Source organism: Rutidosis leptorrhynchoides, chromosome 4, assembly GCF_046630445.1.
Source record: "Rutidosis leptorrhynchoides isolate AG116_Rl617_1_P2 chromosome 4, CSIRO_AGI_Rlap_v1, whole genome shotgun sequence".
NCBI classification, from domain to species: Eukaryota; Viridiplantae; Streptophyta; class Magnoliopsida; order Asterales; family Asteraceae; genus Rutidosis; species Rutidosis leptorrhynchoides.
Genome location: NC_092336.1, coordinates 5,800,704 through 5,872,792, shown reverse-complemented (window position 1 = coordinate 5,872,792; position 72,089 = coordinate 5,800,704). Strand labels below are relative to the sequence as shown.

Genomic DNA, 72,089 nt, shown 5'->3' with positions numbered 1-72,089 from the left:
TAATTATATATATATATATATTATATATATATTATAAACCGTCGGTAAACAAAGAGCCAAACTCCTCTGAGCTGTAAAAGCAAACTCCGCGACTCGCGGAGTTTGAAGGCCAAAAAGGCCGCGAGTCGCGGAGCCCCAAAATGAGAAACTGCCTATAAAGCCAACCGAATTCTGAGCATTTTTCATAATCTTTTTCTTCTCTTATCATACGTAAAATATATATATATATTTATAATTTATATTTTAATTTTAATTATAATTCTAATAATAAGGGTATGTTAGCGAATGTTGTAAGGGTGTAAGTCGAAATTCTGTCCGTGTAACGCTACGCTATTTTTAATCATTGTAAGTAATGTTCAACCTTTTTACATTAATGTCTCGTAGCTAAGTTATTATTATGCTTATTTAAAATGAAGTAATCATGATGTTGGGCTAATTACTAAAATTGGGTAATTGGGCTTTGTACCATAATTGGGGTTTGGACAAAAGAACGACACTTGTGGAAATTAGACTATGGGCTATTAATGGGCTTTATATTTGTTTAACTAAATGATAGTTTGTTAATGTTAATATAAAGATTTACAATTGGGCGTCCCTATAAATTACCATATACACTCGATCGGACACGATGGGCGGGGTATTTATATGTACGAATAATCGTTCATTTAACCGGACACTGAAATGGATTAATAGCCACTAGAATAATTAAAACAGGGGTGAAATTACATTCAAGGGTAATTGGTGTAATTGTTAACAAAGTAGTAAAACCTTGGTTTACACGCAGTCGATAACCTGGTGTATTCATTAAACAAAGTATTAAAACCTTGTTACAATTCGAATCCCCAATTAGTTGGAATATTTAACTTCGGGTATAATAATAATTTGACGAGGACACTCGCACTTTATATTTATGACTGATGAACTGTTATGGACAAAAACCAGACGGACATATTAAATAATCCAGGACAAAGGACAATTAACCCATGGGCATAAAACTAAAATCAACACGTCAAACATCATAGTTACTGAAGTTTAAATAAGCATAATTCTTTTATTTCATATTTAATTTCCTTTATTTTATATTTAATTGCACTTCTAATTATCGCACTTTTATTTATTGTTATTTAATCGCACTTTTAATTATCGTACTTTTTAATTATCGCAAGTTTATTTTATCGCATTTTTATTATTCGCAATTTCATTATCGTTATTTACTTTACGCTTTAATTTAAGTCTTGTATTCATTTTTAATATTTTACATTTAGTTTTAACTGCGACTAAAGTTTTAACTGCGACTAATGATTTTTATCTCTATGTATGGGATGTGTATTGAAATATGAAATCTTGTGGTTTATTATTATGATTTGATATATATAGGTTAAACCTATAACTCACCAACATTTTTGTTGACGTTTTAAGCATGTTTATTCTCAGGTGATTATTAAGAGCTTCCGCTGTCGCATACTTAAATAAGGACGAGATTTGGAGTCCATGCTTGTATGATATTGTGTAAAAACTGCATTCAAGAAACTTATTTTGTTGTAACATATTTGTATTGTAAACCATTATGTAATGGTCGTGTGTAAACATGATATTTTAGATTATCATTATTTGATAATCTACGTAAAGCTTTTTAAACCTTTATTGATGAAATAAAGGTTATGGTTTGTTTTAAAATGAATGCAGTCTTTGAAAAACGTCTCATATAGAGGTCAAAACCTCGCAACGAAATCAATTAATATGGAACGTTTTTAATCTATAAGAACGGGACATTTCACCTACTGCGTGCCCAGGAGGAAACCCGCACCAATCCCCATACGGGGCATGGACGGTAAAATCCCCTCCCCCTTACCTCCCCAAAGCGATGTGAGAAAGGTGTCATGGATGGTACTTCATGACAGAGATAAAATTATGTAGTTAATATGTAGCCAACGAAGGTCGAATTATTGACCTCCCCTAAAGGAGGTAAACCACCAACCGTTGGACCACATCACAACTTCTATTATTATTATTATTATTATTATTATTATTATTATTATTATTATTATTATTATTATTATTATTATTATTATCATTATCATTATTATTGTTATTATTATTACGGAGTATTATTTTGTAAAAGCTAGATTTCACAAATTTACTACACATACTATTTACTGCACATGCTATCACTCATTAAAGGGTGAATAGTAATTATGGGTAAAATTGTTAACTTATAATTTTTATTTACTTTTTTCTTAACATAATCAATTATTATTATTATTATTATTATTATTATTATTATTATTATTATTATTATTATTATTATTAACTGTACATACTATTACTCATACTATTACTTCTTAAATGGTGAATAGTAATTATGGGTAAAATTATAAACTTATAATTTTTATAATTTGTATTTACTTTTTTCTAAATATAATCTATTATTATTATTATTATTATTATTATTATTATTATTATTATTATTATCCGCGCTTTCGCGAAACATATATATGAGTTAACAGTAAATTGAATATTATTATTATTATCATTATGGGAGTGTTTCACAACAAGTTTGTACATAATGCTTCAAATATTATACATATAGTCATGGGGGTGTTTTACAATAAGATTGTACATAATGCTTCACATACAATTAACATATTAATATTATTTTTAATTTTTTTAATTGTAATTAAATTGTTTAATGACATCATCTAGATGTCCTCTAATTTTTTTCTTTTTTGTTTTGAATTTTTTTAACAAAGAAAATAGCTTATTTATGTTGTCATCAAATTAGAGATTTAATAGAACTATAGATAGATTTATGTTATGTTTGCAAATACTGTCGACTGTTTATTATCTAAAGACATAAAATAAAATAATATTTTATTCTGTATGTAAATTTGCACACTTAGAAATGTGATTCTTAATGCTGCATGCATGATTAAACTATTTTACAAAGATAAAAACAAAAAGTCTTCATTATTCAACATATAAACTTTAGACTACATCTTCTTTACATACATAGTCTACAAATCTTTAGACAGAAACATATTTAAAATGTTTTATTCTAACGATATAACTTAATGCATGTTTGTTATAAATAAATTGGGTGATTGTGTGATAATCCATACACCATCAAACTATTCATACATCATTATATACTCATTCATAACCTTATATTGTATAAATTCTCTAAAACATATTTATGGTGTGTTTGGCTACCTCTTAATGAAATGATTCAGAACTGATGCTGAACCATTCACCATTCAGTGCGTTTGTTTCTGACATCTGAATGACATATGTCGCTGAATGGTTCAGCATTCAGTGTTGAACCACTCATAGTTGAAAACTCTCTTAACCATTAAGAGCCTATAATTTTGTAATATTATTTTTATTTCGTATCCAGAACACTTATCAAATAAGTATATTGAAGTTTTTGTTAATTTTAGACGATAATAAGTTGATTTAACCCATTCATATTGTTTATTCAAAATTATTATCAAACAGCTTATTGTCATTCAGAACCACTGTTGCAAAACACCCTGTCTCGAGCCGTTGCGACGGTTTGGTGACTAGCCCATCCCGTCTCGAAGAAAACCGTCTAATACGATAGTCAACGGTCAAAATTCAAGTCGAAGTTGAAAAAAATTAGGTCAAAGTCTCTCAAAATTCGGAAAGCCAGAAAGTCGGTAAAATCGGTCAAATTTGTCGTATTGCAGTTTGAATTTTCTATATAATATTAACGGTAATAGCGATTATAGGTACAAATTAGTCAATTAAAGTTTTTGTCTTTAAATATGTACACGTATATACATTTATATACTTATATATTTAAAAGTCAACTTTGATCAACGTCCGTCTCGACCCTGTCTCAAACGTCTCGATCTTTTTAGGACCCGACTGTCTCAACCCCGTCTCACTTTTTTTGCAACCTTGTTCAGAACTAAATTATTTAGAATCTCTAGATCATTCAGATTATAAAATATTCATTGTTTAATAATTCATATTTATTAAACGCACACTTACATTACTCATGTATGAATACATTTTAGTGATTACGAATCATTTTCTTAAGAAATTAGTTTGCTTGGGAAAAACGTGTGGCGTAAGACTTTAATGCGAAAATAAATAACAAAAGTTTCGTTTCTTCAACCTTCTTTTTCAAATAGAAAGCTTTAAAGAAATCAGCTTGCTTTAACCATTCTATGACGGGGGATGATTCTCGCACACTGTTTTTTGATCCTCACACACCCTTTTACCCTATTATTAGGGAGGAGTTTAAGTAAATTGGTGTGTGAGGATCAAAAAATAGTGTGTGAGAATCATCCCCCTTCTATGACCGATATTTAACTATATTAATTTAATACAGTAATGAAAAACAATTAGTAGAAACTAATGTAGAAGGATGGAAACCAGTGAAATGACACGTGGAACCACGACTTTGTTTAAACGAAACAGTCGTTTAATAATATGTTTTAGGTATTAAGTGAATGTAAATGCTAAAGTCATTTAGTTTAATGACCCGTGTAACCACGGATTCCGACTAAGAAACTTGCCGTTGTTGTTACAAACATATTGATGTACTTAACTTAGTCAGAATAAGGAAATACAAACTTCTTACTACACGTCATTATTTGTCATAAAAGCCCACATTATAACTTTTTATTAAAAATTATATTTCGCATACATATTTAACGTAATTAATCCCTTAAAGAAAACTCAAATTTAAATAATAATAATATAATAATAATTATAGTTATAATTATAATTATAAATAATAATAATAATAATAATAATAATAATAATAATAATAATAATAATAATAATAATAATAATAATAATAATAATAATAATAAATTTTGTTTAAGAATTAAGTATTTTTATTTTCAATAATAATTACTAGTAATAACAAATCCCTCTTGAAAATTTTTAAAAATTAAAATATAAATATTATATGAAAGTTGTATAATATGCTTCAAAGTTTGTACATGTATTCATGGGGTGTTTTGTAAAAGATTATATGATGTTTTTAAAGTATGTACATATGGTCATGAGGTGTTTTATCATAAGGTTGTACATAATGTTTTAAATATTGTACACATGGTCTTAAGGTATTTTACCATAAAATTATACATAATGCTTCAAATATTGTACATATGATCATGAATGTGTTTTATCATAATGTCGTACATAATGCTCCATATATTATACAATTAACATGTTAATATTTTTATTAAATATAATTAATTATTTTAATGACATCATAATTGGAGAATAGAATTTTTTTCTTTATTTTTGAATTTTTTTAAGCTTAGATAATCCTTATTTATGACATCTATCATTATAGAGATTTGTTATATACTACTATAGACAATCCTAAATTTAAAAAGTATAATACTAACAAGTTTTTAGAAGAAATACAAATTAATTAAATGTAATGGAAATAATAAAGAAAAAGAGGATTAAAAGAGGAAACAATGGAAGAAAAAGCAAAGTACAAAAAAAATATACTAAAGTTTAGTGGCGGATTAAGAAAGTTATTAACATGGATGAATATATAATTAAAAAGTTGTAGGTCACAAAATCTCAACACTTTCTTTTATGATCTTACTATTTATATCACGTATATTTTAAAATGATTTTCACTTATAGAAAATAACACCAAAATATAATTAAACTCTCTCAATATTCTTATTTATTACTCTGGACCATTTATTTCTTAAACAATATCTGTTTAACTTACCTTTTAATATACGTATACAAATTGATATTTATCAAACATATCTTATATTGAACAAAAACTTATGTATATAGTTTTTTAAGACGGAAAGATTATTAAATAGCAAAGTTGCACTTATTGCACTATACATACATATAGATACGTTTTAAAGAAATTAAATCTTAGAAAGCGTGACACCAATTACATATGGTAACACCGCCTATTTTGCCTTATATTATCCTTATTATCAGATTTAAGAGTTCGTGCGTTACACGATTGCTCTATAAAATAATATTTGTAAATGTTCGCATCGGGACCGATTAAGTGTATGATACAATTAAAATTTTACAATAAATCTAAAATATAATACATAGTTATAAAATATGAAAGTGAATACTTATAAAATTTAGTCACTCTTCAAAATACACAAATTATACTAAAGTATAATGAGTGTTGTGTGTTATCCCGCCCATAGTTATCTTAACATTTTGTCATTCATTTATACGATAATGTTTGGTTCCTAATAACACCCACATAGTGTCTATAGATAATGCTATAAACCTGGGCAATATGGGTGTTAATCTATAAAAATCATTTCATTGACATAAAAAATTTCACCATATTACCTACCTATATATAGTAACAAGAGAAAATTACACAAGAGGTCCCTGTGGTATGTTAAAAATTACAACCATAGTTCAAAAGAATTTTTTTGCTTAGGGGCTCATCTGTGATATGCAATTATTTCACCGGGAGTCTATTTCACCAACACCCGTTAATTTCATCTGTTAAATCCATCTTTTGTGCAGTGCACTTGAGGGTAATATAATCATTTCACTTGTTTCTCTTCCTCATTCTCTTTTCATTCTTCTTCTTCATCTTTTAGCACTCACGCCCGATTTTCATTAATTCCAAAATTCACAAACCCTATATAATCATAATCATTTATAAAGACACATGAACTTTAACTCTATAAAACATCATTCAAAATGTAAAATTAGTTTTAAATCTAAATCTAAATTTCCACCGTCAGTTTCGAAACTTTAATCCTTCAAACAAAATCCCATTTCATATTATTTGTTTACAAACACAGAGTAGCAGTAGACTTGTAACTTTTTCTTCTTAATATGATGACAATCTCATAATCGAACAAATGGTAATCATTTACACCTAATCTTATATACTTCCAGTTTCATCTTCATGATAATAATAAAATCCCTAAAATTAAAGTGACCTAGAAAATTAAAAAAGCGAGTAGCTTCAATTCAATGCAACTCAATAAATCGTATATGCTCACCATCTAAAGGAGTATTCTTTCAACCACCACCGTGCCATGGTTTTCGGCCACAGATTTTGAGGTATCTAATGGAGTATTCGGTTTCCGGTCATCGTTTTTCCGGCCATCTAATGGAATATTTTTACGCCTTTATCAAATGATACTTTTGTTGATAAAGAACAAAGAAAGAAATCTGGATATTTTTGAAGTATGTGGTTAATATTATACATGTTTACCTCTCTAGCTCTGTCCTTGATATAACCTCCGACAATAATTTTACCAGTGTCGATGAACGATTGCAGAAGCAAGTCTCTCAACTTACATGTTTATCCAAGTTTTTTATACTTTAGAGTTAGTTTATCAATGATTCGACGTAGTTTGAACTTTCCCTTCCTTTTTTTTTTTTTTTTCCCGAAAATAACGAATACTCGTATAAAACCGAGGTCGTTTTCCAAAACAAAACGCCTTCAACGGAAATACAAAAGGACGAGGGAAATGGGGAAGCTCACGCCTATAAACTAACACTTAAACAAAAGTTATTTATAAGAGAGCCTCCCTAACATCCCGTAAAAACCTTACAATCGAACTAACGAAATAGAACCAAAAAATACATGAAAAAACAAGGAAAGAGACCAACCGAAGTACACAAGACAGACCACAATAATCAACCTCGAGGACCAGCCCTTTTTGATTTTCCATTAACCGTCTCTTTCAAAGACTTTTTCCCCGATCGATTCTCAATCTTGTAAGATAAAACATTAGCGTATCTATCACCGGCGCCCTCTCCTCGGCCAAACGTGTCATCAAATTATCGATTGCCGTGGAATCCTCCTTGGACATATTTCTTCTCCCGATTGCCAGTGGGCCGCCATCTCTTGCATCTTGAGGACCCATGAACAAGTTTTGAATTGCGTCCCCATAATCCACGTCGTCAATGTTATCTTTAAGCGTATAGGCACCCGAAGTGGACGCCTCGTTCGCTTTCTTTCTTGACCTCGGGTTAGCTTCACTAAGTAAACATCTTGAAACATCTTTATTCATAACATACCACACTTTACAAAAATCGTCATACGATGGGACCTCACAATCATAATAACGCATTCCACTACGACCAAACAAAACGGTTTAGGCCTTTCAATGTTCGAAAAAACCTTATTTTTGGCCAACATTCTTCCTTCTTTTCTTTTTCTCATTCTTCAATCGATCCAATCTAACCACGAACGTAATATTGTCATCATTCGATTCCGACATATCAATAACCTTGTTTATCAACTGTGAAGATGAACTATTAATGCCATCAACAAAAACATGCTCCTAACTTGGTTCAATACTAGAGTTAACCCTCATCTTTTTCATACAATCAAAATTAACATTATCACCACTTAAAGAATGAGACAGTGTCCACTTTTCCTCCACTTTGCCTCCACTCAAAGCAATCTATATATGTTTGTAGGTGGAATCAAGATAGGTAGGTGAATGATTCAAGTTAGGGGTGGAGAGTAAAAAAAAAAAAAAAAGGATGATTTTTATTTTGAAAATACATGTACATATCTGAATTAAAGGGAAAGAGAAAGATTAACAACTAGAAAGACCATTTTACCCTCATGTGCACCACTCATGTTGGATTTAACGGACGAAAATAACAGACGTTAGCGAAATGGACTCCCCCGTGAAACCATTGCATACCACAGTGACTCTCCAAGTCAAAAAAATTCTTTTGAACTCCGGTTGTAGTTTTGAATATACCACAGGGACCCCTGTGTAATTTTGTCTCATAACAATAACGATAGAATTACATGTACCTAGATAATTGGTTATCCATACTGAATCAAATAAAATAAAATAATCACATGACACTTGGCTTAGGTGGAATCACTCTCGTTAGTGGATTTTAATGAATATATTGAACCAAATACAGCCTCTAAATTTTTCTACAAATTCCCACGGAGAACCGAGACTTTTTTTTTTTTTTGTTTTTTTGACAAAAAAACAATAACTTTATAAAAATCTTAATTTCCGAAACAGAGACAAGAAAACAAAGATACAAAAGGCTACCACAAAAACGATCGAAGAAAGAAAACAAACCTAACCAATATAACTCGCGACGCTAACTAAAACCGAGCCTTAACGTGGACTAACCAAACACAAAAGAAGCAAAAACATATAACGGATCTAAAAATAACCGAATAATAGAACAAACAAAAAGCCCTAATCAAGTACCAAGATTTGTGACGTTAGTTCCCTCTTCTGCAGTCGCCTTAAACGAAAAAGTAGACTCGATTCCAACCCCGTCCGAATTCAATCCTCCATTCCTAAACTCGTAAAAAAAAAAAAACCAACACCCTCTAACGCTTCTCCCGCCCCCGCTCCAATACGCTTCCCCTCGACACTTACAAAAGTTTGACCAACTTTTGCACTCCAATTAGAAGTCCCCCTGATCTCATCCCCGTCACTCGAATCGTGCAAACGAAACTCCCCTTCCATTACACTCTTTTTCCTTTCTTTCCCTTTCCTCTTCCCCGCACCTCTCGTATCACCCTTCTTCCCCCCGTAAAAACGAAATTTGTTAGCATGCACATGCCAACCCCTACATTGACCTTTACAATCCTTATCCGCACATATACAATACTTACGTCCCACACTTTTCCCGGTAGCAACGTTCCCCAAGTTATCATGAAGTGCATTAGTATTATCCTCACACTTTTCAGTTGTCAAGACATCCGCAATCCTCCTTTTTTTGACCGATTACCAAAACCACACTCATGAAGCGCATTACCAATCCTATCCAAATTAACCGCATACGAACCACCCGTATCATAAACCACCTCATTTCTTTCAACATTTACTACCTTTTTAGTATAGTATTTAAACCACCAACTTGGAAACTCAATTCCTTTAACAGTAGCGTAAAAAGCATTGAACCAAGAAACAAACATTAAATAAAGAACATATATGAAAGGAAAAAAAAAAACTTATAATCTAAAAAGATGTTATTTGTTACCTGGCGAGCCTACCCAAATACCCAATAGAGCAAAGTCTATTAGTGCATATTTTGTAATCCCTAGTTCCATGAACTTTAACGTTTTATTCGATCATGTTGTAACCTGTAATATTGTTAAACGTTGATTGTCGATGTGTTATTTTATATTTGTAAACGTTTAAATATAATTCGTAATATTACTCGACAGTCGGCCGACTGACATGGTCAGTCGACCGACTGTCATCCACTGTCGACCGACATAGGAACTGAGGTATTTAAGCCTAATTAATCTTCATTAATTGGGTTAACAACTCTGCACATTACACACACACGAAAATAGTTCTAGGTCGAGTCTCTCTCAATCTTCATGTCCAAATACCACAGAATGTCAGTCTAGGCTTCGTGTTTATCAAGATCTAATCTTGGTTTGACTTGTACGAACCCGAAAACCCATAGATATTCGTTTAAGCTCTTTCTAGTGTTATTCCGCCTCTAGATCATGTTAGGTTGATTCTAAGATCCTCTCTCAGCGTCTACAAAGTGGTATCAGAGCATTGGCTTGCTGAATCAATTGTTTTAAACGAGTTCTTGGTATATTTTTGGGTCAAAAAATTGGTTTTGGATTGAATTTTGTATACTTTTACGTTAAACCTTTGGTTTTAATTGCTTTAGAGTGTTTACAGAAGTCATTCTAAGTTGCTTAAGGTGTTGGTCAGTAGTTTTAGTTCGAAAATTGAGCTTGAAATCGTTTAGAAGTCAAAAACCTGATTTTTTTTTTGGATTCTAGCTCTGAAAGAAAGTACAGTCGACCGACTTAGGAGACAATCGACCGATTTTCGTGTATTTCGACCGATTGTCATTAGTTCGACCGATTGTCTTTAAACCGACCGACATATGCTAAACCGACCGACTTAAGTTGTAAACCGACCGACTTAAGTACTAAACCGACCGATTGAAGGAACATCGACCGATTGAAAAAAGTACTACCATTTGACTAAATGTAAACAGAACTTCGACCAATTAACCATTGACAGTCGACCGACTGTAGCTGTTCATCGACCGAATGTAGCTGTTCATCGACCGACTGTCACCAACAGTCGACCGACTTAGGATCAGATTCAACCTTAATTAAATTTTAAAATGTCTGATCAGGCAATGACAATTACTTCCGGCGTTCAAAACATTTTACTATCTGATAGTGAATCAGGCAGTGCCAATCGTGCTCCTAGACTTGATAATACAAATGATTACATTAGATGGAGGGCTAGGTTCATGAATTACATTAGAGGCCTTGATCCTAGAATGTGGGATTTGATACAACATGAATATAAAGAGCCTTTAGGTACTGATGGTAATAGTAAAAAGTATGAAGATTATAGCGTGACAGAAAAAGAAACATATGCTTTAGAATGTAGATGTTATGCTCAATTGACCCAGGGTTTAGACGGTGATATTTATCATCAATATCAAATGCACTTAACTTCATATTCTCTTTGGAATGCTATTAAGATAGGTGTCGAAGGAAATAAGGCGTATCGTGAAAAGAAAGCTAAAGTAATCAAAAGTGAATGGAAAAGGTTTGCTGCTCTAAGTCATGAAACGTTAGAAGAGACAATCATTCGTTATCGTCATCTTGTCTCTGAATTGGGTAACTTAGGTGTAGAAGTTACAGAACAGAAAGCTATCAAACAATTAACAGATGGTTTACCACACAAGTGGGATGCGTTTATTGAACAGATAGAAGACAGAGCTTCGTCTGCTGGTGAATCACTGACCCTAGATAAATTCACATCAAAATTGATGGTAAAGGACTTGGATATGGAAACCAAGAAGAAACGTCTTAAGGGTCAGCAGAGTCCTATAATTTACAAAGCTGGTACTTCTGGATTGAGCAATGTTCATGCTCCCTTACAAACAGCGTTTATTTCTAATGATAGTGCTGTAAATAGATCACAACCTGCTCAAAATGTGATGTTTCCAACCCAAGTAAATAAGCCTAGTAGTACAAATCAGTCCACCATTAGACAGGAGCCAAAAACTGTAGTTCTCAACACTGAGAATTTAAGAACTAGGCCCCTTTCAGTTGTAGAGGAAGATATGGCTTTAGTTGCTTTGGTAGTTAATTCTTATAATGAAATGGTTGGTGGTCAAATTGGTAATGCTCATTTAGAAGCAGAAGATTATGAGCAGATTGATGAGGATGAACTTGAAAAGATGGATATCCTCTGGGCTATGGGTAGTGTGATTAGACGAGCGAAGAAATTTCTGAAAAGGACAGGTCAACAGAGCTTAGGTGTTACTAGAGATACTAAGTTAGGTTTTGATATGTCAAAAGTGAGATGTTTTAATTGCAATGAGTTAGGACACTTCAAAAGAACATGTACCAGGCCACAGGAAACTGGTTTTCACAACCCATTTCACAATCAGTATAATAAGACAAAGGTTAATGTGCCAGTTGAAACAACGAGCAGTGATACTTTCAGAAATGATAAAGCAAAAGGCTTAATTGCAACATATTCAGACGAAGGTTGTGATTGGACAGTATTTGCTGATGATGAAAATCATGCTAACGTTATTAGAATGCCTAAGACCGAAGAAGAAACTGAAAGTGAGAAACAAGAGAGAGAGAAAGCTGGTTGTGTTGGTACTGCGAATGAATGCATGTGTTACATCTGCAAGATGGAAGCAAGAATTGAGCGAACTTATGCAATGATCAGATATGTTAGAAGAGGTGTTCTTAATAAGAGAGTGTATGAGAAGTTCAAGTACGCAATGCATAATGATGGCGATGTATGGACGGATTACAGTAGTTCGTCTTCATCAGATGGAGAAACTATTGTAGTAGATGATGTCAAGACTTCAGTTGAGTTGAATAATTCTGACTGTTCCAGTTCTAGTTCAGAATCTGAACCTGAATCAGAGACTGAAGAAAAGAAATATGCGTTCATGGCAAACACATCAAGTGACTCTAAGGTACAAACTGAATTTCCTTTTGTATGTAACGATTGTGCTGATCATAAGTTAGAAATTGCTAAACTTGAATCCATAGTTTCTAAATTGAATGAAATCCCCTTAGGATGTATCTACTGTCCTGAAGTAAAACAGGAACTTAGGATTGGTAAAGCAACTTATCTTGAGGTAAAAGGCCTATACGAGACTAATTTAACTCAGTTTAACAATAAAAAGGAATTCAGGGAGACAATCAAAACTCTAGAAAATCAAGTTCATGATTTAAGAGCTACAATTTCAGGTGACCAAAAGGCCATAATGATGTACTTAAATCAACTTGAATGTGCTAAGAGAGAAAAGGAAGAGTTTAAGATTAAGTATGAGTCAGAAAAGGCTAGAAATGACACTTGGTAGCGAATGTCATATGTCATTGACTATACTGTCTATAACAAGAATGATGGTAAAAAGGGTTTAGGTTATAAAGAGTGTCCTCCTCCTCTTAGGAATGAGTACATTAATAAACCTTCTGATTCTTGCCTTAGTGAAATCCTAAGTGTTAAGCCTGTAGAGAATGAAAAATCAGACAGCACTAAGCCGGTTGCTGAAGACTTAGCTGAGGACAGTAAATCTGATTCAGAGTATGAAAAAGTTTCAGAGTTTGTGACACCAAAATCCAAACCAATTACTATCCTGAAAAATCCATTGAATGCTAGTAAGGCTAGTGAAAGCTGTAACATCCCGCGTTTTTCCGTTAAATTTATTTTAACACCGTCTTTTTTTTAAATAATATCTTTCGCGATTTAAATTTGTATCTTCATTAACTAACGTTCATAATATCCTCGTTATTTAAATATAACGTCACCCGTTTACTCGAGCGTTTTTAAAATATTCGTTTGGTTAATTCCCGCACCCGACTACAAACTCGAGGGACCATTTTTGCCATATGGCCAAACTAATCACTAGTAGTTGACTAAGTCAACTACTTCTCCACCATTCCCCACATTTTTAATTTCTTTTCTTTCTTCTTTTCTCTCAACCAAAAACTCAAACCTTAAATTCTTCATCATCTTCAATCATCATCCAAATTCAAGCAAGGAATCAAACATCAAAACAAATTGTACTTTTGGAATCCTCGTTTCATCCTCTTCGATTTGATACCAACCTCATTGATTTTGGGTAACATTTCTAAAACACTAAATTTCTCTAAATTCGTTTTAATTACTTGAAATGTTGTTAGTTAGTGACTATGGCTCGTGTATAACATGAATATATGATTTGTTTGCTTGATTTGTTGATTTTGGTGTAACTAGCTTGAAAATGAAAATTGTATGCTTAATCTTTGATTTGGATGATTAAAGGTTGTTAGATTGTTAAAGTTCATGTTTTAAAAGTGTTACTAGCATCATTAGCTTCATGTTGATATATAGATTGATCAAAGAAACTTCAAAAACGTGATTATTGATTTTGGTGTTGCTTGACTAGGGTTTGCTAGTTCTTGAAATGAATTTTTGGATGCTTGAATGCCATGGAATGTAAATTGTTAGTGATTAGTTGTAATGTATGCTTCATTACCTTCAAAACGGCATATCATATGTGTAAATTGGATTCCCGGAACTTAAAATGCATATTGATGAACTTGAGGCTTTGAAATGAGCGTTTATTGATCACATGACGAGAATTCGATTGTTGTAAATGATGTTTTTGTTTGAGGATTTGTGTTTAGTTGTGTTCCTTGTCAAAAGAGCTTTCCAACGGTATAAGATACGTCTTCTAATTGTTTGCGGTTTGCGTTTTGCGTTTGTTTGAAGTTTTGACCAAGACTTGAACCTTGAAAACGACCTGACACCAGACCATGTGTTATGTCGCGGCGCGACACCCCTTGCCGCGGCGCGACATTTGCCTTGTCCAGATTCTGTCCAACTTTTCCATTTTATCAAAAAGGTTTGCCATGTTCTAGACCTCCAATTCACATGCAACTTGTTTTAACATGCTTATATATGAATAACTAGCATAGAAAATTTGTCCGAGACCCGACCCGAACGTGTTGACTTTTTCGTTGACTTTGACCAAGTTTGACTTTTAGTCAAACTTAACCAAACTTTTATGCAATCTTCCTAACATGCTTTTATACTTGTATCTTGCATGAAACTTGACAATTTGCTTCACATGCTACATAATCGAGTCGTGTCGAGCCATAGGACTAATTGAACAACTTTGACCGATCGTGTTTACCGTTATTTGATACGACCTATTTGTTTAGGTCAAGACTAGCATTGTTCTTGCACACATTTACTTGTTGAAGTACTTTACTACTCGTGCATTCAAGGTGAGATCATAGTCCCACTTTTAATCACTTTTATTCTTTACATCGTGGGCTGAGAAACACATACATTTCATACCTATTTACTTTTCATGCTTTTACATTGTGAACAAATACGAATACAAAGATGCATACGAGTTTGAACAAAAGTCCTCAATCCAATTATCATTAGTTCCACTTGCAGGGTGTAAGTGTAAGCGTGTAATTATGTTGTGTGGCCATACGGGTTTAACAAACCCTCATTCAGACGGTTCGCTACCGTTAGTGAATGAAATATAATTTCATCAATGTATAGTGTAAGTTCTAACACTAAATTCAAAAATTCAGAGGGAAGATTCGGTTAAGCCTTGATAATTGGGTGCTCGTGATACAAATACTATTTTGGAATGTGAACGATTTTGGTTGAGCAATTCTTAAAGAACCTTGTGGTTCAATACAATTTAATTACTAAACCTATGATTTCACCAACGTTTTCGTTGACAGATTTCTATGTTTTTCTCAGGTCTTGCACGATATGTGATACATGCTTCCGCTCATTATTTGATACTTGCATTGGATGTCGAGTATACATGCTTTTCGTGGAACGTCTTTTGACTTTACTTTAAACTGTGTCGCTTGGATTTCAATCGTACTTATAACGTTGTAACTTAACTTTTGGTTGAACAATTCTTGTAAACTTTGAAACAAATCTTTATTTTGAGATGAAGGCGACATATTTTGGTCAAACGTTATCTTAAAGACTTATAATCAGGTAATGGGACCCACGTAGCCGACGCCGTCACTTGACGATTTGTCGGGGTCGTTACAGTTGGTATCAGAGCCTAGGTTGTAGGGATTTAGAGTTCATTTGTGTCAACCCCGAGTCATAGGGTACATAGGTGAATCTAGACTACAACCGGCATATAGACTGAAGTAGGAATTATTTGACTAATTGTGCATTTATACTCGAACTCTTCTATCATATCTAACTCGTATTCGATCTTGATCTTACGTTGATAAATTTTGTTGGTGCGCCACCTTGACTTTATGAAGTAATGTTAAATGCACATGAGAATCAGGGTAATATAATTTCCGGGATTATATTACGGTGATTCACATGGACGTTCCGACATTATGACATAGAGAATTTAGGGCGAGTCAAGGAAAATTTTCTCTCTATCCTTATTTCATACTCCGGTTAGTATTGTTGAAAATACTAACCAACGATATTCTTGTGTCTTGAAGGAACAATGGCTCCTCGTCGTGTACGCCGCAATGAAACTCCCGAACAAGCTCTCGAACGGATGATAGCTACCGCCGTAGATGCGGCCATGGCCGGTCACTCATCCAACAACAATAATAATAACAACCACAACAACAACAACAACAACAACAACAATGGAGCCGGAAACTCAAACGAGGGATGCTCCTATAAAGCTTTCATGGGGTGCAAACCTCACACTTTTGATGGAACCGGGGGACCGGTCGTGCTCACCCGATGGTTTGAGCAAACGGAAGCCGTCTTTAGCATAAGCGGTTGTCGGGACCAAGACAAGGTCAAATACTCCACTCACACTTTCTCCGAAATTGCTCTAACATGGTGGAACACCTATGTTCAATCGGTGGGTACCGATGAAGCTCATGCCCTCTCTTGGGCCGATCTAAAGGAAAAGATGATTGTTGAATATTTTCCGCGCGAAGAAACCCGAAAGCTTGAGGAAGAACTAAGAGCTTTGAAAGCGGTCGGAAACGATCTTAAAGCTTATAATCAACGCTTCGCCGAACTATCCTTGATGTGTCCTAATCTTGTTAACCCCGAATCTCAAAGGATTGAGCTCTACATGCTCGGTCTTCCAAAAAGCATCAAACAAGGGGTGATGTCATCCAAACCCACTACTCATCAAGCCGCTATGAACATGGCTCGCCAACTAATTGAAACGGTTGACGAAATCGTAGTTCCGGCACCTAAGGCCGAGGATAAATCGGGCGGCAACAAAAGAAAGTGGGAACCCTCCCAATCAAGCAACAACAACTTTGCTAAGAAGCCTTACACCTCCGACGGCAAGAGGGGTTATACCGGACACCTACCGTATTGTAACGAGTGCTACAAACATCATTTAGGCGAATGTGGCAAACCATTTTGCTTGAAGTGTCAAAGAAGTGGCCATGTAGCCCACGATTGTAGGAATACCGCTCCCGTCGCTCAAAAGGAGCACAATGCACCCAAGACGGGTGTTTGTTTTGAATGTGGCCAACCGGGTCATTTTAGGAGTGCGTGCCCAAATAAGAAAATCAACCCCAACGCACGCCGTTAAACTTTCAACATCAACGCCTAGGATGCCCGAGACGACGATGGACTAGTCACGGGTATGTTTCTTCTCGAAATTCTCACGTTTTATGTTTATTCGATTCGGTTACCGTTAGACGTTTTATAAACAAGTCTTTGACTCGTGCTCTTTACATTCCACTTTTTCCCCTAGATACTACTTAGACGATTTAAGTGACCAACGGAAAAAATATTGTGTGCCTATAAATTTTATTGGAGGATATACATTAAGACTTTTGACTTGACACCTATAGAACCAGGGAGCCCGGAACCTATTCGTAAAAAAAAAAAAAAAAAAAAAAAAAAAAAATGTTTCCCCATCATCTTGTATAGATTATTGTGAACTGAGTAATTTTCGGTTGGAAACCGATACTCTCTCCCTCGCATCCATGACCTCATGATTATTTGCACGAATCCCGTATGTTCCAAATCGACCTCCGTTCCGGTTATCATCAATTGGGGGTTAAGTGAGACGATGTCTCCTAAGCCATCTTCCGAACTCACAACGTTAGTTGTAAATCTCTCTTAGTACCATTCGATTCATTTAGGACTCTGTCCGTATTCATGAACCTCCTAAACCACGTATGCAAACTTATCTAGACAAATCGGTTATCGTATTTATAGATGACATCTTGAGTTATTCAAGTAAAGAAGGAAAACGAACAACATCACCATCTTACGCTCGAACTTTTGAGAAAAGAGCAACTCTATACCAAATTCTCCGAGTGAGAATTTCTGTTGAACGAAGTACAATTTTCTAAACCATGATGTGAATGGTCTAGGCATTTCAATCAATCTCGAAATCAAGCCACATGTAATCAGGAAACTCCCCCGACTCAGACTTGTATTCGTAAAATCTTAGATCTCGCCTGTTATTACCGAAGATTCATTTCTGACTTTTCTCGTGTTACGCGACTTTTAAACTTGTTAACTCACTAAGGAAAAACTATAAACCTCTACGTGCCCGAATCTTGAGCGTGATTCTTCACACCAACATTTCTAGTTAAATTCGTTATTTTGCACGAAGAAGTTGAATACTAAATTGTGGATCCGATCAATTTTCTCGTCATCACGTACCACGCTACATATCTCTGTTATTTCACCGTTACCGTCTGATATTACTGGAACTTAAGATAACACACGATCCAATGATACTTCACTCTTCTTTGACTTAATGTCATTGTGTTTCTAATAATCGGCCAACTATTATTCAACCCCGAACTAAACAACTACGTGTACGATCTCGTTTCTCTTTCAGACTTCAACTTTTGACAACTAGAGGCACGATATGGCAACCTCGAGATGTAAGCTCATCCTATTCTAAGTCCTCATTTCACTCCTATCTTTATCGCTCACATTTCCGTTTAAGGAAACTCCTTGTAACATTTCTCCGTGGATAGAGAAACTCCTCATATTACATTAGTATTCGCCACGAGGGTGAATAGTCCTAACGAACATTTTTCGAACCCTAACTGACTTGTTCAAACGTATCTTAAGAGATTCTATTCCAACACGGTGTATCTTTGTCAATTATCCTGTATCGAAATACTCGTTTCACTTCTAGCGTTACAAGAGACCTTGGGAACCCGCTTAGACACATGTACCGTGTATCTCTCACAAACCGACGAACCGAGCAAACGAACGATTTACATCCTGGAAGGACATGTTTCAAACTCGCATTATCGCTTTTAGTTGATCCCTCATACTACGATAGTTACCGTTCTTGTACTAACGCCGCACTTCCGAAACCCTATATGACCGCAAATGTCATACCCCTATTCGTTGGACCAACGCATGTGGCAAACAAACACCGAAATCTGAACTACATCAGGAAACAACAATTGAGATCATTCAAGTCCGAGAAGGGCTCGAGACGACCCGTAGTCGCCAAAAGAGTCATACCAAACTTAGATGAAAACCTCACAAATCCCAGTGTGTAACCGCGTAATATTGAGAAACCGCACCTTGGAAAGTTGTAATCCATTTTGGGAAATCGAGGAGGGTTATATTCGCAATATTTAACCTTTTGAAACTTTGGGGCGTATTGGAACCGCTCCCTACCGTTTAGAACTGCCGACTCAATTAAGTTTCCGTTTATCCTACATTTCGTGTAACAAACTTAGAAACGTGTCATGCGGAACAGGAATGTGCAATCCTTTTAGATGCACCAACTATTGATGACAAACTCCTCTTCATGGGAAAACTGATTGAAATCATGGATCGTGAAATCGAACTTCAATACAACGTAACACCCCGACTGTCCGGATTCGTGGAATGTCCAAGATAGTACCTTCACTCATTCGTAGAGTTACTACTCTAAGTCTCGAGTAAGAGATATCGAATACTACTTCCAACTAAATTTCGGGACGAAATTTCTTTTGAGGTGTGGATAATGTAACATCCCGCGTTTTTCCGTTAAATTTATTTTAACACCGTCTTTTTTTTAAATAATATCTTTCGCGATTTAAATTTGTATCTTCATTAACTAACGTTCATAATATCCTCGTTATTTAAATATAACGTCACCCGTTTACTCGAGCGTTTTTAAAATATTCGTTTGGTTAATTCCCGCACCCGACTACAAACTCGAGGGACCATTTTTGCCATATGGCCAAACTAATCACTAGTAGTTGACTAAGTCAACTACTTCTCCACCATTCCCCACATTTTTAATTTCTTTTCTTTCTTCTTTTCTCTCAACCAAAAACTCAAACCTTAAATTCTTCATCATCTTCAATCATCATCCAAATTCAAGCAAGGAATCAAACATCAAAACAAATTGTACTTTTGGAATCCTCGTTTCATCCTCTTCGATTTGATACCAACCTCATTGATTTTGGGTAACATTTCTAAAACACTAAATTTCTCTAAATTCGTTTTAATTACTTGAAATGTTGTTAGTTAGTGACTATGGCTCGTGTATAACATGAATATATGATTTGTTTGCTTGATTTGTTGATTTTGGTGTAACTAGCTTGAAAATGAAAATTGTATGCTTAATCTTTGATTTGGATGATTAAAGGTTGTTAGATTGTTAAAGTTCATGTTTTAAAAGTGTTACTAGCATCATTAGCTTCATGTTGATATATAGATTGATCAAAGAAACTTCAAAAACGTGATTATTGATTTTGGTGTTGCTTGACTAGGGTTTGCTAGTTCTTGAAATGAATTTTTGGATGCTTGAATGCCATGGAATGTAAATTGTTAGTGATTAGTTGTAATGTATGCTTCATTACCTTCAAAACGGCATATCATATGTGTAAATTGGATTCCCGGAACTTAAAATGCATATTGATGAACTTGAGGCTTTGAAATGAGCGTTTATTGATCACATGACGAGAATTCGATTGTTGTAAATGATGTTTTTGTTTGAGGATTTGTGTTTAGTTGTGTTCCTTGTCAAAAGAGCTTTCCAACGGTATAAGATACGTCTTCTAATTGTTTGCGGTTTGCGTTTTGCGTTTGTTTGAAGTTTTGACCAAGACTTGAACCTTGAAAACGACCTGACACCAGACCATGTGTTATGTCGCGGCGCGACACCCCTTGCCGCGGCGCGACATTTGCCTTGTCCAGATTCTGTCCAACTTTTCCATTTTATCAAAAAGGTTTGCCATGTTCTAGACCTCCAATTCACATGCAACTTGTTTTAACATGCTTATATATGAATAACTAGCATAGAAAATTTGTCCGAGACCCGACCCGAACGTGTTGACTTTTTCGTTGACTTTGACCAAGTTTGACTTTTAGTCAAACTTAACCAAACTTTTATGCAATCTTCCTAACATGCTTTTATACTTGTATCTTGCATGAAACTTGACAATTTGCTTCACATGCTACATAATCGAGTCGTGTCGAGCCATAGGACTAATTGAACAACTTTGACCGATCGTGTTTACCGTTATTTGATACGACCTATTTGTTTAGGTCAAGACTAGCATTGTTCTTGCACACATTTACTTGTTGAAGTACTTTACTACTCGTGCATTCAAGGTGAGATCATAGTCCCACTTTTAATCACTTTTATTCTTTACATCGTGGGCTGAGAAACACATACATTTCATACCTATTTACTTTTCATGCTTTTACATTGTGAACAAATACGAATACAAAGATGCATACGAGTTTGAACAAAAGTCCTCAATCCAATTATCATTAGTTCCACTTGCAGGGTGTAAGTGTAAGCGTGTAATTATGTTGTGTGGCCATACGGGTTTAACAAACCCTCATTCAGACGGTTCGCTACCGTTAGTGAATGAAATATAATTTCATCAATGTATAGTGTAAGTTCTAACACTAAATTCAAAAATTCAGAGGGAAGATTCGGTTAAGCCTTGATAATTGGGTGCTCGTGATACAAATACTATTTTGGAATGTGAACGATTTTGGTTGAGCAATTCTTAAAGAACCTTGTGGTTCAATACAATTTAATTACTAAACCTATGATTTCACCAACGTTTTCGTTGACAGATTTCTATGTTTTTCTCAGGTCTTGCACGATATGTGATACATGCTTCCGCTCATTATTTGATACTTGCATTGGATGTCGAGTATACATGCTTTTCGTGGAACGTCTTTTGACTTTACTTTAAACTGTGTCGCCTGGATTTCAATCGTACTTATAACGTTGTAACTTAACTTTTGGTTGAACAATTCTTGTAAACTTTGAAACAAATCTTTATTTTGAGATGAAGGCGACATATTTTGGTCAAACGTTATCTTAAAGACTTATAATCAGGTAATGGGACCCACGTAGCCGACGCCGTCACTTGACGATTTGTCGGGGTCGTTACAAAAGCGGACAACCCACACCTAGAAAACAAGTAAACTCTAGGAACGCTAATGGAAAGAAAATATTTCAGACACCTGTCAAGTATCAGCAGGGACTCAACCTAGATAAAGAATATGTTCTTACACAAGCACCTGAAGAACTATTTAATAAAAGGAGCCCTAATACTAACAATGTGCCTAAATATGTGCATCCTAACCGTAGACCAGGCTTGAAACATCATGTTGAGAAGCCTATGTCACCCATGAAACAGTCTTTTCCCAATAAGCATCTGAGTTCAAAAACACGTACAAAAGAAACTCAAAACTGTAATAAATGTGGGAAAAAGGGTCATTGTGCTGTTAACTGTCAACAGCGTTGGAAAACACCAAAAAGAAAATCTGACACTGAAACGAAAACTACACACTATGCTTCTAGTTCCAGTTCCATAGGTACTTCAAGTAATAGTTCAAAAGGTTTTTATAAACCAAAGTCAAATTCTATTGCTAATTCATCCACAAGGGTACAGTCAGGTGTGAATAAAGTTTTTCAAACGAATGACTATTATGAGAAATCTGTTGGTAAACGTACCGTTTGGAAGCCTAAAACCGAGACAAAGGTTGTTGACAAGTCCAATGATCCATCAGGATTAAAGGGTCAATGGATGGATGTGCAAGTTATTGGTGTCGATGGGAAACCCACTGCCATTCGGGCATGGGTGTCCATCACAAACTAACTTCTTTTCTTATTGTGCAGGTCGCCTACGATCCGAGTAGAAATACCTGGATTGTTGATAGTGGGGCATCCCGGCACATGACAGGAAACATGTCCTTACTTTCTAATGTCAAATCAGTAAATGGAGGATCTGTTTCTTTTGCAGGAGATGAAGGAGGTTTTATTACAGCTCAGGGTGTGATTGCTAATGCTAATGTTAGTTTTGATAAAGTGAATTTTGTGAAGCAGATGTCAAATAATCTGCTGTCAGTTTCACAAGTAGCAGATAAAAAGCATAAGGTTGCTTTTGATGATCAAAGATGCTACATTTTGAAGAAAGAGTATGTAATACCGGAAGAGATGATTCTTATGACAGCTCCCAGAAATAAAGATTTGTATATTTTGAATATATCAACAGCCCATGTTAAAGCTGCAACAGGTCTTCAAGCTTTCATATCCAAAGCTACAGAACAAGAATCAATTTCATGGCACAAGCGTATGGGTCATTTGAGCTTGAGAAAGATGAACAATCTTGTTCATAATAATCTGATTGAGGGAGTAAATGTTAAGAGTTTTCAAATTCCTGAAGGATGTCTTCCGTGTAAGAAAGGCAAACAGACTAAAAAGTCACATGCAACAAAGAAACATCATTCAATTGTTGTTCCTCTAGAGTTGTTACATATGGATCTTTTTGGTCTGATTAATCGAACAAGCATCTCTGGAGATTCATATTGTTTAGTAGTGACTGATGAATACTCACGATACTCTTGGGTAGTGATGTTAAAGAAGAAGTCTGACACATTTGAAAATATAAAGTTGTTGTTTTTGAAGCTGGAATCTTTGTACAAGTTAAAGGTTAGGAAGACTCGAACAGATAATGGTACTGAATTCAAGAATCAGCAGATGGAGAGTTTCTGCAACGAGAAAGGCATTAAACAACAGTTCAGTCCAGCTTATACTCTGCAATCAAATGGTGTTGCTGAAAGACGTAACAGAACGTTAATTGAAACTGCGAGAACTATGTTAGCCGATTCAAGTTTACCGGTTAACTTCTGGAGTGAAGCTGTGGCTACAACATGTTATACAATGAACCGATTGTTAGTAGTCAAGAGACATGGAAAGACTTGCTATGAATTGATACATAAAAGGAAGCCTAACATTAAACATTTTGAACCCTTTGGTGCACCGTGTTCAATCATGATACGAGATACTGGAGGAAAATTTAATCCTAAGGCTGTTCCTGGTATATTTCTTGGTTATGGGAATCCAAACAAAAGAGTTTTCAACACTGTATCTAAACGTGTTGAAGAACATTTCGAAGTAGATGTTCAAAGAAATGCTGCTATTCCTGTTGGGAAAGGTTTTTCATGGCAGTTTGATTATGAAGATTTGTTTGATTCTTTTGGTCTTCCGTCTGTTGCTACTGATGATGAAGTTATTGCAAGATTACTGAATGAAATGCAGACGTCTCCATCACAAATGGTTCCGAAATCTCAAACGGCACCACAACATCACCCAGTGCCGCAACAACAACTTGTTCAAGATGATGAAGAATCAGGTGATTATCAAGATGATCCATCTTATGATGGATCTGATTCTGAAGAGGAGTCACAACCTATAGACAGTGGCGAAAGTTTTCATAATCTGCCACAAATTATAGAAGTTCAGGAAGAATAACCAGAACCTGAAGGTGTTCGTAGATCATCACGAACAGTTGTCCTACCTCGACACTTAGATGATTTTATTGTTGATTCGAAAGGAGTTTTTGGAGCACCATCAAATGATGCCTCAACGTCTGAAAATCAGAAAGCTTCAACTGAGAATGTTATGCAAGCTTTCTATTCTTCACTAAATAGGTCAGGCAAACTCTTCTTACATGCATATTCATGCTTTGTGTGTCAAATTGAACCAAATTCTGTTGAGGAAGCTCTTCTTTATGATGATTGGGTAAATGCCATGCAAGAAGAGCTTTTGTAATTCAAGCATTTAGGAGTATGGAAACTAGTAACTCCGCCTCATGGTTGCAAACCTTATGGGCTTCGATGGGTATGGAAGAATAAAAAAGACGAGCAAGGTATTGTAATTCAAAATAAAGCTAGACTGGTTGTGAAGTGATATTAACAGATCCCTGATATAGATTATGATGAAGTATTTGCACCAGTGGCTAAACTTGAGGCAATTCGAATATTTTTGGCATTCGCATCTTTTAAAGGCTTAAAGGTCTATCAAATGGATGTCAAAAGCGCCTTTTTGTACGGGACTCTCAATGAGACCGTGTTTGTTAAGCAACCACCGGGTTTTACAGATCCACACTCTCCAGAAAAGGTATATCGTCTAGAAAAAGCACTGTATGGGCTTCATCAAGCTCCAAGAGCGTGGTATGGTACGTTGTCCAACTATATGATTGATAATGGTTTCAGAAGAGGTGTCATCAATCAGACACTTTTCATCAAAGAAAAGGGCAAGCATATAATGCTAGTACAGGTGTACGTGGATGATATTATATTTGGATCTACAGATAAGACGATGGTGGATGATTTTGAGGAGGTAATGCAGAAACGGTTCAAGATGAGTTCAATGGGAACTATCAAATTCTTCCTTGGTATTCAGGTTGTACAAACAAATCAGGGTATCTTTTTACATCAGACAAAATATGTATCAGATATTTTGAAAAGATTCAAAATGGAAGATGAACGTCCTGCAAGGACGCCGCTATCGGTGAATCACGGGATTACACCGGATAAGGAAGGTGATAAGGTTGATCAAACCTTATATAGAGCCATCATTGGTTCATTGATGTATCTAACAGCGTCTCGCCCTGATATCATGTTCGCAGTTTGTTTATGTGCTCGCTATCAAGCAAATCCGAATGTACATCATTTGCTTGTGGTGAAAAAGATTATGCGTTATTTAAAGCAAACTCCGAATTTGGGCCTATGGTATCCCTGTGATAATGATTTTGTACTGACGGCTTATAGTGATTCCGACTATGGTGGATGCAAGAAAGATTTTAAGTCAACATCAGGAGGTTGTAAATTCCTTGGAATCAGACTAGTTACATGGCAGTGCAATAAGCAGACATCAGTGGCCTTGTCCACTTGTGAAGCTGAATACATTGCTGCAGCATGCTGTGCATCTCAGGTTGTGTGGATACAACAGCAGCTTCGTGACTACGGTTTGAATATTTCTAACACTCCTATTTTTGTTGATAATTCTGCTGCCATAGCTATTACGAAAAATCCTGTGAATCATTCTAAGACCAAACACATAGGGATTAAATATCATTTTATTCGAGACTGTTATGAGAAAAGGCTAATTGATGTTATCCAAATTGGCACAACTACGCAAAGGGCTGATCTTTTCACAAAAGCTTTTGATAAACCACGTTTTGATTTCTTGTTAACTGAGTTAAGTGTCAAAATATTGTCAGATGTCGTTCCTAACGAAGAGACCAACGAGTAACTTCATTTTATGTGTTCTGCTTGCATAGCTGTATATAATGTGTGGTTATATTTCTTTTCTTTCTGATTGTTTCTGTGTGTTTAAAATCTAAAAACCAAAAAGATTTTAGATTTTTAGTATTTTAGGGGGAGTAATGAATGCAACATCAGATATTCAGAAAGAAAAAAAAACGAGTTTGATCTATATAAAAATGGGATACGGACTTAATCATAGAATGAGATGATCATAATCACAATCATGTAAATATCTTGATAAGGAACTCATGGAAAGGTTTACAGCGGTTGAGGGTAGTCACTTAATTACCACAGGTGCATACTTTAAAGAAAATTGTTGAGGAAATCAACAAAAGGTGAGGGTATCCCCTATCATGACGTATAATCTAGAAACATATGATGTAGAATATCCCCAAGCAAATTCCAAATTGCTGCACCATTGAGTCTCACGACTAATTGGGATATTCAAGCGATCAATAAGCGTTGAAAATGTTCTAATTGACTATGCATACCGACTTCTATCAAACTTAATTCTTGAATCGTACCTAAACTCCAAAATAGTAAGTGTGTCTTTCCTGTGAACGGGTTGAAAAGTGTGGTTCTATATTACAGACAGTCCATGAATGAATGATTTAAGTTAATTGATACACAAATGAAGAAAAGAGATCTTCATCGCAAGGAAGTCAATTCGAGAACTAAATCAAAGTCAAGACTGCAATGTGTTGTTTTAAAAAAAAAAAAAAATGGCACATTGCATATCAAGTTATTATATCATGAAAACAGAAGTAAAATCATGGAAGTCGAAAATATCAAGGTCAAGATAATGATGAAATCGAAAAGAGAAGTCTTTGCAAGAATACAAATGAGTGTGAAGATTACCAAGAAGAACTTAAATCATTCAAACTTCAACAAAACCATTCTATTGGACTTATTATCATTGTCTGTGATATGGGACTATACCCATTAAGGCCTAGACAGCGAAAGATGTTTTCAGAGAGATATTCTAAATACTCACTTATTAAGAAAGCTACGTCTTTCATTCCGTTTCCTCCAATAACTTTAATAATAAAGAAGGAATGAGATTGATAGCAGTTGGTTGATTGCATGATTGATAGAATATTGAATATACTATGAGATCCATCAGAATCATATGAATTGAAAAGTATACTTTACGATAGAAGCTAATGGCTGACAGGGATATTCCAAAATTACTATGAGAATCTTCCTGTTCAATTGGACCTAACGTATGTGTTTGTGGTAACGGAAAGCGTCAATAGACTTGTGCTCAATTGACTACCTAAAAAATCGTGCGATCTCACATTGATGACCGAGTCTGTGATTGAATCTAACATAGCAATATGTTAATGTAATTAATTAACTTGATCATCAAAATGTCTAAGAGGAAAGTCTGTAAAAGGTTGATGAAAATAGAAACCATGTTAAATTCATTTCTCTATTATTGTTTGCTTTTACTTGTGAAATTTTGTGTACATACTGTTGTCTGAATGTTAATTGAACATGTATACATTTTGATAATTTAGCTTCCTTAGGTTTATGACTTACAGAAACTGCTTCCTGTAAATAACATGTTTTATGCCATACAATCTTGGATCTTTCTTAACCTTGATCATTGACTTTCTGACATGAATTGTACTTCATTTGCATTGTTATTGTGAAAAGTTTTAAAATCCTAAAAACTACAAAAAGATTTTTCAGTGTGTTGATATTTATTTTGAAAAATACAAAAACATTTTATTTGTTTGCTTATGTGAATATGTGTATATTTCCTTGAAGTTACAAATTGTGTCTCGACGTCAAAAAGAAACGAACTACACATCTCAAATCATAAATCTGTTAAAGTCTTCAAAATGAAAATATTTTGCGTGTAAAATCAGCCAGTGGAAGTGAATAGAAGGAATTATTGGGGTTTCTAAAACGCAAAACTATTTTATAAAGGGAGGAGACAGTCGACCGATTTATAACATAAGTCGATCGATGTTGAAAAAAGTCGACCGACTTACTCGTTTGTTATAATGTCGACCGTTTATCAAGTATGTCAACCGATTGTCACATATGTCGACCCACATAACACCAAAGTCGACCGATTGTCGAGCTGGGTATAAAAAGGCCTCAGACGGCCGATTTTCTTTATTTCGTACGATTGTGTTGATTTACCAAAAAATTCGAACTTTGCAAGGAAGAGCTTTTGATCGTGTTTTTCGTATACATCTTTGAATTGTGATTCCAGTGCCGTTAACCAATCAAGGTAATTCTTTTTCAATCGAAAGTTATTGAAGTTTTCTTGTTTATTTTTCATTTTCGATTAAATTGGTGCGAATTAGGATCTGTTAGAGTTAGTTAAATACTAGATCATGTATATCGGCTTTCTCTGAATCTTTATTAGTCTTTGATTGAAACAAAACACCATAAAATCGGTGGATTTGAGTTTGGATCTGCGTTTTTGCTTCGTTAGATAAATCGACCGATTGACTTCCTAAGTCGACCGATTTACCCTATGTCGGGCGACTTTATAAGTCGATCGATTTGTATAAATGTCGGTCGACTGTCCTTGAAAATCGACCGAATTACATAGTATGTCGACCGACTGTTGTTTCCTGTATTCTTTTTATGGTTTTCGATTTAACGCTTTTCGATTATTGTATATATGTTTGTATAGCATAATAAATGGCTCAACTAGGTAGTCCAGTGAACGAAGACGTACATGAGGAAGAGGTGATTCTGTCCAAGAATCTTCCAGGCCTGACGGCAAGCGAAAATGCCAATCTAGAGGCATGTCTAAACGAGGAAGGACCTGAAGCAAAGGAAGGCTTCGTTGATATTATCAAATTCTTGAAAAGGTCCAGGATTCATACTGCAATAACTCTAGAATGCAAGGCATACTACTCACACCAACGAGAATTCTGGAACAATGCTTCTATTGTCACCGAACAAGGAAGAAAGGTGATACGAAGCAGCGTTAGTGGTACAATTGTAAAGATCTCGGCACAGACAGTTCGTGAAGACTTAGGTTTTCCAGATAATGATTCTATGCCAGTCACACTGAATAGAACTAAGGTCCAAAGGTGTCTAGTAAGAAGTGGATACTCTGGTGATCCAATGAAAGGTGCTGTTAAGAGAACTCGATTCTGTCATCAATACAAATACCTAACTTTGGTGTTGTTAAGATGCATGAGTCCAATGGTAGGCGGTTTTGATGAGCTGAATGAGACTTATAGCTCAATGTTTGCAGCACTAGTTCTTCATGCGGACTTCAATTTCTCCGAAGTAATTTTCAGAAGCATGTTGGTGAACGTGAAAAAGAAGAGCCACTTAATGTTTCCTAGGTTCTTGCAGGTGATGATTGAAAAGCAAGTGCAAGGATTGAATAAGGTTTGGGAGGATGAGATTAAGCTGAATCATCTGAACGATTTGACTTTCAATCGAGTCAAGCAAAAGAGAGGTCCGGATGAACCATTCAAGAGATTGGTTGGCCACCTCGCAAATGAAAACTATGTATGTCCACCAGGTGCTGCCTGTCGTCATGAGAACAGTACGTCTGGTAATGAAGATGATATCGTCGCAGTTGGTGAAGACGATCAAGAGGTTAATCAGCCACCGCCAGTTGTTACAATTGAACAGATACTGGTTGATGAAGACGATGAAGGAGATGACTTTGACCCTGATCAATTCGAGCTGAGAAAGCGAAAACAATCTGAGGGTCCTTCGGTTACGACAAAGCAGAAGCAGAGGCGCATAAGATTCATTAAGAAGGCAAAAAGGACTGAGTCGTCCTCAGCTACTGAACAACGACAATCACAGCAATCACAACCACAACCACAACGACAACCTTCAGCTGCTGCTACTCAAGAAACACGTGCTGAAACTGATACAGGAGTTCATGCTGCTGCATCCACGACTGCTATTACACAAGATGCTACGGTTTCTATATTAAGTGAGAAGGTTGTCAATATGGCTTCTGAATTTGAAAAGTTTAAAGAAAAAACTGATGAACGAGAGAGAAGAAAGGATGCTGAGATTGCCAAACTGACCAAGCAGGTTGAAGATCAACAGGTTGAATTGAAGAAGTTACAAACTAAGTTTGATGCTCAGAATTTGCTGATTGTAAAGGCTGAGACTACAGCGAACAAGGCACTGTCGAAGGTGCTTGAGTGGGAAAATAATTTCGATATTGAGGCTGTTGATCTCGAGGAGGATATAGACTTTGGTAATTTTAACGATCAAGGCGAGGATGAGCTAGGTTTGGATATTGCTAAAGGCACAAGCGAGAACCCACTGTCAGTAATTCCTCTAAATATTGATTATTCTTTACGTGATTTTTTGGCAAAGCAGGATCGTCTGAATCACTCAGTTGAATTTGATGATTTAGAAGAAGGGGAGATCCCGCCGGATCTAAGCGCTGAGGAGCAGGCCGAGCTAGTGCGTCAAGAGCAACAAGCAAGTACTTCAGCTGACGCAACTGCTAGCTCATCTTTTGAGAATCGTTACGATTCTAGTGATGATTTTGAGGAAATTGTCGTAAGTAATGAAAACGACAACGATTTTGATGAAGTAATTATTGAAGATGAACCAATAGGTGATTTTCCGGAGTACGAATGTAATAACGATAAAGATCTACCTACATTTCAAGACTACTTCAAAATGAATGAAGAGCTTCTAAACCGAAAATGCGAAGAAAAAGAAAAGACCGAAGATTTGCCTCCAGGGTTTTTACCGGTCAAGATAAATAAAGAAAAGATAGAAGTTCTAGAAGCTGAGTGGAAGATCCTGTTGAGGATCAGAAAATATTGTGAGAAGCCAGCGCCGGAACCTGAATGGATGAATTACATTAATAGACCGGTGAATCTTTTGGCTAAAGGAAAAATAATTGCGTGGGCCTACATTAAAGAGTTGAATATATACGTAATAAAGAAGGAGTACGGAGTGGATTACATCAAACATGGATACGAATTCACGTCTCTACCGTACTTTGAATTTATGCAGGTGGCTAGGCTCAAAATGTTATATAGGGATTATGACGGAATTCCTAATATTGTCTGCAAGAAGATAAGACACTCGTACTTGTCAAAGAACTTTGAGGGATTCAGCCCTCAATTTCTCACGATCACTTATCGAACAAACAAGAAAACGGGCGAACGAAGAAAGATTGTCAAATACAAGCCAGTAAATTATATGAGAAAGGTTCCTGTGATGAAAATGCCGCAGAACTTTAGCCCACGTTTTCGCTGGTGGTACTACGATGAACGCTCAGAGGAGGCAGTCATCGTTTTGGACAAATTGAAGGAAGATGAGACAGACTCGATACGGGTTTTAGATCCCGTTTGGTTGAGAAATTGTTGTGAAGCTGACATCTTCACATTGTACTACAATCGGATGCTGTACAGGCCAGAAAATAGAGTTCAAGCACAACAGTACATTCGTGTTGCAAAGGTTTGCTATTTGAATAATATGGTTACAGATCCGTACAGAGATTGAAGCAGATCGAAGACTTATGAGGAACTAGGTCTTAGGGGGAGTTTGTTAGTGCATATTTTGTAATCCCTAGTTCCATGAACTTTAACGTTTTATTCGATCATGTTGTAACCTGTAATATTGTTAAACGTTGATTGTCGATGTGTTATTTTATATTTGTAAACGTTTAAATATAATTCGTAATATTACTCGACAGTCGGCCGACTGACATGGTCAGTCGACCGACTGTCATCCACTGTCGACCGACATAGGAACTGAGGTATTTAAGCCTAATTAATCTTCATTAATTTGGTTAACAACTCTGCACATTACACACACACGAAAACAGTTCTAGGTCGAGTCTCTCTCAATCTTCATGTCCAAATACCACAGAATGTCAGTCTAGGCTTCGTGTTTATCAAGATCTAATCTTGGTTTGACTTGTACGAACCCGAAAACCCATAGATATTCGTTTAAGCTCTTTCTAGTGTTATTCCGCCTCTAGATCGTGTTAGGTTGATTCTAAGATCCTCTCTCAGCGTCTACAAAGTCCACATTCGGCAAACTTGTCAATAATCGAGTGTACCCTATTTTATTTTCTATCTCGGATTTGTTTTTTGCCATATTCAAAATCTAATATCTAATAGTCTAATATCTAATAGTCATATGAAATGAAAACAGATATTAGCATTCTGAAGTAAAACTACACTCCCTGTTCATACAACGATTTGGTGGCGGTGGTGACGACGACGTTAGGTTTTTTCAGCTCCGATGGGGCAAATATTGGATAGCATTTGGTGAATTTGAAGTAAGTGATACAATAAATATATCTTTTTTCCATTCATTAGGGTAGTTGTTAAATTGTTTTTGAATGATGAATAATTTTTTATTTTTTTTTCCTTCTGATTGTTTATAGTAAGTGACTGGACACAGATTTAGGGAGTGCTGTTTAAAGGCTTTTCAACTACATCATAAATCTTTCAAGGTTTTTTATGAGTCATTCTTTGTTTGATTTCACATCTCACCAAAAAATAAAAATAAAAACAAAAACATATTTTGTTTGAATGGTTTGATGTACTGAATAAATAATATATGGTTATGTTAATGAGTTAGATCCATATATGTATTTATTTGTGTGTATTCTTCTTTGTAATGGTGAACTAAATAAATAAATTGTATAACCAGATGATGTATTTGTTAGGTCTATACATCTTGTAGATTTTTAAGTAGTTACTCTGAGTATTTTATATAAGGTGCACTAGAGTATCGAGTCAGTGAATTGAACATTCTGTTTGTATACATGTCCGGACAGTAGTTATTTTGCTATCACCGAAATTATTCAAATCTCTGAGCAGAGTTCTTTTTGCAACTGGACCAGTATTCAGCTACAAGTTTAGAAAAGAAGGTATTGGTCTCCATTAGCTTTGAAGGTTCATCATACTCCACCATTTTCCCTGCAAATCAACAACCTCAACATTCTAAAATGCCTGAATATCTAGAGTCCAAACTCTATTTACTCCTGTCAATTTGTTTTTGAATTAATTTATACCAAAGTTGGTCGAATGGTCAGACGTTTTGATGCATAATACCTCTTACATCAATTTATTAAAAAAATTTCCATATCTTTATTTTTTATTTTTTATTTTATTTAGACTTTTTTGCTCCGTTGGTCCTTCAATTGTACACGAAATTGCAATCCGAGTCCCTCAAGTTTTTTTTTTTTGGATTTTCGAGTCCTTAAAATTGCAAGATTTTGCAATCCGAGTCCCTCCGTCAGTTTGCCGTCTAAATTAGACGTTAGCCCTTGACATGTGACATGCATGTGAGGGTAAAATCGTCTTTTTACTCTTTTCTTCGACTTTTTTTACTCTGTTGGTCCTTCGTTTATAGAAAAAATTGCAATTCGAGTCCCTCAATTTTATTTTTTTATTTTTTTTATTTTTTATATTTTTATTTTTTTTTAAAGGCCAAGCATAATATATTCCTAACATCATCATCATCATCATCGATCGTTATCATCATCATCATATTCCTAACATCATCATCATTGAAACCGTATCCATCATCATTATCATTATCATAATAGTATCATCATCATCTTAACATCATTCATCATCATTTTCATTTTCTTATCGTCATCACACATCCATCATCATCATCATCATCATCTATCATACATCATCATCATCATACGGTTTATCATAATACATAACCATATCATACGCGTATCATCATTCTAACATAAAATCACGATCATCATCCTCCTTTCTCACTTGAATCATCATCACGTTATCACCATTATCACGGTCCATCATCGTCATCATCATCATATTCTCATCCCATTCACCACATCCGTATCATCTTCATCATTATATATCATCAATCATTAATTTCGTTCATCATCATCGAAAAGAAGAAAAAAAAATATAAAGCGATGGTGTTTGGTTTCGTTTGGCTCGAACAGAAATAGAAAAAGAGCAGCAGAAACCACTCGATGTTGCAGCTGAAATAGAAACAATAATCGCAGCAGTAGTCTTCGATAGAATAATAGCAACAAATGGTTGTGGTTTTAGATGGATGTTCGAGTTGTACTACACCAGAAACAGAAAAAGAAACAGCAGATATAGCAGCAGTAATCTAGCAGCGGCAGTGGGTTCGACAGACTGAACAGAAAACAGAAGTAAGTGACGTTTAATAGCTGTGAACGAGTAGTAAAAAGGGTTCGTGGTGGTTGGAATAAAAACAGAAAAAAAAAATAGCAAGTTCTGTTGGTGTGTTGATGGATTTTTCGAACAGGAACATGAAACAGGAAAGACAAGTAGCAGCAGGAACGAGCAGTACAACAGGTGGTGGTGATTAGTTTAATGAAGGTGGTGTTTTCGTTGGTTCGAACGAGCAGCAGTAGCGAGTTGCAATTTGGTGGTGATGGTTGGTTCATTATGTTGGGGTGGCGGTTATGCTTGGCCTTTCAAAAAAAAAAAAAAAAATAAATAAAAAATTGAGGGACTCGGATTGCAATTTTGTCTATAAACGAAGGACCAACGGAGCAAAAAAGTCGAAGAAAAGAGTAAAAAGACGATTTTACCCTCACATGCATGGCACATGTCAAGGGTTAACGGCTAATTTAGACGGCAAACTGACGGAGGGACTCGGATTGCAAAATTTTGCAATTTTAAGGACGCAAAAATCCAAAAAAAAAACTTGAGGGACTCGGATTGCAATTTCGTGTATAATTAAAGGACCAACGGAGCAAAAAAGTCTTTTATTTATATACCAAAATTGATACAGTTACAATATTATTATCATTATTTGAATTTGAATAATGTAATTTCAAATATGGCATGCATGATACTGATAAAAGTTGACAAAAAATGTTTTGTGTCAACCCAACCCTACCCATCCTACATCAGAGAATAACTTATTTTGACCTATAGCATAAAGTTGATCATTTCGACTTGAATCTGTTTTGACCCATTATGACCTCTGCCCATTTTGCTACCTTTAAACTGAAAATATGTGATGTAGGAGACTGAGTGCTGCAACATTACCGAAAGAGAGAACCATGACCCTGTCACTGTCAATAACTGTAGGAACTCTGTGGGCGACGGTTATAACAGTGCAATTTGAGAATTCTTCCCTTATGATTCTCTGTAAAACGGCATCTGTAGCAGAATCGATCGATGCAGTTGCTTCATCAAGTACCAGGATTTTGTTTCTCATAAGTAATACACGTCCAAGACAAAATAATTGTCTTTGTCCCGCACTCCAGTTCTCTCCTTCATCACTCACTGTTAAATAGAACGAAAATAAGTTTTAACTTTTTAAAATGGGTTGAGTGGGTAAAATTAACCCCACAAAAATCGGCTTACCTGAAGAATCTAGCAAATTTGGAAGACTTGTAATGGTACTTTTAAGCTGACACTTATCTAATGCCTGCAAATTAATTAGAATCAAGCACCTAATCATTTCAAAAATATCATATAGGGTGGTGGAAAAATGAAGGGTCGCGTTGTATGGACTTGGTAACTAGCGTGTACAATATTATTACCAAAATAATATTAACTCAACGATACATTTTTTGAATAAAAAGATTTAGGAAGTTTAATAAGTGACTTCGCCCCATTTGACTAATTTCCATATTAGTTAAATAAATAAAAGATGACCCAAATAGACCCATTAATATGTACAGGGGTCGAAAAGACCATGGTTACCTTCCATATCTCATCATCAGAATGTAGTCCAAGAGGGTCCAAATTTGTTCGAATGCTTCCTTTAAAAAGGGTTGGTTCTTGGGGGATAACACTTAGTTTCAATCTGAGATCTTTAAGGCCGATAGAGCAAATGTCCAATCCATCTATAAGAATTTTTCCGCTCTCAGGTTCTACTAATCGAAACAGGGCCGTTATCAGTGTCGTCTTTCCACTTCCAGTTCTTCCCACGATACCAACTCGAGTCCCTTCTTTGAATGTACAACTGATACCTTTAAGAACTAGCGGTGCATTTGGACGATATCTTAACTGAAATCAATCACAACCTCATAAGAATTATCTAAAGGGGAAATGTGGGTAAGACAGGTGGCGGGTCATTTTAAGTACGGGGCGCGTTGAGTTGAGTTGCTAAAAGTTCTTTGCTTAATTAAAATAGCGTATACAATTATTTTTTTGAAATATTTTGTTATCGAAGACCCTTAGAGTTGTCGTTAACACACTATAAAACACTTGTATGGTGGCGGTTACCTTGATTGTACAAGTGTTTTAAGCTGGTTAACAACAACGATAAGGGCTATCGTTAGCCAAATCTTTTTTTTATAAGTAAAACCAGGTGTTTCCAATAAATCTTTGAATAAAATAATTATGTAGGAGGTTGTCCGTATTAATTAAAAATAGACTTTGGACAACTTTCTACCTGTTTGACCCAATTTGACATATTCCCTTATCTGACCTGTTTTTAGATGCATTTTTCTACTAAAAGAGTTGAGAAAATGGAGTTGAAACCTTTAGATTTTGGAACTGGATTGTACCCTTTGAAGGCCAAGATGAAGGTGGTCTATTGTTGTCCACGATCGCAGGTGGCTCTGGTGAAATGTGCATGAATTGCTTGATTCGTTCTACCGAAATGACGTAATTGTCCAAGCTACAATACCATCTAGTAAAGAACACTTGGGTACCCGATAGGGTTAACGCATAAGAAAGAGAGAGCCCCACCAACCCTATACAAACATAAAACGTATTGCCTTAATATATGAGCTGTGGTTAAAGGTGGCAATTTCAACCCATTCACAGGTAAATGGATCAAAATGACACACTATACCTGATGGCACAAAACCCTTTGGTAACAAAACTAGGAGAAAACTAGCGATGAACAATGTCACATTTGCTAATGTTTCTATTCTCAAAACCAACCATTCCAACGTTGCATTTGAAAACATGAAAGTGCTTGCATCTGTGTCCACCAGTTTAAGGTAGTCTTTGAAGAATCTGTCTTGCATTTTGAATGCCCGAATTGTTGCGACTCCAAGTGATGTTTCGGATGCATAATTCATGACAGGTGCTTTTGTGGTTCCGTTGATTCTCATTAGCTCCCGTGCTGTTGGTTGATAATATCCCTGCAGTTCTAAACAAAGTTAACAATTGAAGATTACGTTAACTTTTTTGTATAAAAAGATTAAATAATAAAAATTCACTGGCCTGAACATATTTTGTAGCCGCTAATCCTAGGACGGCTACAATGAGAACTTGCCATGTGACTGAAGCCATAACAAAAATTATGGCAAGTAGTTCAAGACCTGAACCAACCACATAGATGAACCCAACGGGTATGTCAAAATCAACAACACTAAGATCGGACGAGGCCTGCAGCAAATTGTAAATTAGCAACCAAATATGTTACACAATACCTGATTCTTTTCAAGATAATCGAATAACTAGTAAAAATACAGACTTTGATCCAATTTCAATTCTAGGTACATATCCAACTTGTTTAAGGCTAGAAAAACCCATAAAGGTAACCAACTTTTAAATCCTTTTATTTATTTATGACATACAAAAATGTTCTCAAAATGATGACGTGGAAGGTGTCATGACTGTAGATCTTTAGACAAACAAGTTTACAATTTGTTATGAAACTTTGTGGATCTTTACTTACTTTCCTTATCAGATATGGATACGCAAGTTGTAAATCAAATCAAAGTTGGTTACTTTTTTATGCAAAAAGCCCTTTTCTTGTCTTGTTTTTAATTGCAAAAGACCACAAAACTCTTACCCTGGTCAGAATTCTGCCAACTGGAGTAGAGTCAAAAAAGACCATGGGAGCACGGAATATTGAATCGGTGAACTTATCGAAGACTGATTTCGAGGCTTTCAATCCCAAAAGTGTACCAAAAAATGATCTCATAAACACAAAAAATGTGCTTATTGTTGACAGAAAGGTATAAACACCAATCAACATGAAGGTGGTAATTTTGGGAATTTGAATACCGAATGCTAGCCAATAACTTGCTGCTGCTTGAAGAGCGACAAAACTGGTTTGACTTATGACACAAGACAACAAGTAAAACAATCCTTCCGAGATAACAACGTAATCAAAGAAAGGCTTCCATCCAACATTTCCGACCTCTTTTTCTTCTTCTTCGGTCAACTGAACTCCTTCTGGTAGACCCTTCATTAATTGTATTTCACTGTTTGCTTTAGCTATGAAATTTGTATCGGTATCCACATCGTTTTGATGCGTATTTCCAGAAGGTTCCACACCTATAATAGCATCTTTATGAGCATTCACAAGTTGCTCAAATGCTGTCCCTGCCATCAACAGATCATCATACTTTCCTGATTGTGTAACTTGACCATCTTGCATAACCTTCAAAAATAAATACATAAATTAGAACATCATAAAGTTTTATGAGGTGACAATGTCAACCCACTTATAGATTCGGTTGTGTATAGGTCAAATAAGAAACATGGGAATAAATCGGTGACAATGTCAACCCATTTAGAACATCAGTTTTGACTCAAAATTCAACCTGCCCGACCCGCCCATTTTCCACATTTAGTTATAACCCTGATTACCAGAATATTGTCGACTGATGAGAGAAACTCCACTTGATGAGTCACAAGAATGACTGTTTTCTTCTCTAAACAGCTCATGACACAATCCTGAAGTATAAGATACACAAGTTCAATATCCGAAAAAGTAAACAGAGCATTCAAGAACGACAAAGTTATGACATTTATGTCATTTCAAGATGTTGAAATCTAACATTAAAGAGAGTTGCTGCGGTATGTGCATCTACAGCGCTAAACGGGTCATCAAGAAGATAGATGTCAGCATCATTATAGACTGCTCGAGCAAGCTGAATCCTCTGTTTCTGTCCACCACTCATGTTAAGTCCTCTTTGGCCTATTTCTGTTAAATCTCCATGTTCAAACGCTTCAATATCCTTATCCAAAGCACATGCCTTTATCGCCTTTTCATATTTACTTCTCTCCATAGGTTTCCCATACAGTATGTTATCTTGAATTGTTCCACTTTGAATCCACGACGTTTGGCTAACGTAAGCAATTGATCGAAAAATACCCACCTGAAAGCAATACATGACGATAAACATGATATAATTACATGATGAAGTTGCATATAGTTAATGACATAAGGTTGAAGTAAATATACACTCACACTTCCAGAAGTTTTAGATAGTTCTCCAAGGAGTGCGTATAAAATTGACGATTTTCCAGTACCAACAGACCCACAAACGGCTACTTTCTGCCCACATTTTACTTCAAGATTTATATTTTTTAGTGTTGGAGTGGGCGACTCAGGATCCCAGGCGAAATTACCATCCTGTATTCTGATACGGGTCATTGCATTTTCAAGGTCTTGGTTACTTTTCATCCTGTTGTCTTTTAGTTCATCGTCAACCAACAAAGAATTAATTCGGTCAAAGGATACTTTGACTTGAATCAACGCAGAAAGAGCATCCGGCAACACTCTAACGGGCTCCGCCATACTTCGTAATGCAGCTAATATAGTAAATATAGTAGCAGCATTCAAAGGTGCACTTTTCAAAACAACACATCCACAAAAAACGACTGAAGAAACGAGCGTTGGTGACATCCAATACAAAACTGCAGTAAACGCCCTCTTAAACTGAGATTCACGAAGCCAACGAAACTCGATTTCTCTAAGCGATTTGATCAAATTATGAAACTTCTCTTCCCAACAATGTAACTTTATGACTTTCATATTGTTAAGGACCTCGGATGTCGATCTTAGTCTCTTGTCTTGAGCAACCATGATCTGTAACTGACACTTTTGCATAGATTTTGCAAACGGTATATTAAGAAGCGCACATACGATCAAAGGGACTAAACCAGGAACAACACCTAGTCCTACAACCGAAAACAAAACACCCATAGCTAGAAATAACTGAACAACAGCTGACCAACTGACATGAAACCACATAGGGAACTCACCCATTCTGTAAGCATCAACAGCTATGTAATTCACAACTTCCCCTGTTGAATGCCTTTTCTTTCCTAAATTAGAAAGCTTAAGTTGTTTCTCATAAACAGCCACCATTAAAGCTGACCTCATCCTCATACCGGTTCTTCGTGCATTAAAGAAAAATTGTCGTTGTGACAGTGACTCTGTTATCTTGACTAAAATTAAACATCCTACTAATAAGAGTCCTTGATGTAAATCTTTAATCTCTCTGTTGGAGTAGTCAACAAATGCATAGAGTAACAACGGACTAACGATGACCGATATAGTCCTTAGAAAGATACATACGCCCGATAATATCATCTCTCGCAAATAAACTTTGGCTAACGCTTTAGGTACCATGTTAACGTTGTTCGAGGCCTTTTCGGTTTGAAGTGAATCCCATGCCTTTTTGAATTTCTCGTGTGCAACGGATGCTTGATCTATGGGTGCTAGATGCGGGATTTCTTCTAGAACTAATGGTTTTCTATAACCTAATACGAGTATCGGGTTCACCCACGAAAACGTTAGTGTACTAAGAAAACTAGGTTCTTCTAGTTTGCGTGTTTCCGTTTCATGTACTTCATTGTGATTATGATTATGATTACCAATTAAAGGCTCTGATAACGTCTGGCTTTGTGAGTAGCGAGTGATGAAATGTTTGAAGTTTCTTAAAGCGCATAACAAAAGGAAGATGCTAGAAGCCCATTCTATCGAACTCAAGACCGTTATCTCGTTTAATTCTGCTAAACTCTTGATGTTCACAACAGAAACCGACAAGAAGACAAAAATCCACCACACAGAATTTATAAATTTCAGCGAAGAAGTAAATTCTTGTACTAGCAAAGAAACCGTAAGAGTTAACCAAACTAACGATTTACCAGCGAAAACCCACCAATGCAATTGAGGCGTTGTGTTCCATAAACCAGCAATCAGATATGCAACCGAAGTAAGAACGCAACAAGATGCAACTGACTGTGATATCCAATTACTATTTACCGTGGATCTGTTGGTATTACTTTTTCGAAGATAATTTACTAGTAGCAGCAAGTAGAAGAAAACAAGAAATATTAAGTTGAAGATGTCTAAAATACTTGTTTGTGCGGCTACTGAATTCTTCATATCAAAATGAAACTCATGAAACATGGCGATCAACCCTGCAGTACGTACACATCAGTCATTAGAAGATGTACCAGACCAAGTTAACATATTAAAGTCGATCGATCATATGGCATCTGTACCTTATTTTATGCTTACAAAGTTGATGGAAAATTAAAGAATATATACTTTTTGAAAATAGAAAGCGAGTGGTGTACAAATTTTAGAGGATATATGCTTGTCCTCAAAGCGAGTGGTGTATAAATTTTACAGATATGAACATATTATTAGAATGCAGATAGATACACACAGTATATACCCAACATATACCCTTTCTACATTATAAGTAACTAATAATCGCAAAAAACATTTCTTGCCAAAATTAAATAGAAATTTTGACTGTATATCTACAAGAAACGACATACTTCTCTCCCTCGATCACCACATTAATCCATAGAACCAACTCTGCCAGATTTACACTCATCATTAGTTAATCATGTCACTTAAAATGGTTTTTAGTGTTGGTTTATTTTGGCTAGTAGAAGATATGTTTATCCCACATTGGTGGGAGGAAGATGTGAGGGGTGAGTGACTTGGTTATATAAGAGGGGCTAAGTCTTCATTCCAAATCGCACCAATCAATACACTTTAAGTATTTGATTATTTCTTTCTTTCTTACCCTTGTTTGAGAGTTGTATTAATTAAATATTTTGGAGAGTGTAGTTGGCTTAAGAGAGTCGTCTATATCATTGTAACAATTTGTGATATAGTGTATTTCTCTCTATGGGGGCCGGTGGTTTTTCTCCTGTTTTGGAGTTTCCACGTTAAATCTTGTGTTGTGTATTGTTCTTATTTCTTTACTATTATTGTTGGGCTGGGTGGTGAGAATTAGTGAGGTCGTAATTTCCCAACAACTGGTATCAGAGCGTCAGGTTTGACGGGGGTCTCGGTTATAGGAGTCGGAGTATGCTCTGTGGTTGCCACGGGAGTGGATCGCCCACATCAGAAACGAGTTCTATTGATCGTATAGGGTATCTGGTTAGACAATATTTTTCTGATTCGTAGTAATAGTTGGATTTGTTAGTGGCGAGTTGTGAATTTCCGATTTAAAGGGTCCTGGCTACCTGCTACATCTTTTGGCTATTCGAAACGTGAGCAAAATCAGAGAAAGTGTTGTCTATAGGATACGGATACGATGTCGAAGTTCAGTCCAATGAGGTTTGATGTAGAGAAATTTGATGGGATGATCAATTTTGGCTTATGGCAGGTTCAAGTCAAGGATGTGTTGATTCAGTCCGGTTTACACAAGGCTTTGAAGGGTAAACTCACCCTTGTTCCTGGCAGTGATTCTAGCAGTAAGTTCGATGAAGAAGAATGGGATGATATGGATTTGAGGGCGGCAAGTGCGATTCGTTTGTGTCTTGCAAAGAACGTGCTTGCAAATGTGCACGGGTTATCAACGGCAAATGAGCTTTGGGTTAAACTAGAGCAGTTGTACCAAGGCAAGGGCATCTCAAATCGGTTGTGTCTTAAAGAACAATTTCATACTCTGCGTATGGATGGGGGTTCAAAGATTTCAGATCATCTAAGTATTCTTAACGGTATTGTTTCAGAACTGGAGGCTATTGGAGTTAAAACGGATGATGAAGATAAAGCTTTGAGGTTGATATTATCTTTATCATCGTCTTATGAACACATGAAACCTATTTTGATGTATGGGAAGAAAACTCTGAAGTTTGAAGACGTTACTAGCAAGCTCCTATCCGAGGAGAAAAGACTGGAAGGTAACGGGGTCTCGTCATCAGGAGATACGATAGTGTTGTGTTCGGATAGGCAGAAGAGAAACTCTAGAAAGAATCTGACATGCTGGAAGTGCGGGAAGACTGGGCATGTAAGGGTTAATTGTCCCGGTGGAGCTAATCCGGCAAATGGCTCCAAAGACGCTAACATTGTCTCCGTTGTTACGGAGAGTGACGAATTCCTCTGAAGTCACGTCATCCTCATGGTGTGTCCGCGCCACCATGGAAAGGGATGTTTGTTAGCGGTTCCACAATTACACATGGGCATTGGTTTGGCATTTATGCAGGTTGTGTGGTGGAAACTGATGTTGTAGCTGATGGGACTTTCGGGAAAGCCAAACAGGGAAGTTGCACCATAAAGTTTCAGCTGGTTGTTCAACAACATGTGCCGAGGTGAAATGCTTGGAATGCGATATTCTAAGTGCTATACTCTTAATGGTGGAGTATGATAATTCTTGTTAAGAGTTATGATTGTCTGTGATGACAATGATTGTCGGTTTAGACAATGTTCGATGAAGATGCAAGTTTTGTCTCTTGGGAGATAATGTCAACGGCATGAAGATGAGGATCTTGAAGTTGTCGTCGAGGAAGCGTCTACATCGGTTATCCTTGCAATGTGGAAGCATGGTTATCTTCTTCTATCCAAAAGGTGGAGATTTGTTGGTTTATTTTGGCTAGTAGAAGATATGTTTATCCCACATTGGTGGGAGGAAGATGTGAGGGGTGAGTGACTTGGTTATATAAGAGGGGCTAAGTCTTCATTCCAAATCGCACCAATCAATACACTTTAAGTATTTGATTATTTCTTTCTTTCTTACCCTTGTTTGAGAGTTGTATTAATTAAATATTTTGGAGAGTGTAGTTGGCTTAAGAGAGTCGTCTATATCATTGTAACAATTTGTGATATAGTGTATTTCTCTCTTTGGGGGCCGGTGGTTTTTCTCCTGTTTTGGAGTTTCCACGTTAAATCTTGTGTTGTGTATTGTTCTTATTTCTTTACTATTATTGTTGGGCTGGGTGGTGGGAATTAGTGAGGTCGTAATTTCCCAACATTTAGTGCACCAAAACTTTATTATTAAGTTGATGAGCTTTCAAAAGTTTGTGATGCGCATATAAGCATTAACAATCAACTACTCCGTAACACTCAAAAAATCAAATTAATCTCCATAAAAATGTTGGTAGAAAGTACGTATAACTCGCTAGAATAAAGAAAGGGAGAGATGGAGTTAAAAAAGTAGGCTTACCAAGTATCGTCCTCGTAGAAGCCATTAGATTTCCTCTGCTCCAACAATTAATAGCTTGAAGCGAGCACCACTTAAAATATTACTATATTCGTACAAGTATATATAGCTAGCTACAGCTGAATCATATCACTGACTCGTGAAATGTAGAAAAATGGGCAATAATAGCACACTAGCACATGAATCATGTTTTCATAAGAAGAGAGTAATACATAATATATGACAGAGAATTAGACCATCCATTATGGATGTACGTATTACTACATTGTAGTAATTGAATATGTGGATGGTGAGACCACAGATATACAAATAAATAGGTAGATACAACAGATAAACTCCAAAAGGGAAAACATCAGCTTGCTATCTGTCCCTTATCATACATGGACAAAAATTAATGAAGCTAGTCAAAATAACGTAACTGATCAAAAATGACAACCATAGGGAGTTCGATACCTCTGATGAAATTAATTAATAAAAAGACGACCCCTGCAATGTTAATAATGCACATGGGGGTACGTACAAGCAATCATTTAACAGTTTTTGGTTTTATGTAGTGGTCATATTCGAAATTTTAATGCTTGTCATTATAGGTACGTAATGTTCAAATCAAACATGAACAAGATACATAAAACCTACTCCATTTATGTTTATTATAACTGGACAAAATACTAGAATGATAATGTTATTAGTATTAATTAATCTCAACCTGTGGGATGTTTTGTTTGTTACTGAAGAAATTAATCTCGAGTTTTGTTTCTTGATTAATGTTTTAAATGAGAGACGTACTCCTGTATATATTTCTATTAAAAGAAATGACAATGACAAACTTGAATGAGTTTATTGCTACAGTACTTCTTGCAAGATTTTGATATAAAAACTTTCTGGTGGAGGACCGCCTGCCCGCCCGGTAAGACTAACTTTCGGCCTGAATTGTTTGCTTACTTTTATTGAACTACCTTGTAAAAGAAAAAAATGACTGATATCTTCAATTTCGATCTCGTCTACTATTATTAAAGAATAGTTTAAGCTCGACCAGTCGACCAGAATCTTAATCCATCAAGTTGTACCAAAATCTTCTACAACTCTGTAGCATGGCAATTTTTATATAAATTTAGAATAAAATTATCACATAAAGTTGAGTTACCTGAACTTGTCAAATGCCTACAAATCAGTTAGAACAACACATGTTATCGCGTACAGATCATACAGGTTAAAGGAATAAACATTGTAGATTGGGTAACAGATCAAATATGTCACTTGTTGTAATGGATTGAAACGGTCAACTGTGGTATTTTTACGATGACAATTACTATTAATAATTAGTGTGTTAGATATGATTTACCAAAAATGATATTATTTTTCAGAAACTAAATATAATTATCTAAGTTTAACTATAGGAACTCATATGTATATGTTTGTAGGATTTGTGGTTTTTTACGGTAAACAACAACTATATAAGAAAAATAAACATTACCAAGTGGTTAAATCATAAGAAGAAGAAGAAAAAAATTGAACAAGGAACAAATAATCGTCTCATCTAGTTGTTTTCTACCTAGCTAAGCTAATTAAAGATCAATCAAACTAACAGTTATATATAATTTCTGATCGATCATCATCATCGGTTGATTGAATGTAGCATTGAATAAAACGTAGTTTGATACACTTGAATACTTGTTCGATTTCCTTTTTGACGATTGATTAAGCTATCATCTTCATGCAGAACGCCATCTTTTAAGGTGTAAATAAATAATCGTTTATGCAAAAGGCAGTCTGTCATCAATAAGTATATCGTGAAAGTAATCAAAGCAACAATGGATGACCCAACATGATTTTGTTGTTGTTGTTGTTGTTGTTGTTGTTTCCTTGAGTAACCGCCACACCTTTATGCAACGACTATTATCATCATAACAGACAAGTCCAACCTGACCATCTAGATCAACCAAATGATCCATCAGACTTCTTGTATTTGGAGGAGCATCTATCGACCCGAATTCCTCTTTCGCCATGTCAAAAAATACTACTTTCCTTATTAGAGGACCGTACCCTAACCCTAACCAGTGCAAACATCCATTAGCAAATACACCACCAAGTGTAATGTCATACGGTGGAACAAGCAGGGGTATTTCACGCCATGAATCTGTCCCCCCCAATACAACATCATGTACCATGGTGCAGCATAATCCCTCCTTGATCAAATTATCAAACCGATTTAACCTTGAATAATCAATCTTTGGATGTCGAATCACAACACACACAATTTTCAAAGTATTGGTGGAATCATCAAAACCAAGGCCGATTGATCTACATGTTCCAATTTTGATAGGTGGTACCTTATAACATTCTCTCTTTAAAGGATTGATCACATGTAAAGATTTGCCATGGCGGTAGGTTTGTGGTGAATATAATAGTAGACCCTTGCAGGAACCTAAAACAAAGTCCCCTAGCTTATATTTACAACTACCGGGTATACACCAAAACTTCATATACGCTGCTGTCATCACAGCAGCAGCAGCAGCATTAATGGGGGTACGTGAATCGACTTCTTCTTCTTCTTGAGTTAACAAAATTTCTTTGAGTTCAGATTTAAAAATACTATTCTCCGAAATATACTTAATTGGAATGTTAGGATATGGAAATAATTCCAACATGATGAGCATCCTCCTCCTGGGATCTTCGATTACTCGTTGTTTATTATGCATGATTTCAAGATACGGATCGTTAATGTATTTGTACCATACCTTGCTTACACACTGGAAACGAGCTAAAGATTTTAGAGGCATTCTGGACAAGATGTTGTATATGATGTCAACGGGCAACTGTTGATCACCGGCCATTATGTTTTTCTTTTTTGAAAGGCGACGAATATCACCCATTATTCTATTATTATTATTATTATTATTGTCTATGTCTATCGATAGAATTAGGGTTTGCTTTGGGTGGGTTTGATGATGATAAATAAAATAAATAAAAACCTGCAATACGATCGACTTAATTTATAGACAAAGCTAAAGAGTCCATTGTCACAACCCAATAAGTTTGTGGCCCAACCCACTAAGATTATGACCCAATTAAGGGTTTTAACCCAAGAACTTCATGGAAGGCCCAAGAACATCATGGAAGCTCCTTAGAACTTTCCCATGAGTTCTTCCATGGAATGGTATGGAATGTTCATGGAAATATCTATCTCCATGTATATACTTGAAGTTTCTAGTACTTAGATCCTAACCATTGATTTAGATTAATCTTAGCCATCCATTTTGTGTTAGAAGTAGTATAAATAGGGGTGGTCTCATTTGGCACACCACACCTCAAATCTCAAACATTCTCTCTTGTAAAGCATTCTCAAGCAATATAAGTATTTTCTTCAATTCCACTTGTTCTATAATATTTTCTCTTTTGGTTACTTGAATCATTATAAGGTCCGAGTAAGGCTGACTTAGTAGAGACTAAGTGCCGCACGTGAGCTTATTGAGATAAGTCCGTGACATTTGGTATCAAGAGCAAGGTCGATTCAAGGAGATGGCAACCGAGACCGAGAAGAATGTGAGCGCAACAAGTGGTGTGATGGGTGATGAGACTCGTGGTCGGGTAGAGACTCGACAAGGAGCCAAGAAGAACCGAGGTATGTCCAAAGACTTTGTCGCAAACTTGGACAAGAGGATCATGGATGTAGAGACATCCATGGACGACGTGAAAGCAAAGGTCGAAGACGTCCACCAACGTTTGGATGGTTTGGACGGGGACTTTGACGAATTGAAAGATGATTGCAAGAGTGCAATCAACGTGCTAGACGTTGACATGCGACGTGAGATCCATGACTTAAGGGGTATGCTCATGGGTGAGATTACGAAGTTGCGAGGCGAAATGGAGGGGGAGGTCTCCACTATTCACCAACGCCTCGTGGATTTACAAACCAACATGAACTCTTGTTTGAGATTCATGGCTAGTGGGGGTAGCAACACTGGATGCAATGATCCGAAGGTGGACGTTCCCAAGCCGTCACCGTTCGTGGGGAAGCGGGAAGCCCGAGCGGTTGATGATTTTATATGGGAGATGGAACAATACTTGGAGGGAGTCAACATAGTGGATGATGCAATGAAGATCAAGACGGCAACCCGTTACCTGAAGGATACCGCAGCGTTATGGTGGCGTCGTCGATATGGAGATATCGAGAAAGGTACGGTTACTATTGATACTTGGGATGATTTCCTTACTGAACTTAAGAATCAATTCTACCCCAAGAATGCTCAAAAGGATGCGATGAGTCGTCTACGTAAATTACATCATTCCGGGACGATTCGGGAGTATATTAAAGAATTCACGAACCTTAGCCTGGAGGTCCCAGATATTCCCGATGATATTCTCCTCTTCTATTTTCTCGATGGTTTGCAACCTTGGGCTAAAACGGAGTTGGAGAGACGAGGAGTCCAAGACCTTGCCACCGCAATTGCTCAAGCGGAGGCACTAGTCGACCATGCTAATAGGAAAGATTCGTTCAAGTCAAAAGATAAGAAGGTGAGCCATGAGAAAGGTGGGGGAGATAAGCCCGCCCAATCAAGGAATGATAATACACGTAAGTCACCAACCGGGAATAACAAGAGCATAAAAACTTCTTACAAGAATGATGGATGTTTCATATGTGATGGACCGCATAGAGCCCGAGATTGTCCGAAGAAAGCTAGCCTTCATGCTATGGAAGCTCAAAAGGCGGGTTGTCAGGATGAGGAGCGGTGCATAGGATCAATGCATATCCTCAACGCAATCAAGGCCAAGACGGAGATACCCAAGGTAGTGGCTAAAGGACTCCAATTCGTAGATATTAACATTTGTGGAGATCGGGTACGAGCTTTGGTGGATACGGGAGCAACTCATAACTTTATCTCCACCGATGAAGCCAAAAGGCTAGGACTTAAGGAAACAAAAGAGAGTGGCATGTTGAAGACGGTGAACACGAGTACCAGACCGATTAGTGGGGTGGCTAAAGACGTATATGTGAAGATTGGAGAATGGGAAGGAATGATTGATCTCTCAGTCGTGCCTATGGACGACTTCAAGTTAGTACTTGGGATGGAGTTCCTAGATAAGGTACGCGGTTTCCCTATGCCGTTTGCTAATTCACTGTGTATCTTGGATGGTGAGAAGACTTGTATGGTGTCAACCGAACGTGGAAGCAAGAGTGCATCCAAGTCACTTTCGGCCATGCAATTCAAGAAGGGGTACAACAAGAATGAGACATGCTATTTAGCGGTAGCACAGCAAGAGACGGTCGAAGATAAGGGAAAACTAGAGGTACCCAAGGAAATTGAGAAGGTTCTCGATGAGTTCAAGGATGTCATGCCCAAGGAGTTACCAAAGAAGTTACCACCTAGGAGGGAGGTTGACCATGCGATCGAGTTGGAGCCGGGATCAAAACCACCTTCCAAAGCCCCATACCGAATGCCACCACCCGAGTTGGAGGAGTTGCGAAGACAACTCAAGGAGTTGCTGGATGCGGGATACATCCGACCATCAAAATCCCCGTATGGTGCTCCGGTGCTATTTCAAAGAAAGAAGGATGGGTCCTTGCGGATGTGTATAGATTACCGGGCACTCAACAAGGTAACTATCAAGAACAAATACCCAATCCCACTTATTGCTGATTTGTTCGATCAACTTGGGAAGGCGAGATACTTCTCCAAGTTAGACTTGAGATCGGGATATTATCAAGTCCGAATTGCCGAAGGAGATGAGGCTAAGACCACATGCGTGACGAGGTATGGCGCTTATGAATTCTTAGTCATGCCCTTTGGTTTAACCAATGCCCCTGCCACATTTTGTACTTTGATGAACAAATTATTCCACCCGTTCCTCGACAAGTTTGTCGTGGTGTACTTAGATGACATAGTCGTATATAGCGACACCATGGAAGATCATGTGAGGCACTTGAAACAAGTTTTCCAAGTACTAAGGGATAATGAGTTGTATGTGAAACTAGAGAAATGCTCATTTGGATTAAAAGAGGTGGAATTTCTTGGACATCGAATAAAAGATGGGAAGTTGCTCATGGACGGGGCTAAGGTCAAGGCAATTCAAGAGTGGGAGGCACCAATGAAGGTGACTGATTTACGATCTTTTCTTGGTTTAGTAAACTACTATCGTCGTTTTATCAAGGGATACTCGGCGAAAGCGGCTCCATTGACAGAATTGTTAAAGAAGAACAAAGCTTGGTTGTGGGATGAGACATGTCAAGCAGCATTTGAAGAGTTGAAAGGAGCGGTCATGGAAGAACCGGTGTTGAGACTTCCGGATGTGACCATTCCGTTCGAGTTACACACAGACGCATCGGACTTTGCTATTGGAGGAGTTCTAATGCAAGAGGGTCACCCGATCGCATTCGAAAGCCGGAAACTTAACGAGGCGGAAAGGAAGTACACTGTGCAGGAGAAGGAGATGACGGCGGTGGTTCATTGTTTGAGGACATGGAGGCATTATCTTTTGGGATCAAGGTTCGTGATCAAGACGGATAATGTGGCAACGAGTTATTTTCAAACCCAAAAGAAGTTGAGTCCCAAACAAGCTCGTTGGCAAGACTTCCTAGCCGAATTTGACTATGTGTTGGAGTATAAGCCTGGGAAGGCCAATGTGGTAGCTGATGCCCTAAGTCGTAAGGCGGAGTTTGCAGCAATCACAAAACCACAATTCTTCCTTCAAGATCGTATAAAGGAGGGATTAGAGCATGATCCTATAGCCAAAAACCTTGTTGGATTGGCTCGAGATGGGAAAACGCGAAGGTTTTGGCTCAAGGGTGATCTATTATTCACCAAAGGAGACCGGTTATATGTGCCTAAGTGGGGTGATCTTAGACGGACAATCTTGAAGGAGTGTCATGATTCAAAGTGGGCTGGTCATCCAGGTATCAAGAGGACGCTGGCATTAGTAGAAGGCACTTATTATTGGCCAAGGATGGAAGACGACGTAGAGACGTACGTGCGGACATGCCTAATATGCCAACAAGACAAGATAGAGCAACGCCAACCAGGAGGACTATTACAGCCGCTACCTACACCGAAAGGACCATGGGAGAGTGTTTCCATGGACTTCATTACTTGCTTACCTAAGTCGGAAGGGTGTGGGAGTATTATAGTCGTGGTAGACCGGTTTTCTAAGTATGGTACCTTCATAGCCGCATCATCCGAAGTTACCGCGGATGAAACCGCAAAACTATTTTTCAAGAATGTGGTGAAGTATTGGGGGATACCGCATGTGATAGTAAGTGATCGAGATCCGAGGTTCACAGGGCGTTTTTGGACGGAGTTGTTCAAGATCATGGGGACGGACTTGAATTTCTCCACGAGTTTTCATCCCCAAACAGACGGACAGACGGAAAGGGTGAATGCACTATTGGAGCTCTATCTTCGACACTATGTAAGTGCAAATCAACATGATTGGGCTAAGCTTCTTGATATTGCTCAGTTCTCTTATAACATGCAAAGGAGTGAGTCCACGGGGAAGAGTCCTTTTGAGTTGGTGACAGGACGCCAACCATTGACCCCGAATGCTTTGGCCGCTTCATATGATGGAAGCAGCCCAGCCGCTTATAGAACGATGAAGGAGTGGCACGAACAAGCCGACTTGGCGCGAGCATCACTAGATAAGGCGGCCAAGAAAATGAAGAAATGGGCGGATGAGAAAAGACGACATGTTGAGTTCAAAGTTGGGGACCAAGTGATGGTGAAGCTTTTACCTCAACAATTCAAAACATTTAGGAAGGTGCACAAAGGATTGATCCGGAGATATGAAGGCCCATTCCCGGTAATTGGACGTGTTGGGAATGTATCTTATCGAGTTCAACTACCGCCCAAATTAAAGATTCATCCAGTCTTCCACGTAAGTTTTCTAAAACCTTATCATGGGGACGAGGAAGACCCAGAACGAGGAGTTTCCAAACGAGCACCAATGGCAGTTGCGACTTCATTCGATCGTGAAGTGGAAGATATCTTGTTGCATCGAACGGTACGGAGACGAGGTGTGCCGAGCTATAAAGAATACCTAGTTAAGTGGCGTAACTTGCCCGATAGTGAAGCAAGCTGGGAAGCTGAAGACTTATTGTGGCAGTTCACAGACAAAATCAAGAAGTATCACGAGGATCACACGACGAGGACGTCGCGAGCTTAGGTGGGGGAGAATGTCACAACCCAATAAGTTTGTGGCCCAACCCACTAAGATTATGACCCAATTAAGGGTTTTAACCCAAGAACTTCATGGAAGGCCCAAGAACATCATGGAAGCTCCTTAGAACTTTCCCATGAGTTCTTCCATGGAATGGTATGGAATGTTCATGGAAATATCTATCTCCATGTATATACTTGAAGTTTCTAGTACTTAGATCCTAACCATTGATTTAGATTAATCTTAGCCATCCATTTTGTGTTAGAAGTAGTATAAATAGGGGTGGTCTCATTTGGCACACCACACCTCAAATCTCAAACATTCTCTCTTGTAAAGCATTCTCAAGCAATATAAGTATTTTCTTCAATTCCACTTGTTCTATAATATTTTCTCTTTTGGTTACTTGAATCATTATAAGGTCCGAGTAAGGCTGACTTAGTAGAGACTAAGTGCCGCACGTGAGCTTATTGAGATAAGTCCGTGACACCATTCACTATTAGGAAACTTAATTTCGTTTCCTTTAGAAAAGATTAACCAATATCCAATTAGCATTGTTAAGTATGAATTAACTAATTTATTTTTGGTATTCTTATTCTAAAAATATAGTTTAAGATAGTACTGTATTAATATAATCCTCTTCTTGTACAAAAAAAATAAATAAAAAAATAAATAAAAAAATTGTACTACTTATAACTATATTATTATAATAATAATAATAATTATTATTATTAATTAATAATAATAAATCATAAAGAATAAATAAATCGACAATTGTGATCCAACTAGTGAATCTTCAGCCATGATAATTATAATAATAACTAATAATCCCTATTTATTTAAGCTCTTTATAGGACAACAAATTTGAAGAAAGATTTAGAGACGTAAAATGATAAGTTTTGATCTTTTTCAGTTGGGTAAACTTAATTTGGTAAAATCAAATGGGTAATCAACACACCGTGATAAAATTGGGGATCTGAAGTGGGGGAACCGATTTCAGGTTGTAGATTATATTTTCATTTTTTTTTTTTTTTTTAATAAAGGGGCAACTCAGTGAGAGTTCAATAGAGGAATTTACCTTTTAATTATGACATTGGGGATCTCTGAAGCAGGTGAATTGGGGGAAGAACTATTAGAAAACCACCATTACTGCAAGTATTATTTTAGTTTTTCTATTTTTCTATTTTTTTTTTTTTTTTTTTTTTTTTTTTTTTAAAAGCCACTTATAAACATCATAGTTTGTTACCACTCCCTGTATCATAGTTTCTTACTGCTCCAAGCTTGTGTCTCTAGTATCTTTCACTATGTGCGAGCCAAACAGTTAACTTCAATTCATTCCGGATACGCTTTATGCGATGGATGCGAAGAGTTTCTTCCTAACGAGTGTGTGGGTGGCAAATGAAAGGATTCGATACCAAAATTGTTGTTCAAAAAAGAAAAAAAAAAAAAAAAAAACCAAACACTACGTAAACTTTTAAAATCCCACAACCCAAATGACCAAAACTCAATGAAACAATCACACACGGAACGAATAGTTCCAACTTTCTCATTCATAGTCTTCGTCAAATCAAAACCTTTTCGTACCTAGCACGTTCGTGTCGATGTCATTTACATTTCAATCGTTTTTTTTTACTTGAATAAAATTTAGATTATAATGCTTAAATGAAAGCCTAAATAATTGTCATTATATCGAAAGTGAACCATCAAGTTTGAACAATCAAAAGAAAAGTGATCTAAACTCTTATCCTCACAATTTTAATATTCAACTCAATTTTTGTCAGAGAGTTACAGTTCTGTTGTTATCCTAAAAATTGTGTTTGTAAACAAACCATTGTTTATTAAACGGCATGGTTTGTAAACACAATTTTGGTGAAGTCGCTTCCGACCAACATTGGGTGATTTTGTTATAATATATGACGGAAAGTACTGAGCATTATGATTGAGATTCTGAAGAAAAAAACTTATTTTTATCATTGCTACGTAACTGCTAATGGAGCACAACAGTTCAAGGTTTGTTATTAAAGCAGTTAGCCACTAAAGACAAATCGTTTAATACAGTTGGAGGAGAATTCTTTAAATATGGACTTAGATAGATGTCATCCCTCCTTCACTTGGTTATGAGAGTCACATGTTATACTTGATGGCTAGTGTTGTATAATAAAAGACACATATAACTATATAAGAATCCATTCGAGTATCAAAAGATCACCGCCGTGACGTACTTATTTCCATCGTAGCTATCAATTTTTAAGTTTATGTTTAACTATGTAGTACTTGACTCTATGCAGTGTATACTTATCATTTGATGAAATTGGAACCACCAAAGAGGACAAATACGATATACAAGTGGAGAAAGCATGGTTACGTGAGTTGCCATTTTCATCACCTATCGAGGCTGATGGAGAACTGATGAAAAAGGTGAATGCAGTGAACACGAATGTTAAGATCTTGCAACAAATGGTGGATAACCAAAAACTTAAAAGATATCTACAACAAGATCAGTTACCCTCAAAAATATAGTAGTTGATCAGTTATCTTTTTTTTTTTTTTTTTTTTTGAAAGGCAAACTCACACACACCATTAACACGAATATTTACAACTACGAATATGTCCCAGGAGGGACTTGAACCCTCAACCTCTTGGTTGGAGGGCTACCACGATACCGCTGGGCCAAATGCCCTTTGGTAGTTGATTAGTTACTGAAAACTCTAAAAACTCTAGATTCAGTTGATGAGCTGTTTTAAGCTCGTGAAACATTTTTTTTTTTTTTTTGAGTTTTAAAATCAAGAACTGCTTTTTAACTCCATGCTAGGTTTTAAAATCAGATGTTGGTGTGTACGCACCACGCACCATGCGTTTTGTGCAACACGCATAGGTTTTAAAATCAGATGTTGGTGCGTAAATGATTCGTTAGTGGGTGACGATGGAGGGGGTGGTGATGATGTGGTTGGTGGTGATCGGTGTGTTGGTGATGATGATGTGGTAGGTGATGGTGGTATAGCATGTTGGTGGTAATGAACGATGGTGGCGATGAAGCGGTTGGTCGTGATGATGGTGGTATATACTGCTGATGGTGGTGATGTTGGTGGTGATGCACGATGGTGGTGATTAGAGTGGTGGCGGTGATGGTGGTATTTGAAAATTTGTATATTGATGTTGTTGTTGGTGGTGATGAGAATGTTGGTGGTAGTAATTGTGGTATCTATGCTGGTTTTAGATATTGGTGCCTGTGAGGTTTGGGACCCCGGTTTTGCTTTTTATGATATTGAAAATCTATAAAATCGGACAAATGTCAGAGAACATATCCTAAATATTTGATCTTATCAAGTGCAACACGCACCACGCATGAACCAACATGCAATGTGCCTGGTGCTTTATGCATGATGTGTGTTGAGTGGTATACTTGTATAACCAGCAACGATGCTCATAAGCACGCATCACGCACGGATTTGCACGCATCATGTGTGGTGCGTGATGCGTGATCAAAGGGCATTTTTGCAACTACGTTTTTTTAGGGCATTTTGTTACACACTTTCGAATCTGATGACATTTTGACCAATTTCATTTTTTCTACTAGCCATATTTAGGCTTAACATTGTCGGCCCGAACCCATGTGTAGCATGTGACTGAATTTAACGAGAAAAGTAACGTTCGTTAATTTCAGGGATTGCACACACAAAACGTGCAAATCACAAGGACTCCCCAAGCAAAAAAATTTACGTGAAATCTTAGCAAGCCACATGGACTGCTCGCATAATTTTATAATTTAGATTTCCAGATACCCACAGACAATTATAATTGAAACCATAGCAACATTTGATACTAAAGTCATGCATTTTGCAACTTAAATATTAGAAACTCATCACTAATACATAAAACTGGCAACTCCGAGTCTTTCGTTCCATAATCAAAGAGCATATACAAACTACAATTAAGCAGAAGCAGGCAAAAATCCGTCTGCTTCAGCACCATCTTCATCTAAACACAAATCATCATTCTTTCTAAAGATCGCATGAATCAAAACAACCGCAACACCAATCATTACCGACACCAATATATTCAACGTTGTACCTGTCAACAACAACAAACAAGTAGTAACAACTGACAAAACCGTGAGAATTACACGATCATCAATCGTGTAATGAAGTATCACAAGTGGTTCATCGCGTAAAAGGTAAAGGAACAACCAAACTGCCATCAGGACAATAAAAACAATTAGTGATATTGGATGCCATATCAAACTTAGGAACAAAACTCCTAGGACAATTATCGCGTAGTTCATACGAAAGTATGCAACATTTGTCTTGGTTCTTGAAATGGTATCAGGGAAACCATGTGGGAGGTTTAATGAATGTATGCTGAACATTTCTTTCCATGGTCTTTTTACACCGAGGTTTGTTTTTATGCGTTTAATTGCGCGAGTTAGGAACTCGGCCTTAGTGATGCCAACAGCACTGGTGTCGGATGAGTCTGGAATTGTGCCGTAAGTCGACATTGTTGCGGAGGGAAAGGAGTAGTAGAACAAGGGTTACGAGTGTTTTTGGAGAGTAAATGAGAAAGATGTTTTAGAGAAAATGAGAGTGATGGGGAATATTAATAATGGAAGAGTAAATGGACTACTACAGGTGAAGTCTAATGTGGTGCAAGTTACATTTTTCAACTGAATTTCATTTAATTTTATTGTTGGATCGGATCTTATTATTGGATACGACATATTCAACTGCCCTCAATGAAAAGAGTGGTAGGGACGTTTGGGAATATCTCCGATGGCATGAAATCAAGCCGGAATGGGGAGTTGTTAAGATCACTTTGTATACACGTGATGTGTTCATAAAGACGCTACATTTAACATGTCTATTCATGGTCCTTGCTTTTCTACTTCTAACTACAAACACCTAGTGTTTTTTTTTTTTTTTTTTTTTTTTTTACTTCTACTAATTAATAGATATATGTTACATATTTTATGCAAAGGTTGTATAACGAAGAAACCAGATCAGATACAACCTAAAAAAGTTGGTTTCAAAGTTGCACACTTGCAGTTGCAGGTATAATACTTGTATCTTTGATGGGAAACGAAGTTGTGTATCTCCGGTTACGAATTTGAAAACATTCGCTCTCCATATGCGTTCAAGTATAAAATAGACATTGAACACGACCAAGACGAAAAAGATGCCTTCATTAAAAACCCTATTTACGCAATCATAAATCATAAAATACTACTCTGCTTAAAAAGTCACGTAAAACCAAGTGGTTTCTGACCCAACATTAGGAACTCAAGGTTGTGAGTTCGAGTCAGGGACAAAAAGTGTGCGTATGTATCTGCGCACGCGTGTTGTTCGCAAAAGAAAAAAAAAAGTCACGTAAAAGTTAAAAGTTCACATGGTTAGGAAATCGAATTACGAGTTAATGTTCCTGATACTTGCCTCCCTAATTTTTTCAGCATATTCATATCTTGACTATTATCTGGGGATAACTTACGGCACACTGCAAATTTTAAAGAACATAAACAAACATATGTTACAATGTTTTCAAGAGCCAGATAGCGTACACATACATGGTATAGATGGTGCTAATCTTAACACTAATTTTGATGTCTGAAATAGATTCAAAGTCCAGCCAACCAGCACGTAACAGAAAATTCAAGTGGGTGATAACTGCCTAAACAAATAGGGTTCAAAGTGATATCAAAAGATCCAACCAACTCGTTAAAAATTTTAAAATGTTAGTAGTATCGACCTCTTGGTACCTCACGAGTTGTCAATGTTATAGCCCATCAGTTCCAAGATCGACCACCGCTGTAACCCCGACCACGATCACGAAATCCGCCACGCCCTACACAAGTTCAGCCTTAACATATTATATTTTAACTCTTGTATGAACACATAGCTGCACCTAAAACAAAAACAATGAAGTATTGCCACTAAAACATACTACTTTTAAAGAGACGGCAAAAATGGTGGGTCAGTCAAGCTGGGTGATGTGGCAATAAAGATCTTTTTACCAAAAGGTTTGAACTTCTATGAACAGTGTTTAATGATATGGGACGTGTTCTACATTAAAAATTATTTTTTTACAAACAGTGTTTAATTGAGTAAGCCAACCTGGAGGAGGAGGAGGTGCACCACGGCCCATTGCAGCTAGATCAGGGTTGACTTTCTGACCCGCTTCCTGGAGAATGGCGATAAGTTCTTTGGCAAATCTGGCATTTGCAGCAGTAAAGAAGGTGTAAGCTGTCCCTTTGGCTCCAGCTCTTCCTGTTCGACCAATTCGATGAACATAATCCTCTAGTGAACCCGGGAAATCATAATTGATCACATATTTCACGTCCTTCACATCTGTCATTAATTCATTAAACATATTAGAATATTAGATTTGAATACCACATAAGGGGACGTTGTATTACTTCGATGCATCCAAGATTTAGTTTGTTGTTAAGATGTAAAATGGGCAGGTTCAAAAAGCTAACTATGGAACGCATAAATGGTTCCAACAGGTTAGATGGATCCACAGTGACTAAAATTGTATTACAATTCATATAATGTCCTAACTCATTCAACATCAAAGTATTTATCGTACTACTTTGGTAATATATAGATTTAATGAGCATGTCTATTTTACATTGACTACTTGAAAATGAAAAATTAAGAGAAAGACAAGAGAGTGTTTACAGGCAGTCCCAACCCGGGCATGTTTTGACCCACTCCCCAGTGAAACCTTAAAAGATATAAACTTACAAACTGATAATGCAGTTTGGGACCAAACGTACCTAGCCCACGAGCTGCAACATCGGTTGCTGTCATAATTGGGCTTTTACCAGCTTTGAACTCAGATAAAACCCAATCCCTCTCTGCTTGACTTTTATCTCCATGAATTGATAAAGCAGGCCAACCATCCATCCTTAGCTGACGAGTGATTTGGTCACACCCCTTTTTGGTATCCATAAATATCAATATGCGACTGCCATCCATTATATCATCCAGCAGCTTCACTAATCTGTAAACCAACCAAATTAATTATTTACAAGCATCGATTATTGTCCAATCAATGACAATGAAAAACATCCACATACTTGTTATACTTCTGATTCTCAGTCACAATATCCACATGTTGCTGAATTGAATGGTTAGCTTTCAAGTCTGAGGAACCAATGACCACCTGTATAAATTTTAACCAATAATACATCAACACCATGAGTTAGTGATCTGCAAAACATTTCTGTGTCTCTGTCTGTAGTGGACTTGGCGAGAAGGGCAGGTTGGCCAACAGGTCATTTTTATAACAGTCAAAAACTTCCAAGTTGGGTTGACTTTCCTGTTATCTTTTTGTCCAATATTCAATAAACAATGCAGTAATCACGATCACAGGGACATTATTACAATAAAAAACTATATCTACCTGATAAAATGATTTATGAAGTTGTATGCGTTCGAAGCTATGGACATCTTTCAACCTATTTGACCCATTAATTCACAACACAAACCCACCCGTTTATATGTAAATTGTCAAAATTGCCACCTCAATTAATTAGATCTCAAAAAGAATTTCTTACTTTGTATGGGTTATACAGAAACTGTCTTGCAAGCAGCTCAACTTCCTTAGGCCATGTAGCACTCCAGTATAAAGTTTGACGATCCGGACGAATCTGCATATAGATATCACAAGTCATAAGTTTAAGTTGATCTTAGCTTACTCTTTTCGATGTGTTGAATATTACTTCATAATAAGGAATTCGATGTACGCATAACAATCTACATAAAATGTGATCTGTTTTCCAAATTGTGTCATTCACACGAGCATAACTAAAACCATGTCATCTTAATATACATATTAGACAAGTACTAGTATCTAATCCCATGTGAGTGATTTAAAACCATTCCATCTTAATTACCATATTAGATTATATCGGAAGGATTGTTTTAAGACCGTCAGTTTTCAGATGACAATAGAAATTAAGCATTTGGGAAGCACTTCATCACTGAAACATGTATATCTAATTATATACAACATGTGATCGTTGATATTAGCAACACTTATCACATAAATATTGACACTTTCATAAGTATCACCAAAAACCTGTGAAACAATTTTCTTCATTTGAGGTTCAAATCCCATGTCTAACATACGGTCAGCTTCATCCAACACAAGATAAGTAACCCTTCGCAAGTTTGTATGATGAGACTCCAACATATCTATCAGTCTTCCAGGGGTCGCAATAACAATTTCAACACCTACGATCAAATGTATGCAAATTTGAAAAATGGAACTATGTGATAATATGTTATATCAGCTGAAGCATTAGTATATACCCGATCCATGAACATCACGGGATAGAGTAGTAGTAGTAGTAAAGTCATCTTGTGCTTATCATCACCTACCTTTCTGTAAATCACGAACTTGCGGACCCTTTGGAACCCCACCGTAAATGCAAGTGTTTTTAATCTTCGATGACGCACCAAATTTACTTGCTTCCTGTTGTATTTGAACAGCAAGCTCACGAGTTGGAGCTAAAACTAACACGATTGGTCCATCCCCATGAGCTAAACAGAGAATAAAAAAAATAGAAAACTTCAGTCGAATAATGCCTAGCAGAGGTTACTTAGCTGGATTGTATAATTAGTATAATAACTTCCAAAAGAAAATTAATTAAAAAGAAAAGAAAAAAGAAAAGTGAGAATAATGAAATGCATACATAAGATTGGTTGAGCATTAACATGAACAATGGCAGGCAACAAATAAGCAAGAGTCTTCCCGGATCCAGTTTCAGCGATTCCAATGAGATCCCGACCCTTTAAAGCCATTGGCCATCCTTGAGCTTGAATTGCAGTAGGCTCTGTGAAGCCTGCTTTCACGATTTCTTGCATAACATATTCTGTAACATACAATATTAGTAAAGATAATTATTTAACACGAAGTTAAAAATCATATGCTACAAATATATTACTGGCAAGGGTAATTAGCAACCTCTCTCATATAAGTATTCAAATTCAATATAGTTATTTTACAGCATTTGTATCAAAATCCAGATATACATATTATACAAGATCAATTGATAATTTTGGCTTAAGAATAGTGCTCCCGGTCAGTTTCATTAGATATACCTTTGATTTGCCATACCTTCAGATTTCCTCACATTATTTATTTAAGACATGAATTCAACAATATCATACTACACAGTAGAGGTGGCAATTTTGACCATTTACTTATATGACAATTCTATTATGTTCGACCGCAAATGTGTTCAGGTCAAGGAGGTCAAAATTTCTTCCCAAGTGCATTTATGAGGCATAAAACATCCTGGATCATGTTACTGACGAGTTAAACAGATATTAATATATAATGATTTTTAGCACCCAACCAACTATGTTTGCACCTATCACAGAAAGTAAATCTTTCATGCTTTTTACCTGGAAATCTAGCATCTTCAAAAGTCTTAACAGGCTTAGGCACATCGCGACCTTCAACAGTGATTTCTCGCTTTGTCCTATATTCTTCCACCTCACTCTCAGACATTTTCGCAACATTCGGAGACTCCACATAGAAATTCTTTTCAAATGGAGTCAGTCCATCCAAATCCACCTTCAACGGAGGCTCTGTTGTTTCATTGTCCCTTTTACTAGATGAACTGTGCCCAACAACAATGGAACCTCCACCAAACCCTGAATCACTGAAAACAAACAAAAACCATAAGCTGCCAAAGATACATTCGGCCTTCAATAACAATACCATAATATAATGAAAAATATATTTTTATACAAAATCATATAAAATATATATATGCATGTATATACTTATATACGCATCTACGTTTATATATAACCATAGAGGAGGGATCACATATGAAGAACTCTTATATAACAAATGGTATAAACACTCATTTTTTCAGTTATGAATCATATAAGTAGACAGAATGACAGATTTAACATATTTCTGTTGAAGCGTTTAATAACATTTTAAAGCATTAATGTCATCAAAATCATAGCTTATCACTGCATCTATTCTTGGTGTATTTATGCAGATATGTGCATCCATAAAATATGAATCCATGCATCTATGTAAAGTGCCTATTTGAACAAAGTTTAACAACTGAAAACTCGTGATTGAATCATCTAACTTGGTAACTTTACAAGCTTGCCAAATTGCATATCTCAATGAAGTGTTGAATTATTATTTGAAACATTGATGAATCACAAAACTCACAAGTTTTATAATTGCGTAAATGTATCCGTTTAATGTTATTTTATTTCCTATTTTCCGATGCAAAATGTTCCTAAACACTTGTAGGCTTTAACAGAGATACAATTCTACAATTTGTATACTTAAATGATGTATTTATTTCAGTTCTTATATGTAGGTATATGAAATGAATTAGTATCGTGTAATTTGGTGAAACCCTAAATAAATACGGAGTTGAAGCAAATCCTAATTGACACTTACAGAAACTAAGGTAAAAATAAAAATAGGAAGGCATGTAAAGTCCTGTATATGTAATGAATTGAATAAGAGTACAATACTAGGGTTTATGGATTACCTTTTCCGGTCGCGATATGAACCAGGATCACCGGAACGGCTGTCGTAACGACTCATGTATGTATATATTATTATGCCGTAGGTGCGTATGAAGATTGATTGTTGATAGTTCGGCTAATATGTTAGCCTCAGAATCGAGCTAACCGACTTGTTTGGTGATATTCCTCAATTGTTGATAGCTGCCCACAGTTGCACGGTTTAGCATACTACACAATTCATTTTACATATTTCGTCCTTAGACTTTTTCATATTTACTATTTACTACCTCCTCATTTACGTCAGCAGTCATGTACAATAACACCAGTCATAATCTTTAAGGAATATATTTTTGGCAGTGTTGTAAATCTCCCGAGATCTTTCACGAGATCTCGTTTTTAGAAGGCAACCGAAACGAGATGTTCATCTCCCGAGATTTCTGGGTCAACGGGGTCAAACTTAGTCAAAGCCACGATTTCTCGCATTTTCTTGCTAATTTGTAAGATTTTCTTATAAAATTCGTAATTTCTAAGATTTTCTCGCTCATATTTCGGATATTTTTGTAAAATCTCGTAAAAACGTATATAAATATGCATATATTTATGTTTTTATGTATATTTTTGTTAAAAAAAATATAAAGTCAACATAAGTCAACGTCCGAGATCTCCCCGAGATTATTTCGAGATGCCGAGATCTCCCTAAAAAAGTCCAAACGAGATCTCCTCGAAATCCGAATTCTCCAACCTTGATTTTTGGTAAAGCTAAAAGAAGTTTTCTATATTGCAACTTTCATTATACATTTATACAGTCATAATCTTTTAGGAATATATTTTGGTGAAGCTAACAGAAGTTAACTTCTTCTGGGCCTTTTGGCTGACAAATTTCTTTATAGAAGGGCGGTTCATCGGCAATCGTGCGAGGTAATACGTCCACGAAGGCTTTTGCGGCTTTCGATAATATGATGACACGTTTGGCCGGCAAGAGCACACGGGGTGACGGATCCGTTAATGTGTTATCGTACAAGATAGGGAATCGGTCCGGGAAGAATTCCTCAAGAGACAGTTAACGGTAAATTGAAAAAAAATGGCGGGTCCTCGGTTGAGTGGTCGGGTCTGTTTTGATAGTTTGGTGTGATTCTTCTTTTCGTATTGTAATCGGTTTTTTTTTTTTTTTTTTTGTCTCTATGGTTTTCCGACTTGTTAGGGAGGGTAGTTTATAGATAGTTTCGTTTAGATAATTTTTTTCTAGGTGCGAGCTTCTTCATTTCTCCCGACTTTTTTGTACTCCTTGTTGAGGGCGTTTTTTTGAAAACAACCTCATTTGGGTTTTCGTTTTTTTCACCAAAAAAAAAAAAAAAAACATTTGGTTTCCCGTTACAATTTATTGCAATTGCAACTTTCATAATAATAAGATCCCATCAAACATCGAACATCGAACATGTCATTTAAAGTATGGGTGTTAAATATTCAGTTTCTACTGTCTAATCCAAAACCAGACCAAACAAAAAAAAAAAACGAACAAAATTTCAATTTCAATTATGTTTACAAATTTAAAGTCAAGTTTTGGTTGGGTTTATGGTTTTACTTTTTATGAATCCAGTTAAACTGAATCACGGTATATTTTAATTTTTATTAATATATATACAGCCATACAGGCCACAAACCGATTTCAAAACGAACGTCAAATATAATTTATAGAAACAAAATTATAAATGTTGAATCAAAATAAAATGAACATCGAGACCAGCAAACCTAATAGAAACAAAAGAAAGATCAGTACAAAGTTTTGGATCTTAAAAATGACATCCAAAACCCACAAACAAAAGTCGGAAACTGCACTTGTAACCAGAACCGGCAAAAGCGGCTTGATGGACTAAATGTAGAAGAAGGTTAAGAGTAAAGAAGAGTCTAATACAACAAATAACAATGCAGTGCAAATGTATACTCTGCAACTTCCCGGTCAGTTCAAAACGATACAAAACTGCACTAAACTTAAGCTGGTAATAACCTACAGAAATCCTAAAGAGTTCTATTCGGCGGGGCAACTGAGAATGTGAGATTTGAATTTGTCGAGCTCAGTAATAACCTCCTCCTGAGGACGATATATCAGATCAATCATCCGCCATATCTGCATACATTTAAATCAAAATCAGATTTTAGTGTATAAAAGGTGGATGGATAGTATACGTGGCAATCTTGTGTTATGATTTTATCACAAACAGATCAAATTGGCAACATAAATAACAAATATTTTGCTAATAAGAAAAGGGTTTATATGCATACAGCCATACAAGCTATATTGCTTTACATTCATAAACTACAATTATTTTTTTCATGCTACATTATTTGTGAGCATATCTAATACATCATCATCATCATGATCATCATATGATCATGATCATGATGATCATGATCATGATCATTATCATTATCATTATCATTATCATTATCATTATCATTAGAATTTTGCTAACGACAGCCCTTAGGGTTGTCGTTAACTCGCATAAATATTTATAGGTAGAACCGACCAACACATTTTTCCACCAGTAACAGATTGACTTAACTACTGAAATACAGAAAGAAAAAGAAAAAAAAAAAAAAAGGAATAGCTGACCTGCAAGGTACCACCTCCACCGGTAGATTCATCATCATCAGAAACGCTAACAATTGTCCATGGATCATGTGCATTCCAATGGAAATCAACCACCTTGTCCCTATATAACAAATGTCATTCACAGTTGCATAAAATAACAATAAACAAGGGTCAAACTAAAAATGAGATTTAAAGACACATAATACCAGTTTGATAGAAATGTAAGAAATGTCATCTTACATAGATAGAGATAATAATGCTTAACTTAACAATGTCCAACAAGTGTTTTGGTATAAGTATTGTGTTAGTCAAATATTATAAAAAAAAAAAAAAAAAAAAAAAAAAAAAAAAAAAAAGATTAAAAAAAATATATAATCCAACATTAAGAGCACGCGAAAATATGAATATTTAAAAGAGACACTTTGTAATGAATGTTATTATTTTTGCGGGAAAACGCCCGAAGAAAAAACTGATAACATGCATCATGCGTAATGTTATTCCTGAATGTTATTCTTCGAGCGTTTTTTTCCCATCATATGTGAAGTATTTTTCAAGATTTAGCCCGATTTAGAGTTTAGGGTTCAGGGTTTTGGGTTTAATCCCTAAACCCAAAACCCAAAACCGTTCGTGTTAAACCCTAATTTCTAAACCCTAAATCCTAATTTCTAAACCCAAAAGCCTAATATCTAAACCCTACTAGTTAGACCCTAATTTTTAACCCCTAATTTCTAAACCCTAATTTTTAAACCCTAAAAAAAACTCAGACGCAAAACATTCATTGCAATGAATGTTATCATTTATTTCTTCGAGCTTTTTTCCGCCAAAATAATAACATTCATCACGAAGTGTCTTTTTTAAATCTTCATATTTTCATGTGATCTTACTGCCTGAAAAAAAAAATTCAAAAAAAAAAGAAAAATAATTACTTCCCCCAAAAAAAAAGTACTTAACTATAGATTAAATCTCTCTCTCTCTCTCTCTCTCTCTCTCTATATATATATATATATATATATATATATATATATATATATATATATATATATATATATATATATATCCAGAGCTAATGGGGTTTGGGGATAAGTGATTTTGTGATTTTTATATCTTTATTTCTATAGCTCTGATTTAAAAAAAAAAAAAAAAAAAATTATGGTATCAATTTTCATTGTGTAGATTTAGAAAAAAATAAAAAAATAAAAAATTTGACTAGTTTGTTAACATACATCTGATGTATGTTAACAGTTGTTCATACACCAGATGTATGATAACAAAAAAAAAAGAGAGAGAGAAAAAATGAATTTTGATTAATGAAAAACAGTGTTTAGGGTTTAGAAATTAGGATTTAAATTTTAGGGTTTAGATTTAGGTATTGGGATCAGGGTCAAGGGGAAGTGACCATGTGGGGGGAAGGGGGAAAGCAATTTTTTTTTTTTTTTTAAGTTTTTTTGCAAACATTAAGATTATGTGAAAATATTAATATTTAAAAAAGCACCTTGTGATAAATGTTATTATTTTGACCTAGAAAGCGCTCGAAAAAATAACATTCATCATGAATTGAAATTTTAGTCTTTGTTCTATTAGACAACAAAGATCGCATTTTTTTCACTTCGTTCAAATAAAAGTTGCTACACTGTACCTACTTAGCCGTTAGTAGGAAACCTTGCCCGCCAACTACAAAGAGCGATTGAGAGTGGATTTCAGGTTCGATAGTATCGAGAAGGTATTAGCCACCGGTGACCCCAATTGGTTTAAGATTAAAAAAAAAAAAAAAAGGGCAACAACAGATTAAGATATATATTTTGCCAAATTGAAATCCCTCCTTCCAAATATGACTATAAGTGCTACTTTGAAAAACTTATTTTATTTGTGGAGACAACAGTGGTAACTACATTGAACTGATAACTACAACAAGACAAAGAAGACTCAAGTTTGTTGAAATTACTCATTTATAGACAGAAGACTCGGGATGCTTTGGCACGTTTTCATAACTGAAATATGGATGTGTTTGTCGAACTTGTCATATGACAAGTATGAAATCTCGGAACTTGGTAATAAGTTTCCTCTAATGCGTAGTAATAAATTACAATCCAACCTTACACAGCAAACAATATCTGTATCAGTTTTCTAAAATCAAAAAATCTACTTTATTTTAAATTCGTTATATTAGAATTGGACTCATAAATGTATGGAATAAATCAAACAGATGTTGCATATGTTATTTATGCTTTTGTTGTGTCTAATTTCAAGAAAAATAAACTTTTATGTCTGCAGCCTTCTGAGGCTGTTTCTTTTTCTCTTAAACAATTAGTTTAAGATCATCTGCATCTTTAGTGAGGAGATCCATCGCACTAATAAACGTTATATCTTTTTCTGCATCTGTATCATTATGTTTAATTTGAAGAAAGAATACTACTATCAGCATTGTTGTAATACATATAAAACACATTAAATCCAGTGAAATAGTTAGTGTAATTTAACATCTACTAACATTTAAACTCTCTGTAATTTCATTTCTCATTGATACATATTTACAACATACAACGAGGATATAAATAGACCCGAGATACAAGACCTGACTGCCCAATAAATGCACCAACCCAACTAACTACATTAATTGCACCGTCCCAACTAACTACATTAATTGCACCGACTACCTACTAACATTAAATGTGTATACGTATGTCTTATGTATTGTAACACTCCCCCTCAAGCTGGAGCATAGATATTGATCATGCCCAGCTTGTCACAAAACTGACGGATGCAATTTCTAGGTAATGGTTTGGTGAATAAGTCAGCCAACTGTTCATTACTTTTGATATGAGGTGTTTGAATAATTCCTTCTTCAAACTTTTCTCGAGTAAAATGACAGTCAACTTCAACTTCAATATGTTTGGTCCTTTCATGGAAGACGGGGTTGCTTGCAATATGAATGGCTGTTTTGTTATCACACCACAAATTCATTGGTTCGGACTGAGCAAAACCAATCTCGCTAAGAAGGTTACGAACCCAAATAAGTTCAGAAGTTGTCTGGGCCATGGCTCGATACTCAGATTCCGCACTTGAACGAGATACCATATTTTGTTTCTTACTTTTCCAAGATACAAGGTTTCCTCCAACAAAGACACAATAACCAATTGTAGACCGTTTAGTTGCAGGATCACCATTATAATCAGCATCAGAAAATCCCTCAATAGTGTGATGACCATGATTCTGGTATAAAAGACCACGACCAGGTGTACCTTTTAAGTACTTTAAGATATGAGTGACAGCATCCCAATGTGAGGTTCTCGGAGATGACAAGAACTGACTAACAACACTCACCGTGAAAGCAATATCAGGACGGATGAGTGTAAGATAATTTAGCTTGCCGACAATCCTTCTATATTTTTCTGGGTTCATAAGAAGTTCTCCTTCGTCAGTTTTTAACTTTATACTACGTATCATTGGTGTTTCACAAGTTTTTGCATTAATCATCCCAGAATCACTGAGCACATCAAGACAATACTTTCTCTGAGATAAGAAAATACCTCTTTTATTTCGAGAGACTTCAATACCGAGAAAATATTTCAAAGGACCAAGGTCCTTCGTTTGAAATTGAGTACTTAAGAATGTTTTTAACCTGTGAATTCCTTCTTTATCACTCCCAGTAATTACAATGTCATCCACATAAACAACAAGCAAGATGCACCCAGAGTTTGATAAAGCGAAGAATACGGAGTGATCATATGCACTTCTTCTTAGGCCAAAGTTTCTAACTACCGCATTGAATTTTCCGAACCAGGCACGAGGAGATTGCTTCAAACCGTAAATTGCTTTTCGTAATTTGCATACTTTACCAGACTCCCCCTGAGCAACAAACCCAGGTGATTGCTCCATATAGACTTCTTCTAGCAAATCTCCATGTAAAAAAGCATTCTTCACATCAAGTTGGTGAAGTGTCCATTGATATGTAGCAGCTAAAGAAATGAATAATCTGATAGATGTGAGTTTAGCAACAGGAGAAAAGGTCTCAGAATAATCCACCCCATATGTTTGAGCATATCCCTTAGTAACTAAACGAGCTTTCAACTGTGCCAAAGAACCATCAGGATTAACCTTTACCGTGAAGACCCACTTACAACCAATTGCCTTTCTAGAAACAGGTAAGTTAACTAATGCCCAGGTGCCATTATGATCGAGTGCATTCATTTCCTCAATCATAGCAGCACGCCATCCAGAATGAGCCAAAGCTTCACTAACAGTTTTCGGAATGGAGACAGAGTCTAAAGTGGCAACAAAAGCACGAGAAGAGACGGACAATTTATCATAAGAGACAAAGGAAGCAATAGGATAAGTACACTTACGTTTACCTTTTCGAAGAGCAATAGGTATATCAGAATCAGAATCGGAAGATTATCATGAATATCACTAGAAACATTACTCGGTGACTCACCGGGAGGATCTACCGACGATGACTGTGGCTCAGGAGCGGGCACTGATGTAGGACGGGGTCGTCGACTGTATATATATTGAAAATGGTCAGTTTGTTCTGATGGTGTGGGATCTGGTGTGGGAACTTTCATGCTATATCTCAATAAGTCATCACTCTCCTCATGATTGCGAGAAATGGTTGTGGGAAAGAACGGTAATTCTTCTTAAAATGTGACGTCTCTGGAAACAACATAGCGTTGAAGAGTTGGTGAAAAGCATCTATACCCTTTCTGAAGACGAGAGTATCCTAGAAAGACACACTTAATAGATTTAGGATCTAATTTGGTTAGGTGAGGTTGGGTGTCTCGAACAAAACAAGTGCTACCAAATATCTTAGGCTCGATTGGAAACAAGGATTTTGTAGGAAATAAGATACTATATGGAATATCACCATTAAGAACTTCAGACGGCATACGATTTATAAGAAAGCATGCAGTTGATACGGCATCAGCCAAAAAGGTTTTGGAACATTCATTTGAAATAATAGTGCTCGGGCCACCTCAAGAAGGTGTCTATTTTTCCGTTCCGCAACCCCATTTTGTGCTGGTGTATCAACACATGATGACTCATGCAGAATACCTTCTTGTAGCATATATGATTTAAAAGACTCTGAGAGAAATTCTTTTGCGTTATCACTTCTCAGAGTTAGAACAGAAGTATGAAATTGTGTTTTTACTTCAGCAACAAAGGAACAAAAATGATTAAACACTTCCGAGCGACTTTTCATTAAATAAAGCCATGTAACACGAGAGTAGTAATCAATAAAAGTAACAAAATATTTAAAACCAGATTTTGATGTCACAGAACACGGACCCCAAACATCAGAATGTACTAATTCAAATGGGGACGCAGCCCGCTTATTGACTCTAGGACTTAAGTGGACTCGTTGATGCTTAGCGAACTGACAAGACTCACAACATAAAGAGGATAAACCGGAAAACTTAGAACATAGTTTCTTCAGATTCTGTAAAGAAGGATGACCTAACCGACAATGCATCATAAGAGGAGAGGATGACTTTGAGCAAACTAATGACCGGGGAATTTTTGTTGTAGTTTCAAGTATGTAAAGTCCATCGGATACCCGTCCTTTACCAATAATCTGTTTCGTCGAGAGATCCTGAAAGATACAAGAGTCGGGAAACAGTAAGGCTACACAATTTAAGTCACGAGTAAGTTTGTTGACGGATAGCAGGTTAAATGAGAAATTGGGTAGACACAAAACGGATGATAAAGATATAGATGGGGTGAGGTTGATAGTGTCGGAACCAAGAACAGGGGAGGTGGTACCATTTGCAATTGTTACATAAGATGAGTGTGTATTGAAGTCAGAGTAAAGATGGTTATTACCTCTCATATGATCCGAGGCACCAGAATCAATGACCCATTTGGAGGCTGATGATAAGAGACACGTGTCATTACCTGTTTCGGCAAAAGCAACGGTTGAAGTAGTAGGTTTCACAGATTCACCATTTGTAACTGTTGAAGATGCAGCATGTGCTGAGAGATTATTCCTCATATTTTGAGTTTGCAATTTCTTGCAAAATCATTTAGTATGTCCAAGTTCGTGACAATAAAAACACTCCACACCAGAATTAGTGGGTTCTTCCGTTGTTCTATCAGTATGGCCTCCTCTTGAACTTCCTCGATAACTTCCTCGATAGCCTCCACGAGACCTTCCTCCTCCTCTAAATCCTCCACGACTGACAAGAGCAGTGTTGTGCTCAGAAACTTGAGGTGTTTTAACATCCTCGTGACGGAGGACACGAGCAAATGTTTCTTGAAGAGAGGGAATTGTAGATTCGTTCAAAAACTGGGACTTAATAGTATCA

The 72,089-nt window shown here is 36.2% G+C and overlaps 4 protein-coding genes across 8 annotated transcripts; all 4 read right to left on the bottom strand.

Annotated features, from left to right (window-relative positions):
- Window positions 1-33,144: 33,144 nt before the first annotated feature.
- On the bottom strand, window positions 33,145-41,577 carry LOC139904386 (ABC transporter C family member 8-like). Of its 3 annotated transcripts, none has more exons than XM_071886323.1 (11): window positions 39,603-41,577; window positions 39,196-39,516; window positions 39,005-39,091; window positions 38,202-38,795; window positions 37,628-37,792; window positions 37,251-37,545; window positions 36,935-37,149; window positions 36,152-36,457; window positions 35,810-35,873; window positions 35,489-35,728; window positions 33,145-33,394 (listed from the first exon to the last, which is right to left on the bottom strand). In XM_071886323.1, the coding sequence occupies exons 1-11, from the start codon at window positions 41,556-41,558 to the stop codon at window positions 33,276-33,278; spliced, it is 4,362 nt and encodes a 1,453-aa protein (XP_071742424.1). In that variant the 5' UTR covers window positions 41,559-41,577; the 3' UTR covers window positions 33,145-33,275. The 3 variants fall into 3 exon arrangements, with proteins under 3 accessions (XP_071742424.1, XP_071742425.1, XP_071742426.1); XM_071886324.1 differs by having other exon boundaries at window positions 39,609-41,577; XM_071886325.1 differs by lacking the exons at window positions 33,145-33,394; window positions 35,489-35,728; window positions 35,810-35,873 and having other exon boundaries at window positions 36,287-36,457; window positions 36,961-37,149.
- Window positions 41,578-46,304: 4,727 nt separating this feature from the next.
- LOC139839461 (putative F-box protein At4g38870) lies at window positions 46,305-47,423 on the bottom strand. Its single transcript, XM_071829524.1, has one exon. It carries the CDS (start codon window positions 47,421-47,423, stop codon window positions 46,305-46,307), a length of 1,119 nt encoding a protein of 372 aa, XP_071685625.1.
- Window positions 47,424-56,523: 9,100 nt separating this feature from the next.
- On the bottom strand, window positions 56,524-57,422 carry LOC139904399 (PRA1 family protein F3-like). Its single transcript, XM_071886339.1, has one exon. The coding sequence runs from the start codon at window positions 57,188-57,190 to the stop codon at window positions 56,627-56,629; it is 564 nt and encodes a 187-aa protein (XP_071742440.1). The 5' UTR covers window positions 57,191-57,422; the 3' UTR covers window positions 56,524-56,626.
- LOC139904398 (DEAD-box ATP-dependent RNA helicase 20-like) lies at window positions 56,748-63,381 on the bottom strand. 3 transcript variants are annotated; one of them, XM_071886338.1, is made up of 11 exons: window positions 63,224-63,381; window positions 62,100-62,359; window positions 61,385-61,564; window positions 61,071-61,232; window positions 60,769-60,923; window positions 60,245-60,337; window positions 59,765-59,850; window positions 59,462-59,688; window positions 58,797-59,030; window positions 58,442-58,527; window positions 56,748-56,766 (listed from the first exon to the last, which is right to left on the bottom strand). In XM_071886338.1, the coding sequence occupies exons 1-10, from the start codon at window positions 63,277-63,279 to the stop codon at window positions 58,469-58,471; spliced, it is 1,512 nt and encodes a 503-aa protein (XP_071742439.1). In that variant the 5' UTR covers window positions 63,280-63,381; the 3' UTR covers window positions 56,748-56,766; window positions 58,442-58,468. The 3 variants fall into 3 exon arrangements, with proteins under 3 accessions (XP_071742439.1, XP_071742438.1, XP_071742437.1); XM_071886337.1 differs by lacking the exon at window positions 56,748-56,766 and adding an exon at window positions 57,893-58,179; XM_071886336.1 differs by lacking the exon at window positions 56,748-56,766 and having other exon boundaries at window positions 58,192-58,527.
- Between the last annotated feature and the right edge of the window lie 8,708 nt (window positions 63,382-72,089).

Coding starts and splice junctions, on each gene's coding strand:
- LOC139904386 (XM_071886323.1), bottom strand. CDS start 41,558: ATGTTTCATGAGTTTCATTTTGATATGAAGAATTCAGTAGCCGCACAA. Junction 39,517..39,602: donor AAACTTCTGGAAGTGTGAGT/GTATATTTACTT, acceptor TATTGCTTTCAG/GTGGGTATTTTTCGATCAAT. Junction 37,793..38,201: donor TTGGCAGAATTCTGACCAGG/GTAAGAGTTTTG, acceptor AATTTGCTGCAG/GCCTCGTCCGATCTTAGTGT.
- LOC139904399 (XM_071886339.1), bottom strand. CDS start 57,190: ATGTCGACTTACGGCACAATTCCAGACTCATCCGACACCAGTGCTGTT.
- LOC139904398 (XM_071886338.1), bottom strand. CDS start 63,279: ATGAGTCGTTACGACAGCCGTTCCGGTGATCCTGGTTCATATCGCGAC. Junction 62,360..63,223: donor TCATATCGCGACCGGAAAAG/GTAATCCATAAA, acceptor GTTTGTTTTCAG/TGATTCAGGGTTTGGTGGAG. Junction 60,338..60,768: donor TGAAGAAAATTGTTTCACAG/GTTTTTGGTGAT, acceptor ATCTATATGCAG/ATTCGTCCGGATCGTCAAAC.
- LOC139839461 (XM_071829524.1), bottom strand. CDS start 47,423: ATGGGTGATATTCGTCGCCTTTCAAAAAAGAAAAACATAATGGCCGGT.